A 72,089-nucleotide genomic window follows, 5' to 3' on the forward strand; every position below is an offset into this window, starting at 1 on the left:
TTCAAGGATTAATTGATTACTATTTTGATAATGGATTAATCGGTTTGAGTAATTTTTAAAGAAAGAAAAGTCTTCTTTGCTCCTCTATGACAGTAAACTGAATATCTTTGTGCTGTAGACAAAACAAGACATTTCCGGACATCATTTTAGGCTTTGGGAAACAATTATTGAAATTTTTCACAATTTTCTGTTTTAAAGCAAACAAGCATTAATTGATTAATGGAGAGAATAACCGAGCGATTAATCAACTATGAAAATAATCATTAGTTGCAACCCTAATATTAATTACAGCTGCTTTAAAAAGTAAAAATGTGCAAAGTTCAGATTGTTTAAATGGCACAAAGTAGCCAAGTACAAGTAAAATTTGGACGTTTAAAAATACAAGAATAAGCATCACTTCCCTTAAAGCTTAATCCAGTACCTGTGATGGTTTTGCAGTAATTAGCTGCTTTCCAGCTCTGCACAGAAGTCTTCAGCCACGGAGGTATAACTTCAACAGTTAAGAGTTAAAACACAATTGAGGGATTAAAGAGGCTGAGGAAACAATGGAGGTGAAAAACGAGAGCCAATCTAATTAAGATCTCAATCACTCAATTAGACTCGAGCAGGAGAAACAAATGGCAAATAAATTCTTTCATCATAACAACCGGTTTAATTGCTCCAAGACGAAGCACTGACATCTGGCGTGCCCCCTCCAGACTGCTGAGTGTGGTGTGTGTGTGTGTGTGTGTGTGTGTGTGTGTGTGTGTGTGTGTGTGTGTGTGTGTGTGTATGTGTGTGTGTGTGTGTGTGTGTATGTGTAGAGGGAATTTGGAGCAACAACATGAAGGGATTGGAAGGGCGGGAGTTCAACGATGAGTGTGCTTTTACTGAGCCCTGACTGCGTTTATGAGCGTGAAACTGCCCGAGTGCAATGGAGCAGCAGCCTGGTTTATCCATCCACACTTCACCCACATGGTCAGTGGAGAGTGGGTGAATTAATGGGATTGGGGGGGGGGGCGTTTTTCTCATGAGAGCACAGGTTTCCAGACGGAGAATGAGGCCACTCGCTCTTTGAGAAAGAGGAGGTTGACTCACAAACATTCGGCAGAATCATCGATAGACAACCTGAGGGAGTACGTGAGGCAGCGATGGATTCAGGCTGTCTGAGGAGCAGGAATGAAAAAAAATAAGAGCATGCTGAAAAATGTGATGCGCTTTATCTTATTTTGTTCATTTTGTCAGAAGGGCACTGTGGAGGGCCCTTCATCATGTTTTGTCCACTGGAAAGACACTCTCAAGGGCACTGTATACTATTTTCAGGGCACTCTAGAGAGCATTTTGGTCACATTTTATCCACTGGAGGGGCAGTGTAAAGGGCACTTTATCATATTTTGTTCACTGAGGAGCACTCTAGAGGGCATTTTATCATATTTTAGGGCACTCTGGAGGGCATTTGATCACGTTTTATCCACTGTAGTGTCACTCTAGAGAGCACTTTATCATGTATTGTTGACTGAAGGGCACCATAGGGCACTTATTCATGTTTTTAGGGCACTCTAGAGAGAAGAGAGGGGAAGGGCAACCTAGAAGGCACTTTATCTTGTTTTATCCACTGGAGGGGCACCTTTTAATACACTTCACTACATTTTGTCCACTGAAAGTCACTCTAGAGGACACTATATCATGTTTTAAAGACCTTAAGAACAGCCAAGAGGGCACTTCTGCAGCATTATTTTGAGAGTGGAACCACCAGAGGGGTGGAGGTGGGGAGGTGGAGGGGTGGGGGCGGGGTGTTGAGAGGCACAGGAACTGCGGTGGCCTGAGGTGGCGTGCCAAAAACAAAGACAAACTCAAAGGGAACATTCACTTCTTCTCTCCCCTCAGCCTGTGTTTCTCAGTACTCAGCTGCACCGCGTCTTGTTATGAGTCTGTCTAACCACTTCCTCATGCTGCTGGCAGAGAGGTCAGGGTTCAGTCAGGTCCTCTGACAGCCAGAACAGCCTGCAATAACAAGAGCGCTTGAAATGAGAACTCTCTTTTCATTTTCTCTGTACAGCTACTACCCTTTAAATTCTACCTACATACAACCCCTCTCGTTTCCTTCCTGTAACCAGAAATCATATTTTTCAGTGAATTCGTCTCAGAGGTGGCCTTGTTATGCGCACCTCCATGACTGTGAGTATCATCCCGATGCTGTCTGATCTTCCTCTGAGACGAATAAAGGTCAAAAACAACCCTTATCTGACAGAATTTTGAAATGAACCAAACAGTCAGAAACAGCTTTTGAAACAACGTTCATGCAAGAAGCCGGATATGTTGCACAAAAATGATGAAATCTATGAAAAAAATGTAATAAATGAATAAAAAAGGTTCAGCGCCTACAGCAGCACTGACGGATGGTGGTTCCACGATCTCAACTCACTCTCATCAGAACACAGTCTGAACCTATGGGGAGTGGAGTCAGTCCGCTCATTTAGTTGCTTTAAAAAAGGGGTCTCAGCGTCATGCAGTGCTGAACAGATGGGGATATGCTGTCCTCTGCTGGTTGAAGCAGATGCTGCAGCAAAAACCTATTGGAAATGTCAATAATCATGTACACAAACTCACACTAAACCCACACCTGTAGAGTAAAACTAGTTAGATCTGCTAAATTTTTCCTTAAGAAGGTGTTCATGGGTGCTTGCATCCACTTTGGTGTGGTATAATCCACAATTAATACTCCACATTTTCAATATGGGTCTGATGCAGATGTAGACACTCTTAAATTAAAGCTTAAAAGTCGCTATTTACTCCTCATTGCTACTTCTCATTCCAAGTCCAAGAAAAGAGATGCAGAACAGGACTGTCCTCAAATTTACAGGTTCCTCTGTATCATTTGTGCAAAAAAAAAAAAACAATTTCAACATTCAAGACTGTTCAATTTCTGACACATTTCCCACCATATGGAAATGTAAATTTTGGTTCTAACAAATACATGATCTGTCTGTAACAGCCCTCAATCATAAATAAGGTATTTGATAGACTGAATCAACACATTTTCTTCCCACATCATCCGATAGTCATGCTGCTTTGTCACACTCACACCGTCTCATACAGATGTACAAGGTCCCCTTCAGCGTGTGACATTTCTGCTTGAACGTCATTTTAACACTTGGTTAATGTTATGAAACTGTCGCAGTTTGGTTTTGTCTAGGCACCAACTCCACTTGGTTAGGTCTGGGTAAAAAAAGATAACTGGGTTAAAATAAGTACTTGTTACGTTGCATGACTTCAAACTTAACAAGCCACAGTCCCCTGGGTGAAAATCCTGTATTTGTTTGACCCATCCAACCCACCTCCTCCACCTCCACTCTTCGTACATTGTCACCTAACGCAGATGGTTTCACACTGAATTTCCGTGAAACCCTTGGTGCGTCTCATACAGATGCTAAAGGTCACACTATATATAGATGTCAAGTGGTGTGACAAAATGTTGATTATAGAGACGTTGATAAAAGAATGGTCACATTTTATTCAGAAATTGTACCAATTGAGAATTATTGTTTTGAAAAATTGAGCACCAAACCCCAGATAAAAAAAAGACGTTCAATCTCTGGTTTCACTTAATCTCTTGAAAGCTGTTTTCTTCCCATGAAATGTTCCACATTTTGGCAACGTAACAAGTAGTTTTGTATTTTCCAGGTCAATACTTCATCTGGTTCTATTTTTTATGGCTTTGCTATAACAGCTAATGAGAGCATTTTTACACTTTTCCTCATAATTCAACCTGACATATTAAGTATCTTACAAAACTTTTAGATTAAGGGGAGAATTTAAAACAGCTTTGTAATAACCACTTTTGGATTTAAAAAAAATAATCTTACAAAACTATATGACACATTTATGAATTAAGTTTTATGTTGCACCAGTTGGTTTTAACTGACAATTGTCCTCGAGCTACTTATGAAAGTGTATTAAGAAGACAGACTGCAGAGACAGTAGTTTGCCATATTTCACACCATGTGAGCTGATTACACTTTTCTCTGAAAGTGTGCTGGTTATATGGTTGAACTGCATTCTCTCTGTTCACCCATATATCATGATTTACTCCACTATTTCTATATTGTTGCACTGAATGTGTAAAATTACCACACAAACAGGTCAAAGTCCACACAGCCATACACCCACAAGCGCAAAACAGTCCCACGTGTCCAACAGCCGTGTCAAGCTGCGTACATCAGTTTGTCAGACATTTGAATGCTCCTGAATCACCAGCATGTATGTTAAGCACTTATGATTGTGTTGTGCAAAGAGGAATAATATGGTGAAAATACAACACAGTAAGTGGTGGTGTGGTAATTATATTGGGACTATAAAAATCAAAACCTGCTGCACATCTCTTCTCCAGTACACCACGCTTTATTCACTTCACCAAATGTTTTCAGCCGGTGTCTGAGTGGTGTCCAGTTTTTTTTTATATACTCTCTATTGATCAGTCATCTGGCCTGTAGTCTCACATTGCACAGACTTCTCTCCACAGCACTCAGCGCTGGACCTGACCTATAGATCTCCATCCAGACCAAGTGTGCAAAACCAGTGGAGATACAGAAGTTAAAAAGAGAATATGAAACACACAATATTACTTTTTTTTTGCAAATACAATCTTAACTCAAGTCATGGTCCACTCAAATCCACTCAACTCTCCTCCATCTCTTAACATTAATTGATAAACCACTAATTTCAAATTCAATCTGTCGTTGACCTTAAAGGAGCTATATGTAAGAATTTTAGTTCAAAACATTCAAAAACTGAATTAACAGTTTTGACGTTGATGCTCTTTGTTATGTCAAAGACCGCTATGAATTGTGAAGTTAGCATATCTACTGCTAACCACCTAGCCTTCGCCCAGCCTGTCACATAATATCACTTTGTATGTTAAAAGGCAACAGTTAGTCACTGTGGCATCCAGTCTGCCCTCAGCACAACATGAGAGGATCATGATGTGTGATGGAGAACCTGGATACAGCGTCGCCTCTCAGTCTTGCTTCTGATTTTGTCCAGTGGTCACTTGCAATATTTTGGCGAAAAATTCCCCTTGTGGCCCAAAAAGCATTTTCCCCCACAAGCCACCATGATAAAAGAGACGCCTGTAAAACTGTTTACAGAACACCACAAACTGCAAACAAGGTCAAGTTGTGACTGTTTCTATGATGACAGGTTTTTTTTGTCAGCAAAACTTGAGAAAAGGGAGAAATTCTCATTTGACTGAAGAGGCCCTGTGTTCTCATCCAGTATCCTCTTCTTATTCCTGTCCTCCTGTAGCTCGTCCCGGCACGTCCTGTCTCATAATGTCAATTCATATGCCAAGAGATAACAGTGAGTCACCATTGTGTCCAGTCTGCCCTCAGTCCAACATGAGGGATGAGGAAGTAGTGCTGCACTGAGGGTAAGAAACCACATTCAGCGCCTAAGAAAGAAGTGATAGAAATCGCAGTAAAACAAGATTTAACACTGACATTGCTTTCCGCAACTGGAGACAGTTTGCTGCTGAACTCGTAACGTTTTTCTAGACTGGTAATTAAACAACTGTTCATGCTAATAATGGCTGTTTAGCAATAATGGTGTGAAGACGTTTGGTAAGTTAGCTGTTTGTTGAAAAGAAAGACAGACCAGTTGGAGGGACTGTGTGGTTCGGGGTAGACACCCCAAACTTTCAGGTCTTATGCTGCCCCCAATTTGTTTGGTGTGTGAATTCAATAAGTGGCCACTTCTTACATACAGCTCCTTTAGCACACACAACCCTTAACTAAATTTCCAGGTGCTGTTCTTTGAGTGAAAATATAGCGCAGTGAACACAGAAATTGCTTCAAGTCTAGTTCCTTATTTAATCCCTGATAGCTTTAAGTGCCCAATTCAGAAATCCTGAATGGCTCCCTCTTCAGAAACAACTTCTATCACAATTCTCCTCACCTTGACAAAAAAAAAAAAAAACCTCTCGATTCTCATATATTTAGAAATAATAGAAAAAATAAATAAATTATTGTTTGGCCACCACAACACAGCAGATCTGGGGGAATACACTGTAAAGTAATTACTGGTGTGTTGAAGCCGTTTCATGTGGTGACAATGAAATCAAATGGGTCAGACAGCAATAATAAAAAGCAGATGCAGCCTGCTGAAGAAAGACCGTTGAGATTTGATGCTGGAAGTTGTTTCATCGCTGAAGAACCAGATGTTTACATTTGATCTTCCAGCAGTTCACAAACCCACAGGGAGCACGTTGGTAATAGGTCAGAATGGCGTGTGTGATATATAAGTCAGCTAAGCGGGTCGAAGACGTGGTTCCGGGGACGCTCCGATGGGTCAGCGGACGGACCTGGAGGTGTGTTTGCACATTTCTGGAGAGGGAGGGTGTCCATCGAACGGCTTTGACCTCTCAGGTTGAGTTCAATATTTGTTGTGCGGATGATTTATAAATATTTCCCTTTGGTCTCGCCAAGGGCAGCATATCTTGCCAAGGGAGAGCTCTCTCTGAAGTGAGGCCATGAAAGTCAGGCCTGTGAGATGCCTGAATACTTACACACACATACACACACCTCGCATGCATGTATTCACACACACACACAATCCACTGTAAATCTGCAGCTCGTCAAAGCCAAAAAACCCTGATCAGGTGAACGGGAGCACTTCCCACGATACTGCAAAGTGGAATGCCGGAAACCTCCAATTATTGTGAATTTGCATCAAAGACACAAAGAGGCCGTCATCGTCCAACGAGGCCGAGATCACAGAAAGGCAAACGCTTTGACACGCAGACAATTTGAAGACAACACTCTGTATTTAAAGCCTCAAGTTGTGTTTAATGAGGAAAAAAGGGGGGCAATTAAATTAGGTTACTGCACAGCGGGGGGTGGACGTTATGAGGGCGAAGTGACGAGCCTCGTCTTTTTCAGCCTGAATATCAAAAGGTTAGACTCAGTGATCAAAAGAGGACGGCATTCACTGTGTGTGAACATCACACCAACCAATTAGGATTTCAATATTTATTTATTTTTGTAGTTTTATCAGGTAGTTGCAGAGAAGTAGACAAGACTGATGATGGATTGGTGGAATTTTCAATCAAGCCAAGAAGTATCCTCTCAAGAAAAACATGTTTTCAGTTATTAGACATAGACAAAGACAATGATTGGGAGGCACACTTTAAAAATATATTTGATTCTTAATCTAGTCCGTTTCAGCAATAGATCGTGTAATGAATAGTGGATGGAGTGACTGTGACTCACTCACAGGTTTCTAAAGAGCCGTTGTGAAGCCGTCAGTGAGGTGACTCTGGCTGTCGCCATCTTGACAGTGCCAGACTCCTCTGACACCCAGCTAATCCAAACATAGGCAAAACAGTGGAACCTGTATGGAGATGTTGTGGCTAAATCTACATCTACCTAGCGGGTTCTCATCTGTGCTAACTAAAATGACTCTACTTTAATTATTAATAACTTTAAGACTTAATATCATTAAAATTATTATATACAAATTCTCCTCTGTACAGTTTTCATGAAGAGAGAAATTAGTTACAGAGACCACCACCGTTTTTTTTTTTTTTTTTTTTTAACCAGGATGTAAACATGTTTATTTCTGCTATAAAACTGGGAATTCAAATAGGGGGTCTTTAGGGTTTGACTTGCTTTTGGCACTTCTGCATTGGGTTCAATTTTCAGTCCCGCAGGCTGCCGATTGGTTTCAGCCTGATTGAGACATTCGTACCATTATTAAGACTAAGACTCAAACTATTCAACCGGCCTCATGGCAAAGCATGTAATAGACCTGGTGATCAACTGTGACAGTGTCACTGGTCCATGGGTGAAAAGTACACATGTTCTCATTCTGCAATCAAATTAGCAATAACACATATGCAATGTCTGCTTAAACTTGAATATTTTCTTTACACAGGAATCTGCGAAACTTTCTTTGTACTGCTTCTTTAGGTTTAGGGAAAAATTATGGTTTGTGTTAAAATAACCACATCCTTAAAATAACCAACTCTGACTATTTCCTTCACATAGGAATCAAACCTTTGTCTCCTGTGTGCAAGTCCTGTGTTTGTCTCTTCCATCTACCCTGATCCACACAGATGTTATTACTGTTTATACTACATTATCACCCCCTGCTGGTGCTGGATTTTCAAATGTATTTGACTGGGCTGAAATATAGAGCGACCTTTTACTAAAGTACGAATAGCATGAACAGAGTATGAAAGTACTCAAAGTAAGAATCTCAGAATTATCCATGAATAAAAGTATAAAAGTACTATCTGCAAAATAAACTATCAAAAGTAAAAGCACGCATTATGCAAAATGCATTTCCCAGACTTTCACATTAAAAGCCCTCTGGCGTTTTAGTGGACAGTGCAAGTTCATTATAAGGTAGTGAGAGACTTATCATTACACTCAAAGAATTTGCTAATTGCTGTGAGGTACTTTTATAATGATATAAACACATTTCATATTTATTGATGAATAACACTGTGTTCTTATCAGTAGTTTATAAATGTCAATATTATGGTAATTCATTATGTATTTTTGTAAACCGCAACCCAAGTAGACACTAAATTTCTCTTTTGGGCCCGAAGATGAAAAAGTTTAGCATAAATTGTAAATTGAATAATTTGAATGAAATTAAGCAATCAGTTACAACTTTTAAACTTGTACCAAGTACACTATAAAAGCATTTTACCCAGCAGCTAGTAAGGCTGGAGTTAAGTTTAACTATTTTATACACTGGTGGATAGTTTATTCTGTTACATTGCATTATATTTTAATATAAAATCTGTATCTGCAAAGTAACTATAGCTAATTAGGAAGTAAAAAGTACAAGATTTCTTTCTCAAATGTAATGCACAAGTATGAAGTAACTAATGGAAAAGTACAGAAATAAATGTATTACGTTGTTCACTTTCAAGTAGATAAAGTCATCTCAAATGCACACTAATTACTGTTGACACACATGTGTACAACTTGATCAAGTCCAGTCAAAACTTGCTAAAATGAACGTTTTCAATTTATCATCTACAGCAGATGATGTAAACATTTTCTTGATTCTGAGCCATGTTGACTAAAGTTTACCAAAAGTGGAAGGAAGGACAAAAACGAATACAGATGTCTCCGTTTTACAGCCTGTTTACATCTCGTGAACTCGTGCCCAAAGAAAAGAGTTTCCTTTTATGTGTGTAATTAGATGGTGTTACAATATAGCCTTGTATAACTGGTTCAGCTCTAAACCACCAGCTCCGACCTATAAAGCTGATTTGAAGTCAGACTGAGTTAATATCTACGATCCAACATGACAATAACTCAGCAACTGAAACCGCGGCTGAGACCGGAGAGAGACTTTGAGTGTTTGACCTTTTGACCTCTTCGCTACTGAAATCCCAGCTCTGCCGAGGAAATGAACCCCCTGAGCCACTATATCATCATCAGCCCACTACAAAGCTAAATGTGGGCAAGAGGAAGCAAATTAAGCAACAAGTCGGAGGCTGTAAGTTAGTCTCAGTCTGGTGGAAAACAATTCAGTGACTGTTCAGGAACACCGGCCCTCTGGATTGTTCATTCAAACACCAATCATCTCTCTAACTTTCCAGTAATATACGCCTGTGTTATTATAATATTAAAGTAACAGTTTATTTCTTTATTTGCTTTCTTCCTGAGTGTTAGATTAAAAACTGACACCATTCTCATGTCTGTGCAGTTAATTCAGAGCTGGAGCAAGGCGGTGATTAGCTTAGCTTAGCATCACTGCTTCCAGCTCCTGTTAACCAAGAAATAGTCTAGCACAGAACCACTGTTCAAGCACCCCTTTCTATTTGTCTGTGGATATTGAACTGGCAAGATATATTTTGTTAATTGAGCTTTAAAGGTGCGGGTCTCCAGTCTTTATGCTAAGCTAAACTAACCTGCTGCTTTACAAGTTATCCTACAGAGCACTATCTGACTCACTGGATGCAGACTATGGGTAAAACGGGTGTAATCCTGCCTTCGGCTATCTGCATGTTACCATTTTCAAAATCCCCACAGCTGCATGACACAACAATTTCTAAGATAACAACCTACATGCTGAAAATGGTAAGTTACCCTTGAGCCAAATTATACTTTTTGTGTCTGCGAGTGCACAGGTCCACATGATGTAAATTTCATCACCAGCAAGTGAATGCATACAGGCATGACATTAAGCTACAGAACAGTTCTATGTATGTGTGGAGCGAGTTCTCCAAATGAACTTCAGAGAGTAAACAGAACTATTGGGCATCCGTAGTGTCCGCAGCTGTTCATGTACGGTAGAATATTCAGCCCTCAACACTAATCTCTTTGCTAACGGTATGAATGTAAACAAGCTAACAGCTGTTACCTTTTCTTTTGTAAGGATTTAGTCATTTTAATGCCAGGGCTGGCCTTCCCATGAGCAAATGTTTCACCAAAACAAGTTCCTGCCGACATTATTTTCCAGAGCTACCGTCACTGCATCCATTTCTTTTCCAAAGAAAGCAGAAATATCTACACCACAACATTCTGTATCTGTATCTTAAACCTGTCTAATATGTAACAGTTATCCCATTTACATGTAATAAGTCTGCACTGTTTTCACTGAGGCACCCTTCGTGTCAGTGGTTGTTTGGGCTGAACTGGCTACCCGACCAGAATGCCATCTCGAGATCCCACAATTGAAACTGGAGCGGCTCCCAAATGCCAACATCAAGTCACAGTCAGTCCTCCAGACTCACAGCTTTTCATCCCGTCCTCATCATGGAATCAAACACAGCCTTTTCCAACCGCACTAACAAGCTCGAGCTAACACCCTCAGGCCTGACCCGATGTCTTTAAGATGATTGAAGCAGCCAGAGGTGGCCTCAGCCATGTTTCCAAGCACCAAGCAACCCCAAAAGCCTTATCCTATTAAACCACATACACCGTCTCATGTGTTGCGCCACGAGCAGACATGCAAAACTGGGGCGATTTTCCGTTTGAGAGCGAGAGATTATTGTAAAAGAAGTGGTGGGAAGGATGACAGTTGGAAAGGAGAGGGAGATGTGGCGGTTTGGGCCCCATCTGTTTCTTGCTAAGTCAATGAAGGGAGGAAGAAAAGCTGAGCAGATACACTAAGCATTAGTGGTTAACCAACTACTAATGAGGGAAAAAGAAAAACATTGAACTCAGATGAAACCATTTAGCATACAGTGGTGTACGATGTCCTTACTGGGTTTCAGGGAAAGATGGCCAACACTCACGTAAGCCTCATGTAATAACCAAAGGAATTAAAAGAAGTGGAGGCTGGGCCTGTTTCTAATCTGTCTGTGCGTGTGTGTTTTAACCAGAGGTGGGAAGTAAGTAAGTAAAAATACTTGGTTACTGTACTGAAGTAGTGTCTTAAGGTATCTATTACTTTAGCATTAATTTTTGTGAGAACCTTTTACTTTTACTTCCTACATTATAACACAAATATCTGTATTTTCTACTCTTTACGTCTTCAAAACAGACTTGTTACTTTTGTTTTAATGCATTTGCAGAGAATTATTAATTTTATTCATTTGTATGGATGGGACAATAAAAGATAGAAAAGTTGATTACTTGGTGTATCCATCAGTACATATCACACACAACAGATTCAATGAGACGAATAAGATGAAAAAGACATAAGACAAAAAAGACAACAAGACAAAAATACTGCAAATGACGAACGACAAAAAAAAAAGGGTAACAAGATGAAAATGATGTGACAGGACAAAAAATACAGAACAAGATGAAAAAAATGTAACAAGACAAAGGAGACATAAAAAAGACAAAAACAATGCAAAACATGTAATAAGATAAAACGGACAGAAGTGGAGACATAAAACGCATCACAATACATAAAAAACATAAGACAAAAACAATGTGAAAGACGTAACAAGACAAAAAAAAGAAATAACAAGATGAAGCTGAAGCTGCAAAATATGTAAGAAGGCCAAAAAGATATACCAAGAGAAAAAGGATGTAAAAGATGTAACAAGAAAGATGTATCTAGACAAAAACAACACAAAAGATGAGACAAAAACAATGTAAAATAAATAGGTAAAAAGCTGAAAACGAGGTAAAAGACATAACAAGATGAAAGAGACCGACAGGGAGATTTGACTGTGAAGAAAAGGTGAGGTTTAGTTAGTTTTGCAGAGAAAAAAACAGTAGAAATGTCCTTCAGAGGGCAGTTTTTTTACTTTTGTACTTTAAGTACATTTCAGAGCCTGTACTTTTTCACTTATATTTGAGTACAGAAGCTGAATTAGTACTTCTATTTTTTTTAACACATGTATCTGTATTTCTATTTGAGAAAAGAATGTGTGTACTTTTGCCACCTCTGGTTTGAACTCATCCCGATGTAGGAGTCTGTTTTAACGCATGAATCCAATACATGTGCTTCCACACCTTTGGTACAGCGAATGTCCGGGGCCCTGGGCTCTGCTGTACTGTTGGCATGTAACGCTTGATCCTCCTGCCAGGGGTTTGGGGGGCTTCAGGGTCTTCATTCCTCTGATCGCCTCTCTTCCCTCACATACCCTCACAGCCTTCCCCCTCAAAGCTCTGGAATAAATCCTGGGAAATGAGAGGGCCTCCTGCCCCCTCACTGCCTGCTACTCATTCCCAGGTGTGCAAGTCTCGGGTCAGCCCAGGATCATACGGTTACACTGCCAAAGTGTTAGATAGAAGAATAATAAATGACGGCAGATAAAGAGCAGAGGAGGATGTGAGGTGAGGAGCAGGAGAAAGGTGAGAAGTGGAGGAAAGAAAAAGAAACAGGATGAAAAAATAAAAGAAGGCGATGGAAGAGACAGAGGTTTGGGTTTGGGAATGTGAGCCATGCTGAAACCATTCAACTCAAATCAGCACCATGTGTCCTCCAGAGCCTTATTATCCCATAAATGAACTTTATTGAGGCAACAAAGTGCTTTGGAGCTCTGCAAAAACATTAAAGGGGCCTCGCCTGTCTCGGCCCGGAGCCAGGAGTAGTCCGAGTCCTCGGGGGACTAATGAAAAAAGAGGGGCCCCTGGCCTCGTGTTCACTGCCCCCAGTGTAGCCTCACAAGCAGGCTGGCCGGCACTGGCTGAGTAATGGCCTATTAGAGACAGAGAAATAGTTAGCAATTACACCAGGGAGACAAATATGGTACAGACCTCTTGACTGACCTGACCTGTGGAATTAACCAGGAAGGAAGGATGACAGACCAAAGGTAAAACAGGGAGGCAGAGGGGAGGAAGAGGGAAAGAAAATATGATATGATAAGACAGCAAGGTGGGATGAGCAGGCGAAGAGAGCACCTGCACTGCACTGCTGGCCTTTTTAGTGATTTGATTACTTGCAAATTTTGGGGGGGACCACTGTTGCAATGCAACATCATTATCAGCAGGGTTGGAGGGTTACTTTGGAAACGTACTCTGATACATTTACTAACTGTCTGTTAAAAATGCAGTCAGTCACTTAATGCAAGTATCAAAATATTAAAGTAGTTTATTAATTGTTTATTCTTCGTTTTGCACAAATGCACCTTTAGATTAGTAGCGCTAATTATGCACATTTCTTTGTTAAGTAAGTAATTCTTCACACTCGAACTTTAAGTAAACTACTTAAAACTTATTCTGGGGTTTTGTTTTTACCCACAAACATCCTGGTCACCAGCATCAACACCTACAGTCCCAACATGGTTTTTTTTCAGTATTGACAGATTAGCCAACTGAATTTCTATGTAGCTAACATTAGTGATTGATCCTACCTGTAATATTATCTGTTCATTTAAATTAGATGTTCAGTGTTGGATGATGGCAGCATTTTCACAGGTTTTAAGACAAAATAACGGTGTAATTTCCACCCAGTGAAGCATTTCTTTTCACTATAGTGAAAATGCTTTTATAGAAGCTGTGATAATGAACTGATGTTGTGAGGGTTGTAAAGTGTTGTAGTGTGCATGGTAGTATATCATTCTTAATTTTAAAATGTATATTAAAATTGTAATCCTGCTAAAAAATCACAATTTTTACTAAATGTAACTAATGACTACATCTTTTTATGTAATTGTAATGGAATAGTTACCTTTTTTATATTCTGTTTATACAATCTATTACTATTCAAATGCTGAACTACTTCTTTTTAAAGATGAGTCAAATGTTTACTGAACATGTCATGAGCTGCTCTGCAGTTCAGGTTTAAAGGAGTTCAGAAAAAAACTGCTTAATAGTGGGTGAAGTAGATGAAGTCGAGCGGGATAACCTCAGTTTAGCAGTGATGGTCTGGGAGACAAATATCATGAAATTAAAACTAAATACCCACCATCAAGATCAAAAAACATTTTCAGATACATTTTATACCATATTTCCTCATCACTGTTTGCAAAATAACAGAATTCAAACATCCTTTATACACCTGGAGATGGAACGTATAGTTTAAAAGATCGTCATCAACTTCGACCTCATCACTCCTCGCAGATTTTGTTTACGCAGAGATGCTGAGGAGCGATGAACACATATGTTGGACCCCCTGTCAGAGCCTGCAGGGGGATGCTGGTGTGGTGGTGGGGCTGAATCAACAGGCAGTGACGCCGTTGCAGGGTATCAATGACACTGATAAACAGAGGGAGAGATGGGAGGTTTTAGCAGTTTAAATAGAGCGCCAGATTGGAAGGGTGCGTTTGGTTTGTACTACAGAGTGCGAGGCGTCTTACATGTGATTGCGGCGCAGCTCGCAGGCGTCGCTACATTATTGGCGATGCACTGACATGTAAGAATTGTGCAGTGAATGTGTAGTTTATGTACTCATGATACTCCAGTAGAGTAAAAAGCTAAACGTGACTTTAGTTTTCAACTGAATTGAGACGTCAAGCAGATCGGTTTCAGCCGAGAAAACAAAGAGGGCTCAAAACTCCCAATACAGCGAAGCAAATTCCGAGTAGAAGTTGTTTTCTTAAACCGCAATTAAATCTACCATGGTTGTTGTTAGCTAACGTTTCCGGTTAATATTAGCCTGTGTTCATTTAGTTGATCATCTTCAAATGTTATTGACTTATTTGCAGAGTAAAAGTAAAGCCAGACTGAGGCGTCTGCCTCAGGGGGGCAAGTGCAGCACCAGCAGCTCCCACAAAAAAAAAGTATGTCATTTTCCATCAGTGTAATAAAAATTGTTGAAAGAAAGCTTATGTAAGCTCATTCTTGTTTTATAAGAATAATTTATATGCACTATAACAGCGTGTCCCACACTTTTTTAATGGGGATCCACTTTTTAAAAATGACAACAAGTCAGAACAGGCCTCATCGATAAATTCTACAAAGAGTTCATTTGTGCATAAGTGGATGTTCCTGACCAGTTTTACTGCCATTTCCACATCACCCTTAATTATCTTGATGTTTTATTGAAAACAAACACACATGTTAAAACTTAAGAAATGAGAAATTAATTAATTTTGGCTGAGCTTACAGGCCATCTCATTGTTTTTATTTCCCCTTACCAGGAAAACATTATAGGACATTTTAGCTTCTTCATAAATGAGACAAGATATGTGAACTTACAGGGAATTAACAGGCTCTTGTTTTTTCCCCTCATCAGTAAAATGATGTAACCTACACATTTTAAAGGCTTTATAAAAGGCGTATCGTAGATATAAAGGCACACTTTCTTCCATAGTCTTTCATTTATTTGTGGACCCAAAGAAAATCGCCTGTGACCCTTTTGTGGTCACGGGAGATTTTCTTCTTTTTGGAAATGGGGAATTCCACTAATTTTACTCATCAAAGTTCCTTTGCAGGTCTTGGGGGAATCTACTGCATATGTGAAAATGAAAAAAAGTAGTATGAAGTATTTTGTGGCCCCAGAGAAAGCAGCACGGAGTCTGATAAATTGTTTCAAGTGATGTCACTTGTGGCAGCGTCGGTTTAAAAATGAGAAAAGTCTGTGTGTGGAGTTCAGCCATCTGTAGCTGCTCATCATCTCTGCTTGAGGCTTGTGGCTCGAGGTTACATTAGCCGCTACTAGCATAACAAATCTCTGACAGAACTGTTTGGCGGTCGAGTTGCATTGTGGGAAATGGAGGCTCCAGATTTTGTGGGAACAGGAGAAGGTGTAGGATAAATCAAAGACAATATCTCTTGTTCTGATGCATCAATTTGGATTATTTTTTCTCAACTTTCCGACTGTTATAGAGTATGATGTAAAAATGGTGGAGTACCAGAGAACTCATACGCAACAGGGGCTCCAACAGTAAATTTTTGGCCCCCAAACATTAATCTGGCTGTGTAGGAGAGGAAGGGTGAAAATAACCACACGGGTAGAAGTAATAAAAGTGAGGGCAGAAGAGAAAAGGCAGTCAAAACAAAAAAAAGCTGTCACAATTCCAGTGGAAAACAAGCAGAGGCCTCTGAGTTTCTGTGTGGCTGACAATGCGAAGCAGCGCGGCAGAGGTGGCACACTGACTGCAGTGTGAGATGACAAACGTTCGTGACAGCTCACAGGACTGGAAGCAAACATGTGGGCGTGTATCTGATGTGTATATAACCACCCGCCTGCTTCCTCAGCCAGTTTGCCACTCATGAGGCATGCGGTGGACGGCCGGGGCTTATTCCAACATAAATAAAGTCTCTGATCCTTCTCGGGATGACGAATTTTATAAAGATGGCATTCTTTGTGGCCAGGAAAGGAGTTACAATGGTAAACCGAATGGCCGCAAGTAGATGTATGGGACTGATTAGGAGCCTGGAAATGAGATTAAAGAGAGATCTACCAACAGATTGAATTGTATTTGCCATAATTGCTGAGAACAGCTTATTCAGCGCAGACCGCAAAAAAGAGAATCATAAAACTGAGGGAGGAGGAGGAGCAGAGAGGAAGGACGGCTGCCACTTGAAACCAGCGAGCGTTTCTCAAAGGAATCAAACCCAGGACAAGTCTTGTATCAATTAGAGGGTGTGTGCATGTTGTGTGTTTGTGTGTGTGAACAGAGGATGGGATCAGGGATGAATTAGCTCTTACTCATAAACTTCAAGTTCAGCTTAAAACTCATGTTAATGATTTTTTTTGTAGTATTAGTAATCTTGATTACTTTCAAAAGCAAAGGCTGATTTAACCACATTATATTTTTGAAATGGAAAATTCCCCCGTGCTCAGTGACTGCATGCCACGAATTTATCTGAAATGAGATAACTGAAATAGCCATGACCTCTGTTCTCAGCATCCCACTGAAAAAGAGCTTTAATGAAAAATAAATCTGGTGAGGAGAAAAAGACCAACAGACAAATCAATAGAGGCTCGGGCTCAAAGATAAAAGTGAGAGCCGTGTGCCAAAGAGCTACTCGCTCTCATTCCTGGGTTGATTGTACTTAAAGTGAAACCACATGAACTGCGCTGCTCCCACAAGGGAAGGAAGAGCGTGTGCAGCTAAAAACACACATAACAGTAAACTGTACAACTTAAAGCCCCTAAAAACTTCACATTAAACAACGTCACATTAAATATTCAGGAGTGAATCAACAGTCCAGGAAAACAAACAGCTTCATCAGCTTGTTTAAGTGTCGTTTGATCACATTTGATTGAGAGCGATCTGGCAACTTAAGACAAACAAACCTACAACTGTCACCCAAAGTTGATTAAAATATTGTTAAATCCTTTTTTTTAAAATAGTATATATACTGGGGCTTTTATGCCCTTAATAAGAGGACAGCTGAAGAGGGGACAGGAAAAGGCCACTGGCGGAAGCTGCAGAGCACCAACAGCCAACCAAAGCCAGGCCGTTCTCTCCTGTCAGCTGGTGCAAAGTAATCAACAGTAAAACAACTAACACTATTTTATTATCTGATTTTTTTTTACCTGCTATTTTATGCTGGGTACTATACATCTGTGTACTTGTTATATTGCTTTTATTGTTGAGTATTTGTTTTTGTTTACTTGAATTATTAACTTAAATTTACTTAAATATGTTGTTTTCGTTTGGACTAGGATCAGCAAACTATCACACCCTATTTTATTTATGTTTTAAACTGCAAGAGATCCTTTTTAAAGAAATAAAAAAATACAGAAATGAATAAAACTCTGGTGATAACAAAAAACACCAAACAAAGATGTAGTTTTCTATGTTAGGCACTTTTATTGATTTTTGTATTATTGATTCACAAACAAATATTGCCAGAGGAAAAAAAAAAACAATTTAAACAGATTGGTATACTGGATATTTAGAGATGTAACTGAGTGTAATTTATAATCTATGTTAACGGTAGAGGGAAGACAGAAAGAAATATTCAAAAAATTAGCATTAATCTTTAACAGAGGTATTGTTTTTGGCCAAAATAAAAAAAAGCAAGAAAGTTTAGTTGATGAGGCGTGTTAGCTGAAAGCTAAAGACAGGAGTGCTTCAAATATCTAATGGTTACGGGGTCGTCTATCCACATAAATAAAGGGATCTGATCTGTTCTTATCAAATGGCATCCTACGGTAAATGTTATCCTGAACGTGTTTTGTGCCGTCCTACTTCCAGACCTGCTGAATATCATTATTGTCACACTGTAGTACAGTAATTAAAGAAGTACAAAGCTATGAAAAATATTATATCAGTGTAAAGGCATAAAGAGACTCGCTCAACAATCACAACACCACTACACTACACCATCAAGAGTCACAACAAGCTGGCTCAGGGGTACGCAGCGCTTGTTCTAGGAGAGCTGCTGCAGAAATTAGATATTATATTAATATTTACTGCCATTATAAAGGGGTTTGGTTTAAATGTAGTGATGTAAAGCAACAGTTATTAGTAGATAAAGCTGTAAATTTTGTTTTACATTCACATTTCATTCTCTCAACTTTCTTTAATATTTGTAGTAAATTTCATCAGTTTGAGTACAAGCATGCAGATATGACAGCCTCCAAAAACAACTACTGCCTACCCCTGGGCCACACTGATTATTACAATTTCTATCAACTTGGCCTGCCAAGTCTCACCACTAGAGGACACTCTGGTTTCAACAAAAAGGACAACGTGCCACTGCAAACTGTAGGACACAGCAAGAGATCTCCACTTCACACCCCCATGACTCAAAATCCTGCACAAACCAGACTGTGTGAGCGACGTAAGAGATGAGAGCTCCCCCAAATCTATCCTCACATTACCATCAACCATTTACCAAAACGGCGAGTAGTTTTTTAGATTTGGATGGTTTTACCCTCTTCAGGTCTTTGGTATTTGGATTATTCTGAGAACACACGTCCTAGTTTGGACCTCCAGGAGTCGATAAGTGTGCCACAAAATGTCTGAAGAAAGTAGCTTAAGTGTTACAGTTGACATGGACGAGGTTAAAGGATTGGTTCATATAAAAACAATACTCAGATGCCCATGTGTACATTAAGAGATTATTACTGGATGCTGAAATCATTCCTTCTGTCCAAACTAGACGCAAAAGGTCCCAATAATAATGAATTCCAATGTAAAAGATGGAGGGCGGCTAGTCACATTAGTTCAGCAGCTTCCAAAGTAAAGAGATTTTAGTGCAGAATTTACTCTCCTTGTTTGTGATGTCCCTGCAGCTCAGCAAGGGAAACACACAGAGAGGATTTCATACTAAAGACAGAAACCTTGAAAGAATCTTGATGTGTCTGATTCATACTGCTGGAGCCTCATATTGGCTTTGGTTACACCTTGAAATATGTTTTTTGCTCAGAACCCCCATCTCTTACAGTGGAATCATGGGAGCTCTTCACTGCCGGTCAGATTACAGAGACCGATAACTCCTTCAATATACAGATAGGTATTTAAGTAATGCATTAAAGGATAGGTTCAAAGTTTTTGAAGTCTGTCTTACACAGATGCCCACATGTGAACTGAAACAGGTTTTCCTTGGTGTTGTCATCACAAACAGTCATTCTATGAAAAAAATGCATTCATTCTTTTTGTTAAAATACTTTCACTGCAGCTCAATGAGAGCCATGTTTCCTCCACAAGAACTTTCAATAGACCCCTAAAAAGTCCTTGTACTTACCAAAATTACAGGGACCTGCAGCACTGAACAATTCTGATTGGTCGAGTACTTACAGCATTTTATTTCAGCTGCTGTTTTTTCCCCCACATTTTAAATAAAGAATACAACAGATGGACCGACGACTAACGAACAACATTGTAGAATCGCACGCAAAAATGACGTGTAAAAACAGCTGTCACTTATTTTGTACATCAGTGGGTCTGTAGACAGCAGATGAAACTAACACAACAACAGGCTGAAGGAACCTTTTAAGTTCTTGAAAAGTAGTTCCTGGAAATCGAAGTCTTTCTTTCACTAAAAAGACTGTAACTCTGGAAGATCGCCACTTATCCACTTGACATTTTGAACACATCTCTGAGAGCTGTGGATTTTATCCCACAGCACTTAGGAAGGGATTTTTTATTGGCCAGTATGAAAAGGGGGAACGACTACAGCAAGCAAAACCCGGTTCAGTGTTCATACAGATATCTAACTATTGTTTAAAAACAGATTTACTTTTGTAGACAGACTTGGAAAAATTGCAAACCTATCCTTCAAATTCTAGCAAACACTGAGGTTAAACACAAACACATACTGTATGAGAGCTGACTGTCAGGTGGGAATGTGAAAAGTGGTCTTTGTGTTCATGTCCATTTTAAATTTCAGCATGTCAAGAGTGAGTGAGTAATCTATAAAAGGGACCTACATTTCAAATAACTCCCAGATCACTGAATATAGTAGGTTAAAGCTGCATGAAATAGAAAGCTTTGCATTATCATTTAGAACAGATTTGACAGAAATGTATGAAATCGCTTTTTTTTTTTTTTACATACCATACTGTAAGAGAAAGTGAAAAATATTCCTGCATATATGCAAATCATTCATTAAAAATTAGTTCACAGGTCAGTTTGATACAATAGAATTTTTAAATAGATTGAGTTTTCATTTTTTTCTTGCATTAACACATTTGTATCTAATATCTACAGTTATTCACTTTTGCTCACAGCACAGAGATTTTGGGTATTTGGGAACCAAAGTGCAGCCATACTACAAAAACATGGATTTCAGAGCAGCCACACGCACACACACGCACACGCACACGCACGCGCACGCGCACACACACACACAGGGCACCCACAGGGGCCACAGCAGGGGGACTCTGCAGTGGGAGATGTGAGAACAGTGAACTTGAGTCAGCAGGTAGCATTTTGTTTTGTTGGAGGAAGCTTTAACACACAAACTCCTGTCTCATGCGGATGATCTGTAGTAAGGCGGCCTGGACGTCTTCATCCATGTGACCCTGCAGGAGAAACACGGTCGGGATGAGCTTCAGTTAATCACTTTGCACCACATTTCTCACTTGTATGACTGAATATTTTATTCTCGTGTCCGGTCATTTGCAGTCGCTCATGGGATTATTCACATTACATTCATATTCTAAATCCATCTTTAATGATCAGCTGGCCTTTCAGACTACATTTTATAATACATTTTAGACCAGTGTAAACACAAGAATTCCTTCTTGCCTGGATGATGAAAGTTTCTAAAACTTGTTTGATCTTGATTCGACAGAAACAGGACCATGATTCCATGAAACAGACCTGATTTCATAAACATCTTTTCCTTGTTTTCTACGTATCATTCAAAGCTCACAAAGGTTTAATGTGCTGCCAGTGTATCATAAAAGGTCTGTTTTGCGACTCAAAAAAGCCTCTGTTTCAAACCTTTACACCGAGTTGGATGGTATTACTTTCTGTTGATGTGAGGATGGTGGAAATTTAGGATGAGCAGATAACACTTGTGCCAGGAAGTTTAGCTATCAAAATCAGTAAAGCGGTAAACACGCTGTGAGTGGCTAAAGATTGACAGTGTGTGTTAATTGTTAAATACTGAATGATAAAAGACTGAACACAACTGAGTTCAATATATTTTTAGATTCAAGTCAGCTTTTATCATATAATTGGTCTGTCTTTCATGCGATAAGGTGTTTTTATGAAATCATTCAACTCTTTTCCAAAACAAGAGCACTTTTATCAGCTCAATTATTCTTTCATGAACTCTGCTCTCAAATCTAATCGCTGAGTCTCTGCAAGTCAAACCTCCTCGCTGTTGTTTTAAAATTACTCAGATAAGGTTACCAAAGGACTGTCTGAACAACCTAAATTATTCTGATTTAATCTGATCCAAGACCATTCATGAGAATGAGACAAACTTTCCTTAGTAAACAATAGCAGACAATTTGCAGAGTTTAAGGAAGAAAATCAGATAACTCTTATCTTGAATAGTTAAACTTACCTGTGCTGCACTGAGAAGATGAGTTCGATAAATTGAAACCACCTCTCTGTGTTGCCTCTCAGCATCCTGATTGAGCAGAAGGAAGAAAAGCATGAAGACGACACAGTGGTTAACTTTGATGTTTTTAACAGCTTGACAGTTTTGTAAACACAGATGCAGTGCATTCACTGAATTATGGGCTTCCACATTATTATAAATCTTCTAGCTACACCTAAATGTTAGAATGAGAACAGCACCTGTTTTTTCCTAAAGTTATGGGTATATGTTATATCAAAAGAACAGAGAAGTTCACCAAGAAAAGGAGGTGTAGACGGTTCAGTAACTATTACAAACCAGTGACTAAATGAAGCATTTGTGCATTTTATTCTATGAGCTACCTAAAGAGCCAATAAAATAAAATACCTACCATGTACTGTATTTGTTACTGTAATAGAAGGTGGATACCTGACAGGTTCGGCTGGTTTCAGACAAAAATGAAGAAATGATTTTGCCATCGACTTCACTCATGTCAGCTTGCTGTTCAGTGCTGACGTTTGTTATTTATGTGACAACACATGAACACAACACATGGACCATTTCAGGCAGTAAATATTCCTGTAGCCCAGCTAAAGATGGAAGAACGTCAAAGACACAACTCCAAAAACCATCATGGTTGGATTAAGTATACAGTTAAGTAAACAAAGGTTACAGTTTAGTTAAAAAGTTCATAAAGATGAAGACTTTTCAATCAACAATGCAAGACTCAATTTTTAATGAATTTACAACTGCTGATAACATTACGTAGCGTGTTCAAATAACCCACCCAATTTCTCCAGACCGCCATTCAGGGTACAAGGTGCACTGCATTCTATGAACAACTGCGTGAGGGTAACCCAAACTCTGCTTCAGCTTACATTAGCTGTGTCAGGTTCGGACATAAAACCAGAATACCTGTCGGGTTGGACTTCATTACTACTCTTTTGGATGTGGGCCGGGTTCAGATAGAAACCTGCAATCCAAGCTGCACTCTATACTGTAACACAAGTCACTGATTTTATTTGTTTTGTTTTGTTGCTTTAACTTTGTCAGGAAAACTTTGTAAATATCACTGTATAAAATGTGTAAAAATGAGGAACCTTGTTTTCCTACAGTTTTTTGTCAGTCTTGAACAGAAAGACAGTTCATGTGCAGTAAATCAAATTAAACATAAAGCAGAATAAGCATGCGTTAACATAATCTGTAATACATATTTCAGTATGTCATGCATGTGCACTCACAGCCAGCTGCTGCTGTAGGCTCTTGATCTGGGCTTGGAGTGTGTCAATGTGCTGTGTCTGTCTCTTATTGGGCGCGTTGCTTGTGTATGCCAGCTGGGACAGACCATTCAGAGCCTGCTTCAATCGCTCAACGTCTGTCAGCAACTCTGTGATCTGAAACACACAAAGAAAGACACACACAAATATTAAAGCAAAATACGACAGGCAGAAACATCGTTTTTTCATGCGCTTCTCAATTTTGAGCTCTTTTGCTTCCGAAACATGTTTTTGACTACACTTGTAAAGAAAAATCACCAAAATATACAGGTAGGTGTTGTTTAGGTTCAGATTTCTGTTCTGGAAATTTGTGCAAATGTGTTAAAAAAAAAATAATTAGATAATCCATCATTTAAACATAAAATTCAGAGAACTTTGACTTGTGTAAGGTATCTGTCAACAGGGGAAGTTTCATTATGATATCTAAATGTTTTACCCTATTCACTTGTACATTCTTACTTTTTTGTGTAAAAATGTGCACAATTTTGTAATATGCATCTTTAAAGGTTGTTTTCTTAAAATGAGATTCTTCTTATAATCTGACCCAGAAATCTCCACCTCAGTAGCACTTACAAACACAAAACTTTCCATCTTTATTCCTATCTATATTCTGAAGGGTTTTACAGAAGAGTTTGTTCTTATATCGTTCATAGCCTGATTTTTGAACATTTTAATCCTAAAAACATGTCCAAATATGATTCTTTTAATGGCAGTTTAAAGTATTTTCTGATTTATGCATTGACTAAAAAAGAGATATCTAAAATCCACATCTGTTCAGATTTCTAGAGATGTATGCAAATTAGTGCATATTCAATTAGATAATCCATCATTTGCAAATTTAAACACCCACACATTCACCTGTAGCGTCTTGCATAAATGTTAATAATCATATTTTTCCATTATTGATCAGCCAAAACAAAAAGATTTCTCTCCTTGGAAACAGAAACAAATGTTTGAAAAATCTGATTTTCTTTCTAAATCTGCGGGCAGACACACTTAGCATACTCCTCAACGGGGATAATCAGATTTTTAATCTATAGTAGTTACATTTATCTACAGTCAAATGCACCCCCTGTGTACCAAAAGTAGTTTAAAATCTGTTCATAATAAAATCATAATGATATATTTTTACTACCTTCTTGTCTTTGGCCTCAGTCTGCTGAGCTGATGTCTCAATCCTTCTCTGCAGGTCACAGATGGTGCTGAGGGACTCATCATATCTCTCCTTCAGCTCTCTAATTTCTCTCTCGATGGCACGTCCCTTCTCCTGGACGGCCTCCATCTCCGTCCTGGCCCTGCTCTCGCCCTCCCTTGCCTGCGTCGACTCCTGATGGGCCTCTTCACACTCCTCCGATAAGCTCAACAGCTTGTTGCTCAGGTTGGCCACCTTCTCCTCAAGCTGCTGCTTCTCCTTCTCCAGCTGGTTCATTTGGTCTTCCTTGTCGCGGAATTCCTCGAGAGCCTGCGTGGCCTGAAGGAGCTCGGATTGCAGGGCGGACACGTCTTCGGCCCTCTGAGCGCTATTCTCCTCCTCTTCACGGAGAGCCATGCGAAGCTTGGCGACCTCGACCTCCAGAGCCTCCTTTGACTCTGCCTGTTGCTGCAGCAGAGAGGCCTGTTCATCACGGCAATCCTGCAGATCTTTCTGTAAAGCACAAACTTTCTGTGCCTCCTCCTGCTGAGCCTCTTTGGCTTTCTTGCAGTCGGCCTGAGCTTGCTGCATGGTGTCATGGAGCGCTTTCAGCTCCGTATCGTACGTTGCTATCCGGGTCAACTCTGATTTCAGGCGATCCTGGAGATTCTGGATCTGATTGTTGTAGAGGGCGTTCTGGTCTTTAAGCTCAGTGTTCTGAGATGTCACCTCCTCGTGCTGCTGTTCTACGTTGGCCAACTTATGTGCCAATTCCTCAAATTTACTCTTAAACTCTTCCTCCACATCCTTGTGCTTTTCACTGCTAACTAGAGCAGAGTCTAGTCTCTGCTGAACAGATTCAATCTCAACTTTTAGTTTCTCTTTCTCTAGTTTGTTGCCTTCGCCTGCAGACTTTTCTTTGTTATACTTCTCTTCCATTTCCACCAGCTTGGCTGTCAACTCCTTCACCTGAGTATGGTAAGAGTGTTCTTTCTCCTCAGCTGCAGTCAGTGGGATAAACTTGGACTGAATAGCCTCCTGAATGGTGTCTAGTTCTCTTTTCTGAGCCTCCAGTTCGTGGGTGAGCTTCACTGTCTCCTCCTGAGCCGACACATACATCGCTGACGCTTCATTTGCTCTGTTCTCCGCATCAATCACAGCAGCATGCAGCTTCTCTGTGGCAGCTTTGTGGTCTTTCATGCTTATAAAGTCTTTTTTCGTCTCCAACAGGACTTTTTCCAACTCTTCTTTCAACTTGTCATTTCGTTCTTGCACATTCTTCAGTTCTTCCCCACTTTCTTTTTCCTTGGTCTCCAACTTCAACATCTCAGCTTTGACGCTCTCTAAGGTGGAGTTTAACTCCATCTTCACTTGCTCGTGCTGCTGTCTGGGAACAAACTCTCCCTCCAGGCTCTGTTTCAGAGTCTGGTTGTGTGTAGTCAGCTGCACACACTCTTTATCTCTGTCTTCACATTTCCTCTGCAACAGTTCAAGTTTCTTCATCAGGTCGGCATTATGAGATTTCAGATCATCCATTTCACTCTGGTGTGTCTCGCTGGAACTTTGGATGCTGCTGATATTCTCCTGCAGTGCTGCCCTCTCAATTTGAAGCTGCTGAACTTGACCCTCTGCTTTTCCGTAACGCTCGCTGGCCTCCACCAGTTTGTCTTCAAGCTCCTCCAAAGCCGTCACCATGTTCCTCCGAGTTTCCTCGTGGTCCTTTCTGGGTATGAAGTCGATCCCAACCCTGCTGTTGAACTCCTCCAGCTGCTCTCGGAGTATATCTCTTTCCTCTTCGCTCTCCTCAACTTCACGGATCAGAGCCTGGCTTTTAGCTGTCAAATCAACCAGTTTCCTTTTCAATGACTCGTTCTGCTCTTCGAGGGCGGCCCGTATCCTCTGTTCCTCCTCAGATGATCCTGATCGTCCCTGGGACGACGGACTGTCCAGCTTTCGATGAAGGTCGGCCACCTCCTCCAGCACACGGTCATAGTCCTCCCTCAGCTCGGCCAGCTGACGCTCCTTCTCATCGACCGCGTTGGTCAGCAGGTTTTTCATGTTGTCAAACTTCTCAGCTGGGACTGTGTTGCCGTGTTTAGTCTGAGCCTCCTTCAGCTGGGCTTCCATTTCTAAAAGAGCTTCTGTGAGTTCGTCTCTCTCTGCAGTCAGAGCTCCCAGGTCTTGGTTGAGCCTTTCTGCCTCGGCTGCCAGCTGGCTCTCGCTGCTCTTGTACTCCTCCAACGCCTTCTCGCTCTGTTTGAGCCGGTTACGAACTCGACCCACTTCAGCCGAAGCACCCTCATACTTGGCCTTGATGTCCTGGAGCTGGGCGCGCAGTTCTTCTGCTCCCTGGCCTCCTAAGTGTTCCTTCACAGCAACTACGTGGGCTTGCAGCTGTTTGACCTTACACTCAGAATCCAGCATCCTCTTCTGGACGTCGCCCAAGGCATCCTCAAGCTCCTGGACCTGCTGGTCAGCCTGTTTCTGGATGGTGTCTCGGTTCTGAATCAGCTCCTGGCACTCTCGATTTTTGCGGTTCAGGGCAGACTGAAGCCGTGCCGTTTCTTCCTCCGCTGCTTGGTGTCTTCTCTTGACCCCCTCATGTTCCAGTCGGAGTGCTTCCAGTTCACTGGCGCGGTCCCAGTCTACAGCAGGAGGACTCTTCTCTAGAGGTCTGGACAGTGAACGCGACATGGCAGGATTCTGGAGCATCTGCAGAGAAAGAGAAGGTATAAATCTCTTTTACTGAAGGCAAGAAAGAAATCCAACACAGTTTATACAGTGAGTTAAATGGAAGTCCATTGTTGTCAGAGACTGCTTAGATGCAAACTGCTAACACTGTATTTTAGAAATTCATATTTCATAAGTCATATGAAACTATTAAACACTTACATGATCAGAATCCAGGCTGTGAGTTTGTTTGACCAGAGTGTTTTCTTTGCCTGTAAGACAAACATAACATTCACACACTCTGCTGGTGAAGTCTGAAATAATGGCATCAAGTTTTTTCTTTGGGAGTTAAGAAATGGAAATAAACTGACCTTTGATAACAGACTGCCCAGAGTAGTCGCCCTGTAAATATATGTAGATACACACTCATCAGAAATGTTTGAACTACCTTAAAATGAGGTCTTTTTTCATACTATACAGAATGTAAAGCAGGTCCAATTTATTTCAACAGCTTACTGAAATGTTAATTACATTTATTCTTAGAGCAGATACACCCAGTTCCCAGGTTAAAAGGCACACCCAGCTAAGTTCTGCAATAAATCTTCCTTTAATGAAGGTTATAAAGTACATTTTTTTTAAACTGTTCAGATGATGTAGTTTGTGGTGCTGTTGAACTGTAATACTTTATACAGAGAGCTGTTTCAATTATTTAGCCTACCTTTGTTGATATAAATGGAGTGGGTATCCTAATTGCCAGATGTGTAAACCTGTGATGTAGTTTTACTTCATCTGCTTTGGAATTACTTGGGATATTGGAATATTAATAAGAATATTGGGAATATATCTTTAAAATAACACAGCTGGGAAAAGGTGTATTCAAAAAAAAACCAAACATCATTACACCCCTTTGGTTAGTGAACTAATATGGAAACTTGTCATCTTGAGTCTCCATTGTCTATTTAAAGTTGTAATATATACTTCATTGCCATACATTAAGATCTCATACTGTACTTTATAGAATTGTATTTATTTATTTATTTTTATTTAATGTTCTAATTTCTAATTATTTCTATCATACCAGGGCTGTGATGTGTTAGAAGGGGGAACTTTGTTTCTTTGTCTTTCTCATGTGTATTTGTATTATTATTTATGTACAAATGACTATTTTGCTTCAAATATCTTTTAAAAAGTAAATGGGGTGGACAAAATAATGCAAAATAATGCAAACACCTGTATAATATTATACAGTTCAACAGCATCATACACTACATCCTCCAAAATAATCATACAGCTGAATCTCGAAAACAATTTCAATAAAAACTGACTATAAGCTTCATGAAGGCGGGATTTATTTGTTGTATTAGACAGCATTAGTATCAGATGGATGTATCTAATAAACTGGCACTGAACTTCAACATGTGTCATGAGTAAAGACACTGACCAAAGTACTCCGGAGCTGGACCTTGACAGTCTCCAGGCCTCGAGCCCCATCCTCTCTTTCTTTGGCACTGAGTAACACCTTTAACTGCTCCTTCTGATCCAACAGAAAGAAAAACAAAGGGATGAGTTAGTCAAGCACGAGAAACTAAACACTTTCAGATGAATAAACAACAGATTTAATGAGCCGGGGTCTGAGTTCACTTCCAAGAACAGTTTATTCATCCCATTTATCAAAAGGAAAACAAACTCTCTAATTGAACAGATGCATGCTATTCAAAAATGTGCTTAGAGCCAACAAAAATCACTATTTGTACATGTTTGAGAAATGCTCAGAAAATAATTGCCACACAGCATTTGTTACGGACTTCTAAATAGTGTGTGAAGTGCTTTGGTCTTTTAAAAAGTTACACCAGGTAGCTGCTAAATTATTCAGTGCTCTGCTGAGTGTGTTTTATCACTACTACAGGTGCTTCAAGTTCAAAAGTTGTGACAGAATCAAAAGGGGCTCATTGAAGATGTTTGGAGCAAAAAAAAAAAAAAGCTTTCAAGGCAGCAGAATAGAAGATGTTGGGGAGAAATAAAACAAAGCTTATTTTCATCTGAAGCAAGTCAATCCAAAAGAGAACACATCTGCTCTGTAGGACAGTGGATATTTATGAGACAAAAAAAAAACCCACCTGTATCCATGACAGTAAACTCAAATTAGTTGAGGTACAGGGAAAATACATCTTAATGTTTGCAGCCTTGATGGAAGAGTGGCTCTTTGATGAATTACATTTTTGTTTTTGTTAGTCTTTCACTTTCTTTCCCTACAAAACTTTTTTTTTTTTTTTTTTTTTAGATTCGTTTCAGGAAGTCACAACATTTTGAATTGCTACAGCGCTTGACCTTGATTCCTGAGTGTTTGGGCATCGTATGATGTTATTCTGTGCTATTAAGTCACAATTGAGCAGCATTTTCAGACTGTGCCACCTTCCTTTTCCCTTCACTTCACTTCCACATGAGCAGCTCTGTGTTGATACAGCAACATCCTCTAAAGTCATTCCCTGGCTTTCATTTGCTCTAATTTTTAGGTTTCAGAGGTAGGAAGAGAAACTTAAGACCGTCTATAAACTGCACTCCTGACTGCTACTGGCGTGTAAAAATTTTCTGTTGATCATAATTCTAACAAGCAAACTGAAGAAAGATCAAGACAAGTGAGAAAACTGGAAATGAGGCCCATAATGTCCAAGAAATCATTTTTGTTTCATACCTCTTTCTGAACGTCTTCAACAGTTATCTTTTCCTGCAGATGAAAAAAAGATGATATATACAGTCAAATGAGGGATTTACAATTTATCTGATTGTAGAGCTGCAATGATTAATCAATTATCAAATTAATCGCCAACTATTTTGATGATTGATTTAATTTGATAGCTTCTTAAATGTGAATATTCTGTGGTTTCTTTACTTACTAAACTGAATGGCTTTGAACTGCAGGTAAAAAAGACATCTGAGGACATAATTTTGGCCTTTGGGAAACAGCGATCAACATTTTTCACCACATCCTGACATTTTATAGGCAAACAACTATTAATCGATAAATTGATAAAATAATTGGCTGTTTAATATATGAAAACTATGAAAATAATTTAGTTGCAGCCCTATTTGATTGAATTTCATTGTTCTCTTTTGAGAACATATTTTTCTTTCAGCTAATATTGAGGAATCTCTTTTCTCATTTCAATGTAAGTCACTAATCTTTTACAGAAGCAGTATTAAATCCTGCCCTGCCTCCTCTGAAAGAAACCTCAGGTTAGAAAATTACTGCACATTTCTTATATCATGTGTTACCTCTATTATCATGGAAGGACTATGACTTTAGGTCAATAGAGCATGACTCAGCTCAGCCTTTATTATTGTAATTTCTAATTCTTCAACCAGAGGTTGAGTAGCACCCTCAGATCTACCCACCCACTGAAAAAAAGACAAGCCAGTAGTGAAGGACAGACATGTTTGGAGGGATGTACTGAAATGAACAGTTTTCTCTGCCTCAGTATCTCTATATTGTTTACCTGTGTGAGCTGTTGCTGTAGCATGTTGACCTTATCTAACAGGGCTCTCTGGTCCTGGTGGTACTTCCTGAGATTCTCCTGCAGGGTCTCGTTCTGCCTCTCCAAGTCCTAAAACACACATCCACACAGAAAACCATGAACCTTACAAAAAATAAACCAGTCAAAACCCTAAACCTTACAAACATAAACCAGTCAAAATACAGTTACCATATTTGTCAACCTTTAGATCTCAAAAATTGGGAGGATTTCAAAACCAAAGCAGGGGTTCATGGTTGAGTTTCACAGACTTTGTTTCCAGCATTCTGGTGACTTTTAAAGGATGAAAATAAAATAAGTGGACATTTTTTGCAAGTGGATAAGTGACATTAATTAGCTGCACAACACAAAGGGACCACAGCTTCTGGCCTTACCTAGTCAGATTTCAAATTTGATTACAATAGCACAGAAAATTAATACTTTTCTAAGGGTACATTAATAAGGCTGCTCTTAGAAAAAAAAGTGCCCCTCTCCTTAAAAACTTTGCAGAAGAAATTGGAATTCTTCTTTCAAGGACATCAGAAATGTCTTTCTTTTAGTATTCTCTATTTTTCTCTCCATCTGTCACTCACTAAGCCAGACAGGGCATGAGCATGGATTTATGAAGGACAACTGGGTACAGTGGGATGAGGCAGAGGCCATTCTTCAATGTATTGTGATTCTGTCTATTAAAATTATGAATTGATGCAAAAAACTCAATAGCAATAACCTGGACAAAAAACACACTGTATGCAAGTTGAATCCAACCAAACTAATTATGGAGTGTTTCAAATACACTGTGTTTTGAACGGAGCAAGAAGGCCTAGTCACACAACAAAAAAAAATAATGTATCAAAATAATGATTTCTGTATCAATAATCATTTAAAAATCGTATCAAATTAAATCATGAGGTGCCAAGAAATTCCCACCCCTTGCGTTACGTGCAACTCTATTATTGCTAGGTTGGAAACAGTAGATTTTTACAATGACAGAAACAGGTTGCAGTATTGAAAAGGAAAGAGGTGGAAAATTTGCCATAAATCAGGAGAAATACAGGAGAATTATGACCCCAGTAGGAAACAAAGAAATTGTAATTAAAAAGGGGAAAGAAGCCTTCCCAGTATGAAAATTTATCAGTACTTTACAGATATGGATTTCTTGATGATTGACTGTGTATTTTTTGAACATGTGTTGGTGTTGGCTTACATGTATGATCTGATCCCGTCTGTTAGCCTCAGCTGCCTCTGATCGATCTACTGAATGCTGTGGATAACACAGGATCTGTTTTTACAACCATGTCTTGGACATTAACATTTCCACAGCCTATGTAAGCCTATGGAACAACTCTTACTTATAATCACTAGATGGCAGTCATGTACATCTGAGCACCTTACAGGTTCAGAAATACAAAAAAGGCTGAACTAAACAACTCCAAGTCAAACAAAATGAAAGGCGCAGAATCTTGATGATGTTTTTTTTAACAACACAGGCCTCACAGTGTTTAGCATGTGAATGGTGAAGAAGAAGGATTCTGACTCATTAATGTTAACAATGGCTTTGGGATGCGAGCAGCCTTGACCTTTGTCATCTTTTAACAAACAGACTGTGGAAGCAAAGGGCTATAAAAATGCCAGTTCATTGCTATTCCTATCATGCTTCTTGTACTCATGGAGGCCCTCTAAAATATGTAAAGTAGTGTGAAGAATAATAGCTCCTCCTCATTATAGGTGAGCTTTAATGGATGATGTGAGTCTGAACTGACTGCTGCAGGATTACCTGTCGCTTCCACTGCTCTATTTTCGCAGCCTCTTTATCTGTAATAAAACAAGAAAAGAGCACGTTCAATTTTCTGACATGTTTTTTGCCATAATTTGACAAACAGACATGTTTACAGAACAGTGGTCCCTGAAAACACATTCAAAGAACATAATGTACATTAGACAGAAAATCAAACAGAATAGTGAGATACTATAACTGAGAAATATTAAAAAGACTAACAAAGAACAGAAAATAAAAATCCATACACATTGGGCCCAAAATATATGTTACATTCTGCAACAGATCCAAAGTGTAAAACTATTTTCAAAAAACAATGAAATTAAAAGAAAAAAATGAATCAGGTTATATACTATTTTACATATTTTCCCATGTATAGTAAAATATGGCACACTTTACTGTTGCCTATGGGAGTCAGTGACTCACTAAAATTATACTTACAGGGATAGATCAGATTATTTTAAGTGAGAATGTATGAAGTACTTGCCTATCATCAGTTTACTACCTACAATAGATGGCAGTTAATGCACCCCCAGTTTGGAGAAGCAGAGATCAAGCTATGAAATGTAGTGCTGTGGACAGCGTAGGCAGCAAAACATATTTCAGTCACTTCTAAACAGGCCCACGTAAAAGAAGCCAAATATTGCTCTCTCCAAACCAACCAGACTCCACTGGCAGAATCCGCAATTTAGCAATACTTTTATATCACAGAATGTGAGAATGTGGGAGTTGCTGGTCTCCTGTCTTCATTAGTTTGTTAGTTTGTGTTGTTTTATGACTTTTCTGTTTTAAAAGGTTAATTTGGGATTCACTTAAGTCACACAACAACAAAAATCAGCTAACAGATTGAGACAGTGGTTAACCAGCATCTTCATGTTCATGTTAGTGTTTTTGCCAAAACAGTCTGGTTGATAAAAAAGAGATTAATATTTGTCTTAGATAACAGTGGTTTCCCATTGGAAAAAGCTGTTTGACAGCAAGGTGAAGTGGTGAAAATATTCTAAATATAGCGTACACTTTATTTGAGTGGCTGTCCAAAGCAGTACATTGCTTTGCTTCCATGCAAAGCAGGTTCTCCTGCTGCTTCTCCAAACTGGGGGTGTACCTACTACCATCTACTGCAGGTAATACAATGACTATGGATAAGTACCTCATACAAACCACTTAAAATGATCTGACCTACTCCTTTAAAATACTTATATTGTGCTGTAGCTTTAACAGAGCAAGAAAAAAGTCCGCACACTTGGTGTTCTTTATCTAAAGTGGTTTTCACATATGCACTCTGAACTACAACCCCCAAAAACATTTTGCCCTTTCACACATGCAGCTCGCATGAGGAGACTGTCCACATCAGACGTGTTTGCACATGTTGGAAATACTCCATATGGTTTAGACGAGCAGAGTGGTGCCTGCAGAGTGCCCAAAAACTCTCAAAATTAACAAATTAAGATGGAGGCAGACAAGAGTGAGAGTCTGCTTAAACAATGTGGATGTTCTGATGAGCTGCTTGCAGGACACACACTTTTACTTTTCTGAGTGCAATTTCATGCTTTCGCATCACAAATGATGAAGGAGGGCATTTAAACGTGATGTAAAAAATATTAGACTCATATGGGCTGATACTGATCAGCAGACAGTCTCACTGAAAATGGATTGATTAATGAAAAAATGGAGACACAAGCGAGCAGCTGCACACCGTGCAACATCATCAACACGCCCACTTGTTCCAGACACTGAGCTGTTCTGTTCATACATGCGGCTCACCCGCAGTTATGACTGGGGAGCTGAAAAGGTTCACTCCAGGCAAAAACATGCATACATGCGTGTTCACACATACAGCTCCCCTGGGTAGTGTGTGGATGATTGCAGAGTTGTAGAGCAAGTGTGACAGAGGTTTAATCGCAGCTTATCTTGAAAAATAGATGATCTCTTTGGAAACAAATGGTGAATAATTTTCAGGAATCTCAGCTTTTATGTAAGAGGGATTTTTTTTCCCACAGTACATCAATGAACAGCCCTACCTACAACCATCTCAGTGGTTCTCTTACTGGTCTGGTCTTTATTGGTTCCTTTCAATGATCACGGTAATTATGCTCATCCTGTATTTATTCCAAACAAACAGCTACAGGATTCTTTCTTATGTTTTGCAATCTGACCTCTGGTAGCTTTGTCGAGGTAACTTTTGACCATGGCAACAAGCTCCGGGTTCTTGCTGAGGCGAGCGTAGTAAAACGCATCGTGACCCAAGCTGTCAACCGCCTTCACGTCAGCGCCGCTCTTCAGCAACACCTCTACCGCGTCCTTACAGCCGAACTCACAGCCCAGAATCAGTGCAGTCCTGAGGAGGTCAACAAAGACAGTTTATGAGCAAGAACATTGACAAACTAGGTATGAAACAACTGTGTCACTGAACACGAAGCACTAAAATCTAGATGTGGCAAAAACAACAATTCACAGTGTGTTTTGTTCTACTTCTGCTGAATAATGCAGTGTTGTGGTTGCTCAGCTGAGCTGTCCTGATTTTGTCGCCACATCTAGTTGTTATTTATTAAATTTTAAAGGACTGTGTTGCTTTGTGTCACAAATGCTGCTGAAAAAATAAATAAATCAGGCGAAATTTGTATTGCACAGTTATGATGTTAATTTTAACTGAAAATAGAAACATAAGACATTCTCAGGCACTCATTTATTTATTTATTTTTTACCCCTAACAAACAAATACAGAAGAATATATATTTGAGAATATACAAATGTACAGTGGTATCTTATTGCTGCTGTATTTTTCAATATCTCCCTTTTCAAAAATAATTCTGTTTTCTTTTATTTTCCACATTTATTGTTATTTATGACCTGCTGACCCCAGGTTTTGTTAAAATGTTTGTTTAGTCCCCTTTATGAGGTAAGTAGTCAGGTAAATGGCCTTTCAGAAATACACCTTTAGCCTAAATAAAGTTCTGATAAATGTTCTGGTATTTAATTTACAGTATTTTCTGTGACTTGATATTAATGTCAGGAAAACAGTCACTTCAAGGAAATCAACAGAGATGGATACACAGTCTCTACATATGTTTGAGAATTTAATGTATCAGAAATTTCAAATCAGAGAATTTTCACTTTTTTCCTTAAAAAAATATTCAAACTGCTTAATCAATTATCAAAATAATTCATCATGAGGGTTGATGTCTCTTACTTGTGTTGTTTGTCCCGAATGGTGATATCAGCCCCTCGCTCCAGCAGCAGCTGACAGATGCGTGGATGGCACATCTGAGTTGCCAGCACCAGAGGTGTCCTGCCATCCTGGAGAAAAACCAAAGACATACAGACAAATACACATAGGTCCACAAAATCAGTCATCATAACACAATACAGTCCTATACAGTCCAGACAATGGGTCTGTCACCTCAAAGAAAAAAGGTCCAGACTAATTATGTCTACAGATAACTAACATTTATCAAATACCTTTGTGTGCTGCTCACATTGCCACACATGCCTTTCATGACTGCCGCTTGCAAAATAACAGCCTTTAAGGAGCAGGCAGACCAGTACAATAATACAATGACAGCTACATGTGTGGAAAATGAAAAAATGTCTTTGAAGAGATCATTACAACACATTGTGAAATGAAGCGAAATAGCAATTCTTACAAAATCACAGGCATTCACTGAAGCCCCGCTGTCACAGAGAAGTTTCACACTCGAGGGGCAACCGGCCATGACTGTGAAGAAAAGGGTGGAAAAATACAATAATTTCAGTCATTTGCCATTGAAAACCAATGCACATCAACTCAGCTCGAGCGGTAGTTTGGACACCATAGTCAAACTTTTATTTATCTTGTGTAATGTGGTAAACATTACACTCAAAAATCTTCAACTTCACTTGAATGTTTGACCTTCACTGTGCAGAATAAAGTATGTGAATTTGACATTAGCAGGCTGTTTTCACGTTATTCTGTTTAAGAAGAAAAGTTTATCTGAACTAATCTTACATGTGGTCCAATATCCAACTTACTTATTTGAATATTTTTGTGGGAAAATCAGATTTTTAAATACAAAGTATTTATATGTCTTAAACATGTATTGAGAGCATATTTAACATTCATATGAGCATGTGGATGTTCTGTTCATGCAACAAAAGACCTAGTAAAAGTGCTTTGAGTCTATCTTACCTGCATCATGTAGAGCAGTTCGTCCTTGTAGGTCCACATTTCCAACTGGACAGTTGTGCTGTAAAATAACATAAAATAAACACCGGTTGGCACAAAAAAAGATTATCAACATCAATATGTGTTTATAAGATCATATAAATGTTAATAGCATTTAATTATGCAATTTGGAGGTTTCAGATCTAAAATGTGAACAAAGCTTATTATGATTATGTTATGTATGGATCCTGTACTTTCATAAACATGGTTCAGATTAAACCAACAATGTGCCAAGTTGTATCTAAAATATCAAAGAACATAACACATTGCACATGTGTAGACTGGCAGGTGTGTAGGAGAAGACCATGGGTCTACAATAAACCAATACATTTTATAAAACTACTACTACTACTACTACCAAATCTTGAATTGCAAGTACAGAAGACAGTGTGTGGGACTATTTTGCCTTTAATGAATCTAAAATCTAAAATATTTTGCTTTGTTTCCACATATTTTGCTTACAAAATAATGCTATACAAGTTATTTCATAGTTTTGATGTCTCCAGCATTAATCTACAATGAAGAAAAATAAAAATTAAGAAACACTGAATGGGAAGGTGTGCCCAAACTTTTGACTGGTACTGAATATCAATTTAATAACAATAAATAAATACATATAAATAAAATCGTAGTATGTAATGATTGGATGGGCTTGTTACAGGCCCGCAACAGCCACAGATAAGAGGATTTTAGGCATAATATAAAATTGATTGAGCTTCAAATAATGGTTTCATTAGGTTACAATAATGTAGTGGAAGAATGCGTCTGAAAATCATTTATTTCCATTAGACATTTGAACCTGAGAGGCAGCAGCAGCAGGCAGGTCATATTAGGCTAAGCGGCGCTGTGCTGATAACGCCTGTGACATCTCTACACAGTCAGTCAGCTGGTTGGACGCCAGTGACTGTACCACTGTGGTGATGAGGGCCCGCTATGACGCCTTGAGGACTCAATGCTAACAGGGGCCTGATGTTGCTGGGTAAGCTTGCCAGCGGGCTCTGGCCCCCACTAAAAAAACCCAACTCTCTCCAGCAACAAGGGCCAAAAATTAGCAGCACGCTCAAATGACAAAGCTAAGAGGAGGGTGGAGGGGTAGAGCGGCAACGGTAGAGCATGGAGGGGGGATATCCTATACCTTGAGGGTTTGGGCTGACGGAGGGAGATAGTGGAGGTGGTGGGGGTGGTGGGTGTTGGCGTCCAGCTGCTATGTCTGGTGTGATGACGGCACCAAGAATGGACGGCAGGTTTGCAGGAGGGTAGGCTTGTCAACACCACTGACAACCCCCTGCCAACAGCCGCGACCTCCATTGGATCACTGCCATGAGCGAGATGGGGACAGGGGGAGGGGCTACGGCACTGTGAGAGCACAATATTGCAGAGATAGCCCCCTCATTGTAAACACATAAATCCTCCACTGGGTCATGGTGACTCAACAGGGCCTACTGTTGACCGATACGGAGTGGGCTCAGCTGCCAGAGCTGTTTGGCCATAATTATTTAAAGGAGCTGAAAGGGAAACTGCTCTGACTGGCCAGCGACTGCAAGCTGCTCTGTGGAACATGCATACAGTCGAGTGTGTAGATACACAACACACCAACATGCTTGACTAAAATACAAAGAACAGCCTAACATAACTAACTCCTCACTGTAAATAGTTATTTGAAAACAGTGTCAGATGAAGGCAGGGAGGATGACTGCACTTTACCTGCAAGAGTTTCTGCACACAGAGAGAATGTCCGTTTCTTGAAGACAGGTGAAGAGCATTTTTACCTGTAACAGATAAATGCAGCAGTCAGAACACAAAGTAAATTCACAATTTAGAGTTTTCATGTATGTTTTTTAACAGGCAACTGCCGCAATGCATAATTATCACTATACAATTAGCAGTGTGACTATCGTTGTGTTTTTACACATTTTCTGTTATGCCGAGTATCGTGATAACATATACTGTGATTTATTGTCTTCTTTACACTCAGTAATAAAGTTTTCAATCTGTTCATCTCACTTGTAGTAGTATCAAAAAGCAGTATTCACTGTTGCAATATTAATTATTTCTATGTTAAAAAAACAATACTTGGCATCTAAGTATTGATACAATACTGCCACACAAAATAATGCAATACTTTACCATATCCATTTCCCGCCCCTACTGTTTTATACTATACTGTATGTATCCTTGTATCAGCCAGTGTAAGTCCCTCTGCTGATCACTTTACTGATGTGAAAAAGTTTACTGCACAAGTGCAAATCCAGGATACAGCAAAACAGACACCAAGAGATCGAAGAGCATCATTTTGAGCTGGTCTCCGCAGGTTTGAAAAAAATGAGTTTTGATCCAAATGAGTCCATTAGTGAGTCACTGCTTGGCATAAATTATGTTCATCTGTGTTATTTGAAATGGATAGCCTGTACAGTAAGTGACTTGATCACTTAACATGGGTAACCAAGGAAAAAATATTAAATAATATAGTAATACTATACCTTGTACAATTCAGAATGTGTCAGGGGAATTATTCTCCCAATTCTGAATGACACATACCTCTTACAGTCCATATAAGTCACTGCAGTGTGACAAAAGTATTTCTCGGTAGTGTCTGGATCAACCAATAGAATTTGCTGGTCTGTCTAATAAAGATTTGTACCCTCACCAGATTGCCACTTGAAAGCATATCCAAACTGAGTGTGCTGGGGGATCCTACCATACTGAAACAAATGAGTACTTGAGTATATTTCAATTTCTTATCTGAAGGGTAGAATAAATATCCACATATGCTTAGAATTTATTGTTTTTATTTCTTGAAACCATACCATATTGTCTGGCCCTGCATTCAATACAGATTTAAAATTTGTCAGACTGCAAAACATCACAGAAAAGATATTCATGTGAAAGTACAATAGCTATTTTACCTAAATTAGACCAGGAAGCTATTTAATTATTGGATGATGAGTAATTATAATTTGTTGCTTTCATCTTCACCTCATTGCTGTATTTTTTGTCATAGTTGGGACATGTCTCTTGCTCATTATCCAGTCTAATTTCACATACTAATTTAAGCTGTCACAATGAAGAAAATTGATGCATTTGGTGCTGAGCAGCACTCTCTGTAGTAGAAAAAATAAAGAGACCCCTAATAAGAACAGCTTTATTCTTAACCACTAATGAGAGTAATTTTCTTTTAAACACTTCCCTTATCTCCTGCCTCAAAATAGGTGACATGTTCTCACACTGACTGCTGTAACCTGAATTAATTGAATGTGATAATATGGAAAAGGCATCACGCCTACTGTATGTGGAGGACACAGTGAACAATGTGGTTAATTTTTAATCATGGCACAACATACACAAACTCCTGCATAAGACTGTCAGTGTTTCATTTAGACAGGGACCACCAACAGAGAAATAATGCTTCTATGGCTGTTTACTGAATAAACTGTCAAATGTTTGTGGCTTACTGAAATTGTATTAATATTTATACGACAGGGAGATCTGAGTATTAAGTCTACCTTCAGTAATATAATGGGGTTGGACAAAATATTGGAAGCACATCAAAGTATATAAATAGGGCTCCAGGCTATTGCTTTCATCCAACCTGAACTCACCCGTGGCGTCAGTCGCAGTGACATCAACATTGTGTCCCAGGATGAGATTGAGACAGTCTAAGTGTCCTCGTGTTGCAGCCAAATGAAACCTGGGAAACAAGAAGACAGAGATGGAGAAAAATGAATACAGGAAAACCGACAGGACATGAGACAGAGAGGTGGCAAAGAGTAGACAGCACACAGTGCATGAGGGCAGGTGAATAAGTGATATGTAAAGAGGGCATAAAAGGAAGTGAGATGAGGGTGAACCTTAAAGACGAGAGAAGGACTGCAAATGGACACCTGGCTCATTTCTATCACCAAGATCTGCATTCTTGAAGCAAATAACAAGAAACCACAAGGTCTGTGATGACTCTATGGTAACCAAGAGCTACACAAATTGCTTCACTGTTGCATACTCTTGTGCTATCAAATGATAGAAAAATGACAGACTAGCTGCAAATAAGCAACACAAATACTTCAGGTTTTCTTTGTCATTTCTTTCTTTCTGTGTCCCCAATTTTCTTTTTTTGTCTGTGAAGACACCACCTTTCTGATTGAAGGATTATGCTGATATCAAGTTCATGTTTAGGAATAATCTCACTATTACACAATGATAATATTCATGCTGCCTGTGTTTACTGTCTAGTTTGCATAATGTGATAAAACTAAATGGCCTGCATGGTAACAAACGATAGGAGCCGTTGGAAATAGCAGTTGAAACCTTGAAACTCAATTTTTAAGCCAAAATGCATAAGGAGTCCTTAAAATGCTTAGAAAAGCTGGAATTACCGCCTCAACGTTGCATGCCTCCACGAACCAGTCAAGTTCCAGTTTACATCCATGTCTGTATAATGTGTGTAATGAACACTGAAGGAATTTAATAAAAAGGTATTATGTGTATTCTTCATCACTATATTGATGTGTACGATCCCAGTGAATAATTTCCAGCGAGAAACATGCTGTCTTCACTTAGAGACTACTTTTACAGGTGACTGATAGAGAGCTTTGGATATTTGTATGTAATGGTGTCATAATTATTATGAAATTATGAAAGGGCTTATAACTTGAGTTATGGGTCACAGTGACCTTGACCTTTGACCCAAAAATCAAAACAGTTTATTCTCGAGACCAAATGAACACTTGTGCAGAATGTAATTAGATTCCCTTGGTGCGTTCCTGAGATATTGCGTACACAAGATTGGGATGGATGTGAGGTGAATAAATGAAGCATTATTAACATTATACCAGAGCTGCCTTAGTCGATGTCTGTCATTGTCTGTTATGTTGTTGTTGTTCTTATTACTGCATTGCATTGTGGGATATTTATGCTGGTGTAGTGTCAAGTGCTTGCATACTCAAACATTTCATTAAAATAGTATGCACCTTCCATACTATTGGTGAGGTTTTGGACATATCCTACCTAAGAAAAAAAAAAAATAATAAAACCGATTAGATTACATACCTAAAAACTGTTTAATCTCATCAGCGAGTGCTGATGATTTATTACGTACATTTTGAGTTTTGTCATTTTGGATCGACACCAGTCATATAGTAAAGACATAAGAGTTGAGCCTGCCAGTTCTTTTCCTTTATATTAAAAAATCTCACATATTGTTATAGCATAACAATTAGCAGGTTAGCAAGGAATTTCAGACGCAAACTGTGATTTGATTGACTGCACAGCTACTAAATAAACCTTGACATGTTTGTTTTGTCAATTGTTTTTGCATGTTTAATTGCTTTGAGCAGCACATTGCAAAACTTGTGCAAACAAGCTTTTATCCACTAAGGAACATTGCCAGAATAAGAGCTCAGCCTATATTAACTCTTAGAGCTGCATAAATTATTTTACATGCTTTTGTCTCACATCACACCTGGGTTGTTGTAACAGCCTTTTTACATATCTAAAAAGCTCTAATCTGGCTACAGACAGTGTAGAACTCAGTTGCCAGGCTTTTACCCAGAGGAATCAGGTTCAAACATGTCACCCCAGTTTTAGCCTCCTTACACTGGCTTACAGTATGTTTTAGGATTGATTTTAAGGCTGTTTTAATCACTTACAAGGCACTAAATGGCTGGTCTCCTCAGTATATCTGTGATCCTCCTTTGAGATCTGTTCCAGAGACTTGGCTGAAGACTAAGGAGGGACTGAGCTTTTGCAGTAAGAACCCCGAGGCTCTGGAAAACCCTGCCTGAGGAAAAACAGCAGGCTGAGACAGTGGCTTTCTTTAAACATACTTTTAAAGCACCAACTTCCCTAATATCATCTGATTCTATCTTTTATTAGGTCTTTTTAAAATGTATTTTTATGTAGTTTGTTTAGTATTAGTATTGAAATGATCTACTGTGTTTTTCATGTTATTTTTTACTTTCTCTTTTCTTGGTATGTGAAGCACTTTTTAACTTTGTCATGAGTACTATATGAATAAAGATATTGCCTTCTCAATTAAGCAGTTTCCCACGCTACATCTGTTTGCCAACATGTCTTTAATCATCACTTTCGACTGGAAACATTCCTGTTCCCCTTCTCTGATTTAACCCACAGCAGCACTGCCGCCACCAGCCATGACGGTCTGCAAAGCACTTGTGTGTAAACCAATCTCAGTCTGCCACCCATCAGGCCACATGAACCTGTTTATACACTAACCCCGAGGTATCTGCCAAGGAGACAGCTAGGCTGTCACCTCAACACTGGCGCGGGTATTAAAAGCCGTGTTGATGGCCAGGAGATGCTGCTTCTCTGGGGAGCAGTGGAGGGTCCTGACCTCTCGGGGCAAACAGCAGACAGAAAACAGACCAGAGTGATCCAAGTTAGGGGGATAGAAGTTATGTGACTTGCCAGGTTCTTGAGCCACAGCATTTTCCAGAGGGCAAGTAAAGGAATGCTTCTGAACAGAGTCAAAAATATATGATTGTAAACTTGAACTGGGGTAGTGGACTTCATGACTTTGTGATGAATAAGTAATGAAGAGTTGTGTGAGTGGCAGCTTCCAAATATTTTAGACTAAAAATCATGCATGTGCATTATGATAATATAGGCCTGCAAACTAAAGATTATTGATTAATCTGCAGATTATTTTGACGATAAATCACTTAAATGTAAAAAAAATTGTGAAAAATGCTCATCACAATTTCCCAGAGCCCTAAGAGACGTCTTCAAATACCAAAACCCAAAGACTCTTCATTTACTATCATAAATGACAAAGAAGAGCAGTAAATCCTTGCATTTAAAAAGCTGGAACCAGCAAATGTTTGACATTTTTGTTTGAAAAATGATCGCAAGTATTAAAAAAAAATATATTAAAATAGTTAGTAACCAATTTTCTATTGATCAACTGATTTTTTAAAATAATCCCACACAAAAAGCTAATAACTGTGATCAGCACTACTACGACTGCTAAATCAAACTGAAAAACCTTGAGATACATAATGCCAGCTGGGGGACTCAGTAAAATGGTTAGAATGAATTTTGGGAGACTAATGGATCTGGCTTTAAGAGCAGACATTCAGCTATGGCATTTCATCTTCACACCTGCTCCTTGGGCAGCTTTCAGGTTGACAGCCTACAGGATATGGCTGCTATTTTTAGAGAATGTTCAGGGAAGAGTAAACCAGAGAGTACATGCTGGTAGCTGAGCTGTATATGATGAAGTGTGTCTCTAAACGCAGTCAAAAACTGCCAAAATACTACTGCAGCTTCAAATGATTAATTCTTCAATCTAGCTAGATTTGTTGTCTGTTGAAAATCAATGGCAAACATTGTCTAGTGCTTAGGAAAAACATGTTCAAGAAATGCAAATTGACAAAGGCTTAAAAGGGATAGCTTGGGTTATTTGGGGTTATTATTATTTACAATTTGTAGAGCCAGAGAGGAGTACCAGCATAGAAGCCAAGCAATGTACCTCAGAGTGCTGTTGTCTACTGCTCAAAATAACACAAAAACAATGAGTGACTGAGCACCATATTCTGTGAGGTTAAAATTACAGGCTTTGCCAAAGCAGTCTGGTTGCATTGCAAAGAGCGATATTTGGCTTATACAACAATGGTTTATTGTTGGAAAAAGGAGTCTGTCGACAAGGTAAAGAGGTGAAAATATTTAAAATGCCACATGCAGATGAACTAATAATTTTTCAGATGGGTTGTTTTTAACCTGTTGACCCTGTCCAGAGCAGTACATTGCTTAGCTTCCCACACTGGTACTCCTATTGCCTCTACAAACTATGGGCATGGTGGCCGCCATCGACTGTAGGTGATACACTGACTATTGATAAGTATCTCATTGATCCCACTACAAAAAATCCGAACTATGCCTATAAAGTAAGTTTGTTACAGTATGTGTGCATAGTATATATGTGTGTGTGTGTGTATGTGTGTGTGTGTGTGTGTGTGTGTGTGTGTGTGTGTGTGTGTATTATAAATGCAGTCCACAAAATAAGGAAAATTCAAACTTTCCTTTCAATTCAAAAACAAAAAACACATTATTCTTAGCTCTTAATCTGTCATTGGATCGGGCTCAGCATCATGGAGATCCCACTGTGAAACTCTCAACTTGCTATTGTTATACTTAAGACACTTGAGCACAAAATTCATGACTGCTAATCCTGACAAACAATGGGCACGCAGCAGTACCTTTAGTCAGAGCCAGTTTTATGCCACAGGGCTGAGTGAGCGTTCATCTCGAGTGGTGTGCTGTCACGAGGACTTCTTTTGCCGCTAAGCCCTTGTCAGCCAGCTATCACAACTGCACAGAATGAGCAGGTGTGATGGGTGGACTTACCTCACTGGGATCCAGCTAGTGTCATGACAGAGATATAAACTGTTTACTCAGCTGGAAGCTGTGATAGAGCACTTAGAGATGAATTCATTAGCTGAACACAGTGAGGCTAATCCAGGGCACACCAAATTATATATCTGGGCTAACAGTTTGTAATTAGTTTCCCCACAGAGGTCCATGATTACAAGGGATCGCCATTCGCCATTCCTTTGTTGGCCAGAAAGCCACAGACACGTGTTGGTCTGTGTGTGGCCCACTGAACTATAAGCAGACTTGCTGAGTCGTGATTGTGGTTCACTGTTGTTTTGGGTAGACTTGGCAAAAGCATGAGGTCTGTCTATAAATATTCAGTTAAGATGATGTGTTGATTTTATAGTTAACTAGTTCTGGTCTGCTGACCCTGCAGGGAAACACTAGAGGGAAAACTCTGTACTTGTAATATGGATGTAAATATTATACATTGAAGCAATAAAAGATGGGTATTTTTGTCACCTAATGCTATGGTTTGGTTAACAAAGTGATAGGTATGTACCATGGTGGTTGGCATTAGGGGCATCAGAAGCTTGTGCACAATGCATCATGGTACGTGTAGATATTGTTGGCATGTCTCTGTGAGCAGGAGAACTCAACTTTCAGGGTTTCTGTCAGCGTACTGCAAGCCCGGCAGCCTGCCAGGCCAATGCACTGGAGATGTAAACTAAAACATGTTATAAAAGTAGGGAACTCCCTTAAGGAATAACTCAGTGCTTAGATACTTGCTGACAAAGGGAGTCAGCTCTGAACTAAATAACAACTGACTTTTAAGATGGATCAGCATCTCATTTTAGTGATAAGCCGCTCCTCCGAGTTTTGCTCAGGTGTGAACTTAGCAGTGCAATTGTGTGTACAGTTTAGGTTATTCATCAGTTTATATGTTCCTGTGTCTTCCTTGCTGCTGAAGGGGCATAGCTCTTTAGTTAGGCTCAATCCAAATCCACAAAAAAAGTGCTGAATTTTCCCTTTAAATTATAAGTATGACTGTGTGTTTGTGTAAAACATCCCCCACAGTCACTACAAAAATTGGCAGCCACAGTTCTAGATTTAGTTCTGCCAAATTCTCGCACCTTATTATGAGACCAGACATTTATCAGGTTGTGTGTATAATTCTGTTTATTTACATGCACGCATGTATACAATCATTGGTCTTTGCAATCGTGCCACAAGAGAATTTCACACACTGCTTAAAATACTCGACACCTTTGCTTCTGGGATCTGGCGCTCCATAGTTTTATGCTTTAACAAAGCCTTTGTCAAAATAAACCTGAAGCGCAGCCCGGAGACCAGTGACTTCTTCATATATCTGGGATTAAACTGGGGGCGCCGGGCCTCCCAAAATGCTGGTGTTGGAATCTGGTTACATTTAGGAAGAAAACAAAGTACCTGCTTTTATAAACAGCTCAGTGCATTGTTTTCCAAGGCCATTATGATCATTAATAGGACCAAAATAAAGGTCTGTGTGAGATACCTGAAATAGCTGTCGTGTGGGATGGTCCACATGCAACAACAGAAAATTCCTTGTACATATTTTAGTTAGGTTGACCTACTTTTTCCCCTGCTATCCTCCATTACTTCCCATCTTAGCTTTCTGCTCACCCTCTACCTCTTCAGTTCCCACTGAAAAATCCTAACATACAAAACAAGGTCCTTCAAGATGTCAGCTGATCTTGATAATAGCCTGCAGCTGGGCCTAAATGTATTAGATAGTGTTGCAAGCACCACAATGGATCTGATCTGTATTTGCAGGGAGTCATTTCCTGTGGGGACTACATAAACAGCCTCGGGCCAATGTGGTCAAGCCTTCAGTGGCCACAAACATTCTTTATACCAACTCCCACACTGACCTCCAGTCAGACGGACATGAAAAGGGAAATTTCTGGATGGAAAATGGACACATAATCAGGGTTTGAAATATGAGGGAGCTATGGAGACCGTGGCTTACTTAAAAGACATAAGTTTCCCAGTAAGCCTCACTTGAGAAATCTAAGGGGCACTATGAAATATAGTAGTTTCTGGCACCACTGGTTTTTGCTGTAAAAATTCATATTTTCCTGTATATTTAGATTCCTGAAATAAAAAATAGACTAGTAGTAAAGTATTGTCAATGTGCATGTTTATTTGTACACAACAATTTCCGTTCATTTGTGTCTGATAAAGATATGTATATGTCTGCTGTGGCCATCCATCCATAGTGGTGTACTCAATACATGCTGGGCACTGTACATCATCTTTCTTATCATTTCTCAGTGGAAAGTGATTTTGAAAAAGCATTACAATAGTGAATCATTTTCTGCTTTATTTGTTGTCCCAGGTTTCATATTCTCCGTATTAAGTGAAATATATGAATGTCCCTGCCTATGTACAAAAATATACTACTATACTACTCGATATATGTGTATACATGTGCACTCCCAGAAAAGGGGCTCACTCAAAAGCTAGGGTGTAATTCAAACAATGCATACAATAATACGCGAACGACAATGCCTCTCATATGCGGGGCAGCCGGATTGATGTTGAAATGTGCGACAGGGTCACCTTAGCAACAGGAATTTTTGGAGGGGGTGACATTGTTTTTATGTTTTTTTTTTTAGGGTCATGCAGGAAGAATCAACACTGATGTTTCTCAAAACTCTATTTTTGATTAAGAGTGACCTAATTGCAAAGGAATTCCAATGTGTGCCTTATCTGGGGAAACAAGCTCAGGAATGTGTGATGGAGAAACAACAGCAATCCTTGGAATTTGTGATGCTCTGCATTTTTAGATCTACGGATATTCAGAGAGGCATGGGCAATAGTAATCATGAGAAAGAAATAAGAGAGCATACATTTTTATGTAAGTACACAAAACTTTTACCCGTGTACATTCTGTACAAGGTCATTTCCATCCGTTTGTTGAAATTCACACCTCTTTGATTAACACGCAGTCAACACACAGGACATGGTTGTGTGTGTCTGTATATAGATAAGTATGTATGTGTATCTGCAAGTCTGTCCTTGTTTACTCACGCAGAGCGTCCTTCCACGTCGAGCTTGGTGGGGATGATACCCTTCTTGCTGAGAACAGCAGCCACCTTGTCCACCTCGCCGCGTTCCACTGCCTTCATCAGCCGATCGTCATACTTGTTCCAGTCTGTATTCTGACAAAGATGATAGTGAACGATCAGACACTCAGTATGTTTGACAGTATTTCCCAAAACAAGTAGTTAAATAAATATTTTACTAACTACATACTTAGTTCAATAGTAGAGTGATACCTATGATTTGGTTTCCAGTTGTTGTTTTTTTTTTAACCTGACAAATAAATTCAACAATGACATACAAATATTTTGCACAGTCCATTTCTGCCACAACATGGCAATGTGAATATCTTTTGCAGCATAATAATAGACTTTGGTTAATGCAGAATGTTCCAAGAATGTGCCGAAAAGCACTTTCACAAAATCCTCCCATGAGTGATGGCTTCCAAGCATGGGAACAAAGTACTCTTAAGGCTTCTGTTATGTACATGTAAGTGGCATCTTTATACCGGAGGCCAGAAGTGTACAGAAAACACAAGCACAAATATAACCTTAACTAATAACAGTCAGACACAAGCAATTTTTTATGTCTAGAGTGGTAATGAAATAAAAAGAAATGATGACAAGAAACAACACAATAGATTCATTATTTGTACATGTACAATAAACTGTACTTATGAAGCAATTAATGAGTGAACGGATTGATCCACCAATGATAACTGTCCCAACGTCCCTATTTGCCACAGGAAGAATTAAGGTTTCAGGTTATTCAAGAAAGAGTGACCATAAAGATAGCTTTTTTAGCTGAAATGATGAATACCTACAAAGTGCATGGAGGTGCATTTCAGCCAGCGGCTCATCTTGGGTGAGTGGAGCTGGTCCTTGCACCGTGCTACTGAAAAGGTCGCCACTGTTCCGGTTTACAAAAGCGAAAAAAGGAGAAAAACAAAGTGTATAAAAAAAATCCCCTTTGTCTCTCAGCGCACTCAACCAGTGAGCGCAACAAAAAGTGGACGAGGAGACAAAAGGGTGACAGTCTACACTGCAGTGGAGGTCCTCTTATGGAAGTCTCAACCTCTGGAGTTTCCCTCACTTAAGGCAGAGAAGTTCATTTGGCTGGATTTTCTAAGCATTCCTGTGTTACTCATAGGCTCTGCCTGTAAGTTCATCACTGCACAGCAGTTTGGTTGATGGTTAAAGGGAGGAGAAGGAGGAGTAAGAGGAGGAAGGAAAGGAGGTGGAGAAGCAGTAGGGCCAGCCCTGCCAGCCCTGGGACCTGCCCTGGCCGGCCACTGCAACTCCTCCTCTGGAGAAAAAGTCAGCTCAGCCTGGCGACCTCTCGCCTCCCCCAAGTGTCCTCCCCTCTGTCCTCGCCTTTATCCTCAAACCTTCTGTTTAAGTCAGTCTTCTTCTCTTCCGATACTCTTCCTCTTCTTCTCTGAACCGTATTGTAAAAGCTGCTTCTCAAGTAGTAACTAAAGAGCTCCTCTCTTTGCCTCTTCTGTCCTCTGAGTGGTCTCCAGTGTCTTCACCCCACCAAATGGCAAGTCAGTCAGGCTGAGTGGGGTAAATATGTGAGCTCTCCCAGGTTTAAAATATCACCCCCTCCCTGGTAAACAGCGGTGGTGCAGACAGCCCTGTAGACTGGTTACCTCTTTATTTTTTGACCCTCCAACCTTTCTGTAGTGACTGATAGGAAGACAGGGGCTAAGAATACATTCTGGACATGCCTGCACCATGAGTAATGGCTTTAGTGTCTATCAGCACTGCCAGCATGAAACAAGGCCAGCCAAAAAGACTTTGCTTACATTGCCACCCCCCACCATGCTCCCTGCTTGCCTCCCATCTGAAAATATTAATGTCAGAGGGGGATTATGGTTTGCACATTTGAAGTGGTCTTGGCACTGACCCTCACAGGACACTACTGGGCCAGCCCATCCATCTAAAGAGGGTGGTGTGGCTCCAAAGCCCCCTGATCCTAGCTGCACGGTAGCAAGGTTACATGTCAGCCTTTTCACAACCAGCTGTCTGAGACTGCAGCCCCACAAAAACTACAACTACCACTGCCTTCTCCACTCACACCAATACCCACATGATAAACACTGCAAAAAAACAACTTTCCCTTTTCTCAGATAAAATGTCAGATAGTAAAAAAGGTATAGCGACAGCATTTCAAGGACCTGTTCAGTTTACACACTGCATCAGCTCCCTGTGGCCTCGTGTTACTGGCTGCTGCCAGACTGGCGTTAACAGAGCGGCACTGATATCCACAAACATGCAAAAAGACCTCCTCCGCATGACATGTCATATGAAGAAGTAGGTGTCAACTTACGAAAGCTGCTCACCCTAGCATAGAGACAAAGGCGCCAAAATGGCACCTAGCCATGCAGCATACTGTACATCGGTCACGTAAATATCTCACACGGGTGCTCTGGTGTGTGTGTATTTGTTTGGGGATCTGTTAATGTACTAGTTAATGATAGGGCTGTTAGCAAGCAAGAGCTGCTGCTGCAGTAGTCCTTGACAATGAGAGCTGGTCGATACTGACATAATGAAGTATCATAACAGGTTTTAGGAACAACTTGATGATATATAATCTGTTGATTATTGGTGCCAGAAGATATGTGGTCTAAACTATGCGTGTTTGATATGAAGAGTTTTCCGGGATATGATGCCAATTTTTTTTTTACCTAGCCCAGTCAAATGATACTTGAATCACTTTCAAACATTGCAGCCTTTAAGACCAAGGTGATGATGAAGATAACACATGACGATATCTAGTTTCAAGTCATGATGTCAGTATGATGTGAATGTATATCCCTACTTTACTTTCATACACTGGAAGGGAGCCCTGCTGAAATAATAACAATAAATTAAATGTGTTCATTTTAAAGTACTGAGCTCAACAACATTTAATCTGAGGTGTGCATCAGGGTTATAATATTGACAAAAAAAAATATTGGAAATTATTTTACCAAATATTGTACATATTTGCAGCTTTTCATTTTTGTAGCTGTACTTGTACAGAATAAAAAGTGTTAGTACATCTGCCTCAATCAAACTGGTCACGGTGGATGGCTGCCCATTGTAAAGTCTGGCTACGCTCAAGGTTTTTGCCTCTTCAAAAGAAGTTTTTCCTTGTCACTGTCAAATTAGTGCTTGATCTCTGTAAATTATATAAAGAATACAGTCTAGATCTGCTCTATATGAAAAGTGCTCTGACAACTTCTGCTGTGATTTGTGATTTGTGACCTGACTTTTTGGTCCATGTCATGTTTATTAAAACCCAAATAGCATTTGTGGCTTTTCATTTATTTAAAGTTTTAAATGGACATTGCATGCATTAAAGCACTACGTAAATCACACTACACACATTATGATTGAGAGTGTTCATTTGATGTGCGTCTGATTCCACACAGAATCAACCTAACAGGTCAGCAGAAGGACACATAATCTAGACTAGGCCTCCCTCTTTTAGGCAATGCTTCGTCTCAGTGTGGCTTTAAGCTAAATGCTACCATCCAGAGATGAAATGATTATTGGTTTCACAATAAACTGTGATAAAATTGAACAGATATTTTGTATTATTGCTTAGAATTTTAATTCTAAATTTAATTCTAAAATCATCTGATTAACATGCTTTGAAAAACTCACAGTAAATACTGTTCAGCATCAACCAAAGCTGGCAACAGTTCCAAGACATAAGCACTGCATATAATTAGTGGTGGACAGTAACAACGTACATTTACTTGAGTACTGTATTTAAGTACATTTTTTGAATATCTGTACTTTATGTAATTTTATTTTTTTATTTGTTTTTTTGGAAACTTATGACTTTCACTCCACTACATTTCAAAGACAAATATTGTACTTTTGACTTCACTACATTTCTAGGAAGGTTGTTGTTACTTTTTGACTAAGTACAGCTTTGAAGTCAGCTGTTGGTGTTTTTCCTTTTCTAAAATGCAATTGGTCACACGCTGTGTTCCTCACAGAAGGAAACCAATCACAGTAGCTCCTCTCAAATGGGACTGATGTAAAAGTGGAAATAAGTCATCCAGGTGCATTCTGTAACAAGCACAAGCAAGCTCTCCCTCTTTCATTCAAACAAAAAGCGGTAATGGTGACGGCAGGAGAAAGACAAAATTAAATCCCAAGATGTTATTATAATTATTAATTATTCCAGGTAAGCTTTTAAAGTTGGATTGTTTTTATCAGGGTGAAAAATACCACATAATTCATGTATATACTGCTCCTGAAGACAAAGAAATCTGTTATTTAACAGACTTGGAGAACTCTTTACAGTTGGCTTCAATCTGCAGTGATTTTAATACAGTTACATCAGAAAATGACTGTCCTTTTTGTTTTTGATTTTATTACTATGCTGAAGTTTTTATAGGTATTTCTTTAGGCTTTGTGTAGCAGAGTGGTTTCACAAGCAAATCAGTGCATCATCAGGTGGTTTCAGAGAGTTACAAGGTTCTGTAAATGCATCATGAAAACAATACAGCATGTATCGATATTAGAAAATGTACTTTGTAATTTGTACTTTTGAATACTTACGTATTTTAAAAACATGTACTTTTGAATACTAGCTCAAGTAAAATTTTGACTGAGCAACTTTCACTTGTAGTTGAGTAATATTTGACCAGAAGTATCTATACTTTGACTCAAGTACTGAGGTTGAGTACTTTGTCCACCACTATACTCAGTGGTGGATTTGTGGGTTTGTTTTGCATCAGTGAAGACACTGATGTCACAATGACATAATGCTGTTTAAACTTGGGAACTTGTTCTCAATATTAAACTTGATGGAATGATTTCAGTGCGTGTCAGTACATTTTGACAATACCATAATAATAGTGGTAACCATGATCATTTTGATCACCATGAGAGTGATATGAAAATTTATACAGTTTCATCTCTACTACCGTCTTCATGCTAACATGGCCCCAATAACAATGTTTATGTGTTGATGTTTGGCACGGATAGTTTGTTTACAATGATCAGTAACAGTTTGTTGTTAACATTTTCTGAATAACACTAAACTCAAAGTATAGCTGAGGTGAATGGTTATGCCATTAATTTTGTAAGTTATGAGGGCAACTGGTGGTCTACGAAAAGTCAAGGTATTAATTTATTACAATTCATTCTGAGCGGGAAATGAATATCAATGCCAAATTTCTCTGAAAAACAAAAAAATGTCCCATCGATCGTGGTCAGGTTCATACTTCAGGTACCATGAATACCTAGGCCAAATTTCAGGGCAATTAATTTTTTTGACCACTGTGGCTTCAATAACTACAGGACTTGCACAATGCATAAATTTTTTTTAAGTAGTATGCTCAATTTGTGCACAAATGTAGGCACAGAGACCAGAGAACATAAACTGGTTTGGACTTACAGCGTGACGTTAACCCTGAAACAATATACCCTCTGTGCACATAACTGAAACAAACACATTACATACAGTTTCTATTTTAACACAGTGACAAAACATCACATGACACTGGGTGAGCCAGGTTAGGCTTCTACCTGTCCACACAGATTATTTTAGGTGTCTGGCAGATATACTTCAGTTTGTGTCTTTTCGTCATCTTCAGTTCGGGTTTTCCATCACTGTCTGAAAGCTGAAAGTCTTTCCAACACCTCAGTAACACCTCAGCTTCCTGCCTCTCTCAGCCCCTGGCCAGACTACCAGGTCTCTAATGTCCTCACAGATGAAATCATCAGCAGGAAATATCTAACAGCTCATCTTATAACAGATTGAAGTCAAGGCCAAAACATAAAGCTATACGCCAACATGTTAAGTGATAGTTGTATCCAATGCCAAACTGCAGTCACTGAGGAGGTTTCATAAGATTATGACTATGGGCATGATCTTCACATCTGTGAGGAGACCTTATGTCATGAAATGTAAACCAATGACATTTTATGGCTGTAATAGATAGGTATTTTGAAGTGTAGACTTTTTTCAGCAGTTGTATTTCTTTATTACTTAGACTAGGAAAGAAAATATGTTCGAGTAAGACACAGAGAAAGAACACTTTTACACCCAAGTTGCCTAAACAACAGACGGCGGGTTCAAATTCTTCCCAGCAAGGAAACAATATCTGTAGAAGAGAAAAGAAGGAATTTCATACTAAAGAGACATCAACCTTTGAAAATACGCACTTATTCGGCCAACTTAGATTGTTCACATCGTAATATTACACTACACTGTTGTTGTATTAAGACAGAAATAAGGTGCAAAACTTGGCAGAGCACATTTATTGTATGTGTGCATCTGTTAGTCTCTGTCAGCACGGCATTATCATTCGTGTGCACAGTGTGAGATATTGATAGGGGCAATAAAATATTATTTCCTGTTTAACAAGACATAACTAAAAGTCTACAGCCAAGCTCTGTCAAGCCACACTTCGGTATAGAGGTGCTTTGAGATAGAGGCTAACCCCAGCATGCTAATCTAGCCTGAGTTTCACCTGTTAGGACACTAACATTATTTATTATTTATTAGCGCTAAAACACAAAATAGAGCTGAGTCTGATGGGAATACTGTTTGTTTTATGACCAAATACCTGCAAAACTAAGTGTTATAAGAATAAAAATTATAACCCGATCATTGCTCTGGTTTGTTCTGAGTGGGGCATGAATATCTCTAGTAAATGTCATTGCAACTGATCCAATAATTGTTGACACATTTTACTAAAGAACCAAAAATGTTATGCTTGTGGCTGCACTAAAAGGGGCCAACACGGAACCATCCCCATTACAGTTCTAGAACCTAATTTTGAACTGTTCTGAGCATTTCCACCAAAAATAAACCTGAAAAGTTGGTTCCCACATGGAACCAAAAGAACAGCAGGTTTTCTTTGGGAACCAAGTGTGCATGTCATATTCTACAGGTTGTTGTGCATCAGCCTCTGTTGATGACATCCTTGATTACAGTGGTTCAACTCAAAACTGGTTGAAATGCAAACTAGACAAGTACTGTTACAGTATTATTATTGGCAAAGTAGGATCAGAATGAGGAAAATGTAGAATGTAGAATGAGAGCCATGCAAGGTCACCATTTAATTGATTAATCACTACAATAAACATCACAAAATCAACATTAAACCCAATCATCTTTCAAGGCTTTTAATAATAATATTCTGCTTGTACAACTTATTGCGAGTATTATGCTTTTATGATAATTGGTGTGGAAAGTAAACATATCAATACAACACAAAAAAATTAACTGAAACCAGTTAATACACAAACTGCAGGTGACAAAATCAGAGATGGGACCAAGCCAGTAAGGCTGTCTCTCAGCTGCTCATGTGAACGTCACAAGCCAGAATCCTACAGCACCCACAATGGTTGAAGTATCCCATTAGTCAAGTTACATTACACAAACTACACTGAAGTTCAGTTTCAGCCTCAAGTAATCCTACTACTCCTAGTCCTAAATGATTAAAAATAATCAAGAAAAAAAGAGTGCTGTATCGTATAAGAATGGTGTCAGCAGATATCCAAATTCAGATATTGGACTCAGATCTGAACGGAAAAAAAGGATCAGTACATCTCTAATAAAAATGGCTTTAGAGAAGAGATGCTCGTATCTCTTAAAACCGCCTGTTTTTTATATGTGCAGGTTTTGAGTCTTTATCAAACTTCTGCTTCCTTTTCGGTGCAAATAACATGACAAAAAAAAAAAAGAAAAAAAATCAATGTTCGAATACTGATGTGGACATCCATTACCATGGCAACAGTAGAAGCTTCAAAACTGTTGGGTCAGCCCTACAGGACACTAATCATCTTTATATTTTTATCATTTATCCCCAGAGATACCTGTTTGTGACATTAATAGCTTCATGCTGTGCGAATATCTCAGTGACATGTTGATTTATTAGTGCAGTATACTCTGGCAGTGAAAAGCCAAAACTCTAGCTGCATCAGCGTTAACGAGAACCTTAAGAGCAAGCTCAAGTACCAGAAACTGTGCCACAGAAATCTCTGGAAATTATGCAAGTCGTGGCCGTTCGCCAAGGGGAATTAAATAACAAACAATTCAGGCACCAGCAATGCTGGTCAGAGTTGTTATCCATTTAAAAATGAGTGAACATGTACCAAGGAGGGGGGTATCCTGTTAGTGATTGCCCCAAAAAATCTATTTATTTTCTGAGTGAGTCATTGATAAAATAAACACTGAGCAATGGATAGCAGATATTGTTAATTCAAACATTATTTAATTCGTTTTTTGTTTGTTTTTGAAGGAAAATGTTCTCAACTGTTGATAAATACACACAACTCCCTCCATCCTTCTGCTGCCTTGTCACCATGAGAAGGATTTTTCTGGAACTGTTTACAGTAGCAGTATTACACCCCCACCCACCCTAATACACACCCCATTCTAATGAGTGACCAAAGACTTGTGCATGTAGTGTTGAACTGTGCAACTGTCTGGGCATGTAGAGTGTAAGCGAAAACCCCTGAGGGGCAGAGGCAGAAAGGGTGGAGGAGGAGAGAAGGGAGAGAGATGTGAGGTGAACAAGTGGAGTAATGAGAAAGAGACAAGACACAGCATGCTTGAGGTCAATCTGTCATAGTGGGACAGGTAAATTGATGCTTCAGAGTGAAAGTCGCTCTTGTATCGGGCCGAGCTCCCACTGATGGTTCAGGCCAGGTGTCCAGAGGAGACGCTCTGTTTTTGGTATGTACATGGGGCACTCGCTGCATATCTGAGTGGCTGCTAAACACAGGACTACTCTCGCTGGGCAGAGTGTGGACTGGATGCAGGACGACAGACAGACAGACAGACACGCCCTCTAGTGGTGACCAGAAATATGACAGCTCCAATCCCCCAAAGTCTATTTGTGTCTTGGGACACAGACAGAGAGACTGACTAATGTTTGTTTTCATTATTGATTCTTTCTCTTTGCATTGTTAATACATCAGTAGTCAAGCGACTATGTATCTTATAAAGGATTTTGCTAGGTAGATGCAAATTTGAAAGAATAAATTGATAATCAGGTTTGAGGGGTCAGCAGGGTCCCTGTGCTAAACAGTGTCCAGTTTTCTCTGAGAGCTTGTGCACCCTTTGAGACACAATTATTGTGAAACTACTTGGGGAAATGTCATTGCTCTCCGATACTGTAGTGGGTGCTGTGGAAAAAATCTACAGCAAGCACTTTAAACACTTTTACAGTGTCTGTTTCTTGTCTCCTCATTCTTGTCGTCTTTAAAAGGTAGAATCAGTAGGATTTATCAGAGTTAGAGAAAAATTACCATGTGTCTCATTTCCAAGATGTTAAATATCAATGTTTTGGGCTGGTAAAGCATCCCCAAGCACAGAAAAAATATGAGAATGATGGAGATAAAGCCATCACACACTTCTAGTAGGTCATAAGTGAAGATTGAAAGGCATTATGTTTCTGAGTCTAAGCATCTTTTTTTGTTTTGTTTTGGGGTTTTTTTTGCATAAAATGTTGCATATTATACCTGTAATAATACGCTAGATATCTGATTGGCAGTGTGTTTTGGAGGGGTACACTGTTGGGTCAGTCATATGTTGCAGGATGTTTTAAATTTCAAGCATCACATGCAGTTGCAGAGGTCTGCAGAGCCCGACATGTACACCATACTATGGGCCTCCATGGGAGTCACATTAATTTCAATAATGTGACACAATGGCATAGGCACCATTTTTCATGGGAAAATTATGTCTCCATTATAGACTTAATTAATGAACAAACTCATTCTTTTTCTCCCAATGTTTTCTTCTAATGCGATGACCCCTCCACCCTGACTCTAACCCCTACTGTAATTACTTGTATGTGTGAAGCGATAATGCCACTCAAACTATTTGTATTGCTATGCAATGCCCATCATTACAATAATTTATGCCTGTTCACAACAAGTTCTAAATAAATGACAATTTATATCTATTCAGTAAGCATGCTTTTTTGCTGAAAAGCTCCAATACAATACAAGACATTTTCTAATGTACTGAATATCCCTCAGAATACTGTTAGGTAAATTCTAAGAAAACAGAAAAAAATTCTATAAAACTTCCTATAGCAGGCTGCCTTCAGAAAATGATAAACAAAAAGGTGATACCATAGGACTGTTTTACAAAACTTGAGTTAAGCCTGAAACTGTTGAAAACACAATAAAACCCATGTGGTCACGTGGGATTGCTCGGAGTTTCCTGGTGACTGTATTAAGACATCCTCACTTGAGCTGTCCAAAGATCCAAAATTGGAGACTAGACTGTCCAGCTGCTAGGTCAAACCATTTTAGGTGACTTATGACCCAGAGGGCAAAGCTGTTCCTTCCTATTTTCATCTACTTCCGACACCCTCTGCCAGGGCAGCAGATCAGCTCTCCAGTTGCCCAAACCCAGTGAACTTTGCCCCTGGCAACTCCCCACTAAAGTCACCACACAATTGTGAAAAATTGGAAGGCCATAATATAGTTTCTGAAAGACAGTTTGAGGAAAATATTCCACTATCAGTGGAATGTGGACAAACCTTCTTTTAAGGTAATGTTTTCTTATCTCCACTGCCTTTATCCCAAATGGACATGGAGGATTATTTTGTACCTCTAATATTTTTTTCAGACCTTTAAAAGGTTATTGAATAAATGTCTGGAACTGCTAAAAAGAACAGCTTTATCTCAAAAGAGAGAAAAACTGTATGTATGTATAAAAATGTATTTCAAAGAGGGTGTCGTTCAAAGGGGGAACACTATGCAATCATTCTAAAAATAAAAAAATATGGATAGCATTTGCATAGCATGTTTCTGAATAACCATTAAGCAAAAATTATGATGGATTTAACTGAGGTGACATGAAATTACAGAATGAAGAAGAAACTCCTGCATTTCAAGGCATGACAATGAGCTTCTTTGTGTGTGTGTGTGTGTGTGTGTGTGTGTGTGTGTGTGTGTGTGTGTGTGTATGTATGTATATATAGCCATCCAATAGTTGTTGAGACTTTTTACTAAAAAAAAAAATATATACATATACATATACATATATATACATATACACATACACACATATATATACATATACATATATATACATATATATATATATATATATATATATATATATATATACATATACATATACATATATATATATATATATACACACATATATACATATATATACACATATATACACACATATATATATACATATATATTACACATATACACATATGTATACATATATATATATATATATATATACACATATGTATATATATATATATATATATATATATATATATATATATATATATATATATATATATATATATATATACACATACACACACACATATATATATATATATATATAATTTTTTTTTTTTGTTTTTAGTAAAAAGTCTCAACAACTATTGGATGGCTTTGGCATCAGAGGATGAATTATGACAACTTTGGTGATCCAATCGTGCAATTATTGGGTTGTATTTAAATACTAAGTCACTTTATGTTTGCTCTGCATTAAGAAAGGTCCCTGTGACTGAAACGTTGGCACTTTTTAAAATAAACCAAAGCAGAGCTGATAAGTGCATGTAGGAATTTACTTTTTTTTTTCCTTTGAAAGGGATTTTTTGGGTCTTTGATTACCTGCAAAACGAGACCAAGCAAGTAAGTTGAGTATGGGCAAAACAAAGCACTGAATGGAGAGGCAGCATTCAGTTTTTATGCACCACATACCTGGAACAAACCCACAGAAAACTGCAGGTCTGCTACAATTCAATTCTTTTAAAATCAAGGGTGAAGGCAACTCTGCCTTTCAGTAAACCAAACCTGCAGCTTTCGCTTAATATCTTAAACTGCACTGTAACTTTTATATTCCTGTTTTATCCTATTTTTTCTATTGAACCCTTTCAGTTGTATTGAAATGTCTTTTTCATATTGCCTTGTGTTCCTTTTACATTTTGTTTCGTGTTTTATGTTTTATGTAAAGCACTTTGAACTACACTGTTGAAATGTGTAAATAAACTTACCTTGCCATATAAGCTCTGAATGTTCTTCATTTTTCAAAAAATAAAAAGACACATTTCACAGGATCTTAGTCACATATGCTGAACTTGGCTTTTGGAAAGAAATGAATAAATTTCTAAACAATTTAAAACAAGAATTCCTGGAATAATTTAGAAGGCACCACTTCTGTGGCTCTTGTATGAGGTTAAAAAACTCATTTCCTGTAAAATGTCAGCAGCTTAGCTGACACATTTTAATAGCTATCATTGAAATAACAATGTCCTGAAGCAGAAGAATTAAAAACAAGCAGGGTTATGTGCTTTGGCTGTAGATGCCTGCTGGTATGGCTGAGATTATTCCAGCTGGTCTGATGATGTGGGGATAAAAGAAACAAAACAGGGCAGACAAAGAGCTGTGGGCCTATGAAATGACTTCCAATCAGTTTGTAAGGAACTACTTAGGTCACTAATGCAGAAACACGACAATAAATTAACAAGGTGGTGATTTTCTTTAAGAGCTACTTTTTTAAAAAACACCATTAAAGCTAGCATTTTCAGTGTCATGACAAACACTAAGAGCATACAGACTGGGGAGAAGGAGAAACACACAGACAGACAGACAGACAGACAGACAGCGTCTACAGTGGTACTTCAATGTTTCGTGGCCGAAGGGAGTTTGTGAAGAATGAAGGCTGTTGTTTTAATCTCACCTCAAGAAAATGATGAGGCAATATTAGGGAAAACACAACAGGAGTGCTTTATCTTACATGCCCGTATATGGTTAAATGAAAAACTCTCGGGGCATGCTGGTACTTGGGCACAAATACTGGTGATGATGCTTGTTTGGCCAGCACTTACAAGTCATCACACACTCAGGAAGGGTGAGGAATGTGACTGCAGGGATGGTCAAATGGACTAGGCTTTGTAAAAACATGTATAAAATAATATTTTTTCATGCGGTTATGGAAGGTAATAAAACAAAGGTTGCACAATGCCTCAATATAACTTTCATATGTTGTGATAACAAATCACTTGAGTCAGAGATTACAAAATCCCCACCTTTTACCCAACACAAACCACAATCACATTTGCCAAATCTTATATGCAAACACTGTTGATGGGCAAACTAAAACAATGTAAAGAAATACATGTATGTAATACAAATAAAAAAATAATTAAAGTATAGAAAATGACATCTCAGCTGCTGTAGAGAATCAACAGTAGAAAAAGCAATTCGACCCCTGAAAACAACACTTGACTCCCAGGGTGTGAGATAAAGATCAGTTAGATACAGAGCAGGTAGTAACTTGCCCCTTTGACAAGTCAAATGCTCCACCCGTTCTTTACTATGACCAAGCTGTGAGTGAGCAGGTCTTCCTGGAAAAGTCTTCTTCCACATCTCAAAATGGCTTCAATAAATGTGGACCTTTTGAAAAGCAACACACTGATTGTTATATCGCTCTCTGTCTTATTCATCTTTCCATTTAAGTGTAAGGCAAGATGTCATAAAAGCTGTCAAATGCAAACTTGCCCAACAAGTTAGAAAACAGAGAATATAGTGTATAAAAATGACAGAGCATTTGTTATCTTGCTTTTTGTGACTTGACTTGACAGCAGGTAATGGTTTTTAATTATTCAGAATTTAATTATTCTAGCTCTCACCAGCTGATGTGACAGTTAAATAAGATAATTTTTCAAGCAATGCTTAATAAAATGCTTTACAGGTCCAATGTATAAGATTTAGAGGGATCTATGAGCAGAATATGACAAAAAAATAATATAATATAGGTATTTTTCATTACTGTATAATCACCTGAAGATAAGATTCATTGTGCTTTCGTTACTTTAGAATGAGCTGTTTCTATTTACAGAGGGAGCAGGTCCTCTTCCATACAGTCTGCTGTGCTGCACCACCATGTTTCTACAATAGCAAAGAAAGGACAAACCAAATACTGGCTCTAGATATGACCTTTTGTATTTTCATGACCACTGTAGTTTCTCCTACATGACTGGAAAGGGATGTTGAGGTGAGGGGTGTTCAGTTGTTTGCGGCCTGCAACCTCACCACTAGATGCCACAAAATCCTACACAATGGTCCATTAAAGAGTTAAAAGACTGAGCAATGTCAGATAGAGTTTGTCTGGGTGTCCTTTTCAACACCACTGTTGGCTTCAGACTACAGGATTGAATGTTTCAAACAACTGTAATCAATAATGCATCACCAATGGAGGGCACAATGCACAGTGGAAGTAAACAGCAGTGGCAGGATGGCACTTCATTGATTACAGATATTTGTTTTAGTCAGACAACAGCCATGGATTTCTCCACTGTTGTCTTCTCCACCAACTCTTTCTAACCTGTAGGATATGACATTCACACTGCTGTCAACATCGTTTCCACTTCAGATCAAAGAAAACCTGCTATTTTTGGTTTTGGGCACCAACTTTTCAGATTCTAAACCAACTTATTTTTGGTTGAAATGCTTTGAATGGTTCAAAATTTGGTGTGCAAATGAGAATGGAACCCGTTCCCTGCTGGTGGAAAAGGGGCGGCTCCACCACTTTCTTTTTCATGCCGTCTTTTTTCGACAGAAGTGTCCAAAAGTGTTATGGACTTCAAGTTTCTGATAAAGCAGAAACGCTCGTCTAATCTGCAGAGAGACAGAAACATACAAAACACACACTGAACACAGCTTGATGAGGCTTAGTCTGAGCCATTTCACAGCAGTTTGTCCTTCATCAGCAGAATCTTTGTGCTCCTGTTGCTCAGTGTGTTCCACTGTGTGTGTGTGTGTGTGTGTGTGTGTGTGTGTGTGTGTGTGTGTGTGTGTGTGTGTGTGTGTGTGTGTGTGTGTGTCCATGTGGGCATGGGCTGATGATGGCTGCAGCCCACCCAAAGTCTCTCAATAAGCTCAGACCACTGTCACGTGCTAACCTCCCCCAAAATTAATCTGTCCATGACTAACCCAACACACATGCACAGTTCACAATAACCACACACTCATATTACATGTTGTCTGTCAACTGTATGGACCCCATAGTCACACATAACAAATAAACAAGATACACAAACACACTTGTACTCTCTGCTCCACTCAGGCTGTTGCTGGCGCTGCATGGGAACACAGACGGGTAACAGTGCTGAGATGACCTCATGGCTGCCCCCATGGAGCCAGACATTAATCCTAAAAACACAGACCGTCACGCTACCACCTACTCTGCAGCCAACACAACATCCAGCCTAAAACAAACTTCTGCTGATCCTGTCTGAGAGTTGGTCTCCTGCAGGGAATATAAGTTCAGTGTCTATGTGTGACAGTACAGAAAAATATAAACAGAGAAAGAAAGATCACTGCTGGTCCTTTGTTCAAACTAAGGTATCATGTGTTACTGACCAGACTATCATGAAATTTGATACAAGTGTTCATCGTCCCCTAATGACTTTGCTGACCTTTAGAGTTTTCCAAAGAGCCACCATCTGGCCCAACTTTCCACTTGTACCCAGGAAACAATCAAAATCTACTGGTGTAGGAAGTTAAGCAGTGAATGGCTGAGGTCAGACAAAAAAAAGTCAATGTCAGTCCAAGTGTACATTATATTTAGAATATTTTCACCATTTTACCTTGCCATCAGCCTTTTCAGATAGGAATCCGCTGTTATAAGCCAAATATCATTCTGTCACTCAACCAGATTCCATTAGCAAAATCAATGTTCATTCAGATTCAATGAAGTCACGCAATAACACAAACAAGCTGAGCAATCGAAGCAGTGGTAGCCCTGCAACTCCTGTGTTCTTCAGTGTAAAATGAATGTTCTTCCCAAATGAGTCTGGTAGCTTTGGAGAGAGCAATATTTGGCTTATGTAATGGCAGTTTCCCAACAGAAAAGGCAGCCTGATGGCAAGATAAAGCATTGAAAATATATAATATAGCATAAACTTGAAGTGTGCTACCCTGTCCACAGCACTACATTGTTAATCTTACACACTGGTACTCCTCTCTGCTTCTCCATACTGCTGGCTTGCCAACAGCCATTTACTCTAGGTAATACACTGACTATTGGTAAGTACCATATACAATCCGACTTCACATAAAGAGAACTATCCCTTTGAAGCTCCATTTATACGTGTGCAGTGCAAGATTATGCCATGTGCTCAGGCTCAGGGCTCCCTGTAGTTTGGTCAGCATGACTGGCTTGTATTTTCTTCTATTGTTGAGTGTGAATACAAGAAAACAATTACAAAAAAGGCTCTTCTGTTGGTTGTCCTATCCTTTTCAGTGACACATCCGTTAAGTAACACTTCTTTTCAGTAACACATCTAGCAAATCCATTTCCTCTGCAATCCTTCGCCTCACTGCTGTCCATCACAGTCTTAATCAGGCCAAAACACAACAGAAGTCTCATATTCAGTAATGGAACATTCATTCATGGTTCCCAGAGGACCAAACCTATTCAGTTTGGACACTCAACAAGACTTCATCTTGCAGTAGCCAAAATGATGCACACAAGATAAAAAAATGCTTGTGAGATATAAAACTCAGGAGACAAGAACTCGGCTTGAGTCATGAGGATTTGCAGCATTTATTCAGACAAACAGCCTAAACTGTACACACTTTGCAATGCTATATTCACAGTGTTTTGAACAACAGGACTTTTTATGTCATACAGTGCCCCAAAAATATATGCTTAAATAATTAAATGAAATATCATGAGTGTGTGACGACTAGTTGAGAAATGGCTTGAACTAAGCACTACAGGTTGACTAGGGAGATCTTCAGTCAAGGACAGCTCTAGTTACTGCTAACATATTTACGGTCACACACACACACACGGTCTCTCAACTGCACACAACCTCGCTGATGTATTTCTTAAAGGAGTTTGCTACTTGAAAACATTTCTGTTTAAAAAACATCTTAAAAGTACATTTTTTAAAAATTCCTTGATGCCTTGGCCCAGTGGAGGATTAACTTAGGCCATTAAACTGCACTTTATTTCTACAGAAGTTAAAATAAGTTGGTATTCATTTCATATAATGGTACAAAAGGTCAACATGACTGTAAATCTGCAACAATTAATCGATTAGGAATCAATTCTTAAATTCATTGTCAAATATCATTTTGATAATCGAATAATTGGTCTGAGTAATTTCTTTTAAGAAAAAAAAAAGTCAAAACTCTCAAGCTTCCAGCTTCTCAAATGTGAACATTTTCTGGTTTCTTTACTCTTCTATTATAGGAAACTGAATTATTGAAAATAATCAAAAGATTAATCGACAATGAAGCTAATCATTAGTTGCAGCTCTACAGGACTGGATAAGTTATCCTGGGTTATGCCATTTGTGAAATCAAATCTAGGTTCTCTGTCATGTAAAGAACACAGATTTTTTTTTTCACAGTTCACTGTAGTGGATGAATGGCAAAATGTTTCTAAATGAAAAAAATGTGTGCTGTATTCATTTGTGACATCAGTCTGTGCTCTATTGTACTGCACAAACATCATATTGACAGGGCAGCAAAGAGAAGAGTAATTTAGTCTGACAGGCGCTTGACAGTGGAGATTTGAACAGCCTTGTAGTCTGACCTCGGTTTTATTCAAATCAAACATTCAGTCTATACCAACTCAAACCCAAAAAGAAAACAAAATGCACACTTTGAAAATGAGCGTGGGAGGGAGGAAAAGAGGATTTTTAAATCCCAAACTTCTCACCCCCACCAGCAGAGGGATAAGAACGCCTGCTGGGTGTCTCCAAGTTGGAGCCTAAACCTGCTGAAAGATGCTTCTACTTTATAACTTTCAGAGGGTACTTGGGGCCTTAAAGGCTGCTCAGCGGCTTGAGAAAGATTTCTCAGGGGTTTAGGTGGCTACAAAACATACAAGTTCCCACAACAGGGTAGTGTTTATTATTATAAAATCAACAAACGTCTCATCTTTCTGAAAATACTGATTCCACTTCAGCAGATATTTATTTCAGATGCTATTTCTCTGATTATGTGAAAGCAGACATGTTACAGTATGCATGTATATAATGAAGTGTAATTCTCAATCTAAAAACATCTCTAATGATTTCTGTAACTGAATCTCTGCATCACAGGCACTGTAAAAGCTGAAAACAACATTTGCATCTCCTTGCTTATAGGGTTTATTGTGTATTGTAAAAGTGAGGCATGTGCACTCCTGGGGTTGAAATCGCAGCAGCAGACCATTATAGAACTCTCCAAAGAGCAGCAGTGGCCCCCACATTTTAAAAGCTTGAGCATATGATAGCATGCAGGTGGGTGGTAGATGGAACAAAATCATCTGTTTTCATAATGGTTTCTGGTGATAGACACACACACAAAAAAAGACGCGTGGGAGTTTGGGTTGGGTTCAGATTCAACTGTTCTCTTGGAACCCTGGCTTGGATTCTTGGTACATTATTTGAGTTGATAAAAAACAGCTAAAAATAATCTAAATTTGCTAATAAAGACAAAAAAAGACTATGACTCAGTGATGCTGCTATGTACATGATGGGCAGAAGGGGCATAAGAACCGTCTCTCACAGCTATGCCTACCGCATTAATAAACTCCACAGGGGAACCCTCACCTGACATTATTACCTTTCAGAGGGTGTAGCGAGCTCAGCTTTAAAGCTGATGTGAATATATTGGTATCATGTGAAACTGCACCTAATCCACTGGTACCAATTATGCCATGCTAGCTTGTCAGGGTGGGGGTTAAATAACACTCCAAAGTAAGGCTAAATTTTGGCAGGGGAAAAACTAGCATGACCACTTTCAAAAGGCTTCCTTGACCATGCAGTATTTTGCATGCAGTATAAATATCCACAACCATAGACTAGAATCCTGTGACGTATGGCTTTGCTAGGTATACTGACAATAAGGGGGTCTCTGAGCAATTCCCAGAACAGAAGTGCTCGCCACTCGATCGCCAAAAAATGCACTTCCAACAGATATCTCCAAGGCTTTGATACGAAATCACAGCACAAATTTTTCTGTGATGTTCGTCAAGGTCTTAGTGTCTTAATGTGGAATTGTGGAGGAATTTTTGACAATTTTAATCAACTCTCAAGTAATCATAAATGGTTTGGAGATATGAAAGATGCTCCACTCTGTGTAGCTCACTGCTGGAAATACAAATATTGTAATTGTAATTGTTTTGACCTTCAGCAATTGGCATGAGGGAAAGTAGATAATGACTGAATTTTCATTTTTGGGTGAACTATCACTTTTAACAGTGCTACAAATATAGCTACAAAGAACTTACTTTCCAACTTGCTATCTTTTTACATCCATATTTATGTTATTAATGGGGTTGTTTGAAGGTCTGTGGCTGTTAGGGTTGATTAGATGAGAGCACTACACTTACAATGTTGGTAGTGATGTGTGTATGAAGGCAATTCTAAAATCAAGTCATGTTATTATAACTGGCAAAATACTGATAAAAGCTCAAAAGGCTTATAGTTTATGTGCCATCTATTCAAAAGCAATCGCATAATAACCAAGTTCAGATAAACAAAAAGAAACTGCAGTGAAAAACACTTAACTCCTTAAATAAAACATACACATGCTGATCAAGTAAAGCTCTTGCAAAGGTCTGATTATGCCATTTAACAAAACTGCGACATGTTGGGATTTTTTTTAATTACACAAAAATTGCTCTAACACTGTATGCAATTTACAGAGTCATAAAATCATATAAAACTAAGCATTGTACACAGAAGCACACTACTTTACTTCACAAGGAGCTGATACATTCAGTTTCTATAAATTTTGAACCAGTTCTTGATATACAATCCTTTGGTTTGGTAAGACATCTCCAGAAAACACCAATTACTCTCCCTACCACTGTACATCATTGCCATTATTTTAAGAGACTGTCAGAACATATTTATGTTGAGTTCACCTGAGGACTATTTCAGTCGACACAAAGACAAAACTCAAACAGAAGATAGTGTTCACTGCCAAAGGCTTAGAGACATCACCTTCCCTCCTATCTCCCAGCCTCACCTCCGCCCTCCTTTTGTTAAAAACAACCCTGAAATCAGAGTTGTTTCGATTTCCCAACAATACAGTCCAACTCCATCTGCCTCCTCTATTTTACCATGCCATCATCAACCCAGCCCTGCTCTCTATTTTGTAAAACAATACTACTTCAAGGGCGAGGGCAGCTCTCATGTTTCACCCTAAAGCACAGGCCTGCTGAGGGAGAAGACAGGAGACAGACAAGGTGTGATCAGGAGCACAAAGGACACAGAAAATATGCAGGCAGACAGAAAACAGAAACCTCTCAAATACAATTACAAATGAGAGTTCTACATCCAAAATCATGCATCCCGACACTATACAAGTGGATAATAAACAGCCTTAGGATATAAGAAGATGTGATGTGAGGCTGATGTGAGGCCTGATGACTGTTGAGCAGCAGGATTTAATAAATAGCTCAGCTGCCATTAAGGCTGTGAACACTGGTGGACAAAGTACTCAACCCTAGTACTTGAGTCAAAGTATAGATACTCCTGGTCAAATATTACTCAACTAGTGAAAGTGAAAGTTGCTCAGTCAAAATTTTACTTTAGTTAAAGTACTAGAGTACTTGCTTTTAAAAATACTTAAGTATTCAAAAGTCAAATTACAAAGTACATTTTCTAATATACATACATTCCTGTGGAGTGAAAGTCATAAGTATCCAAAAAAATACTCAAGTAGAGTACAGATACTCAAAAAATGTACTTAAGTACAATACTCAAGTAAATGTACTTCGTTACTGTTCACCACTGGCTGTGAATCACTCATGCTGAAGTTGTTATACACTCAACACTCGAGCACAAAGCTGTCTATAGATGCCAGGAATTTATAGGAGAGGCAGAAAAAGAAAATATGAATGCTTTATTCTTGATTCATCCCTTTCATTAGACTGTGCTGACTCTTTGTCTGGGGAAGGCTCTCATTAGTTTGAGAGTTCAGCCCATCACTGATGAACACTTTCCGAACCAAATGACTAGCATGAGTGTGCTGTTGAAATTATGTTGGAACTCGATAACAGGGGTTCTGCATAAGAACACAGACAAGCTTAAACGTCACTCTCGTCTCCCCAAATACATCTGAAAACACTGTGTTAACTGTCAACACAATGGTTCAAAATTAGAAGATGTCAGAACAAACAAAACAAAACACTCAGTAGCAGTTAACAGAATTACAGAAGAATTACAGCTGCCAACCTCACTACTAATTTACTAAAGGCAGCATGGATGCTGTTACAGGCAGGAGAAGTTAATCCAAGGAACAAACAGTATCTACATGCAAAATACACTTGCCTCTAATTCATTGTTGTCTCAGTATAATACTTTTAATATTTAACCTCCTTAGTGGTTAAATGTAAAGATAGTATGCAAAAAGATACCAGTCCATTTCTGAGGTATTAAACATGTCTGAAACCATCATTAAGTCTATATTATAGTCAAACATAATAATAAATATTTGATGTTTTGTATGACCAACAACTAACATGAAAACCTTTCATAAGCAGAAACACCAAATTCTCAAAAATAAGAAGCTATAACCTGAAATGGTTTGAATTTTTTCTTTAAAATTAGTATTGTATCAAGGACACAGATCAAAGATGCAGGAGTCTGGTAAGCTGGGCTTTCTGTTTTTGACAGTGACTTAAAGCAGCTCTAACAGTATTTTATGGTAGAAATGTATCAAATAATGCGACACTGTAATAGTGATGAAACTACAGATGATTATCACTTGAATATGCAGCTCCTCTCAGCTTCACAGAGCTTTATAGCGAGTTGCCACTTATCATTTAGCTGTCTGGTTGGTAACTTCACTGTTTACAGGTCACTCTCACAGCTTGTTTTTGGCTGCAGCAGGCAGGTCTTTTCAGTGGAAAAGCACTTAACTGCACACTGCCTGCTCAGCACCAAACAGCTGACAGTCACAGCTGGAAACTATCTGTTGAACATAGTGGAGAATTTAGCAGTTAAGGACCAAAACCAGTCAAAAAGAGTAAATACTGGACTTGTATTTACCAGGTGCCCACAATCACAACTCCAAATGAATGATAATGATTTTCAGTAACTACTAGATGTGTAAATACACAAATATTTGCTCACAAGTTCATAGAGATGCACCGATTTCAATTTTCTTAGCCCATTCCGATTTTTTTAAGGATCTGACCTGCCAATTCTGATTTTGGCTGATTCCTAATTTTAGTCTTTCTAAGAACTGCAACTGACAGCATTCACAAACATTTTTGCAACAATTCAACAATTCAAGTGGACAATTATGTAGTAATATACTGAGCAGTTATAGAAGACTGGTGACATAATATTACAAAACATACAGTGCTTAACAAATTTATTAGACCACCACCTAATGTCAGGTTTATACCACAGCTGCCCTAAATTAATAGCATTGGTAATTACCAAAGTCATTTTTTATGTTTCTGTAATGGTTAATACACCAGTATATAGAAGCTCTTTAACCAAAATTATATTTTTAATGCTAAAAAACAATTATTATTGTTATCCTTGAATTTTTACAAAAAAACAGAAAAAATAGTAAAGCACATTGTTATTTCTTGATTAAGATGTCAAATTATAGCTATTTACTTGCATTCCTGAACAGAAAATGTTATGTTTCTCAGAAAAGCCCAGTGAGCCGGCGTATAAAAAGGTGAATTCAGTTTGAAATTCCTCACTCCTGTTCACAATGGTAAAACATTGAGAGCTCACTGAAAATGAAAGAGTCCGCATTAAAGCACTTCATGATGCTGGATGGTCTCTGGGACAAATAGGGAAAGACAGAAAGTGTTCTCACAGTGTGGTCAAGTATCCTTTGGAAACACAATGGAGATTCGATTATGGTATGGGGTTCCATTTGTGGAAACTGCATGGGCAAATTAGTGAAAATCGACGGTATCATGAATAAGAACGTCTACCACAACATCTTAGTGCATCATGGGATCCCTTCTGGACTGAATCTGATTGGTCGTTTGTTCATATACCAACAAGAAAATGACCCCAAGCACACTTCAAAGCTGTGCAGAGATATTTGTTATTTATATTATTTGACCAAGAAAAGGGAATCTGGAGTTCTGGAACTGATGGACTGGCCAAGTCAAAGTCCAGATTTGAATCCTATTGAACAACACTGAGATTAAGTAGGTTCAAAGATTGATTGCACAAAAGTTTCAGCTAAAGCAAGTCTGTGGGAACAGCTAGAAACTATTTGGAACTCAAAAACAAAAGAGACTATCAAAAAATACATAAAAACAATGCCAGCAAGAATGCAAGCTGTTATCAAGGCCAAAGGAGGCCATACAAAATATTACGTTTTTTGGTTATTATGTGTGAAAAAGGACTATTTAGTTATTTCAGCTTGTTATTTGCCAAATATATAACAATAACATTTTTAGTTTTAAACAAGTTTTTGAGATTTCTAAAATACTTATGTTTTCTCATTTTTATGACAGGTGGTCTAATAAATTTGTTAGGCATTGTATGTGTGAAATTTTATAACTGATTTTATGAGATGAAAGCAGTATGTTACAATACACAGGCAATGTGTGAAGGCAATGCAGAAGGGAAGGCAATCTACCCTCTTTAACTCATCTTAACACCAAACTAAATACACCGAACTAACTGCCTACCACCTGCATAATCCACATGCCTCCAAGCAAGAAATGAGATCCCCATTTCCTTCAGATGTAGTGTTTATAATGGTCAGCGGTGCTGTTCTCCAATAATGCTAATGCTTTACTTTGAACATCATGGAGGTTTGCAACAAAAGAAATAGAACGATAAACTCGGGTTACAGAAACTGAGTATTCCTGATTATTTTCCCAAAACA

At 38.9% G+C, this 72,089-nt stretch overlaps 1 protein-coding gene across 1 annotated transcript; it reads right to left on the bottom strand.

Annotated features, from left to right (window-relative positions):
- Positions 1-20,019: 20,019 nt before the first annotated feature.
- On the bottom strand, positions 20,020-49,126 carry uacab (uveal autoantigen with coiled-coil domains and ankyrin repeats b). The gene is made up of 19 exons (XM_084744086.1): positions 49,076-49,126; positions 48,241-48,371; positions 40,443-40,531; positions 38,548-38,612; positions 36,808-36,865; positions 36,287-36,357; positions 35,833-35,939; positions 34,799-34,980; positions 32,643-32,680; positions 32,073-32,129; positions 30,851-30,958; positions 30,049-30,081; positions 28,798-28,890; positions 27,728-27,758; positions 27,579-27,628; positions 24,690-27,398; positions 23,519-23,671; positions 22,263-22,328; positions 20,020-21,267 (listed from the first exon to the last, which is right to left on the bottom strand). Exons 1-19 carry the CDS (start codon positions 49,109-49,111, stop codon positions 21,196-21,198), a joined length of 4,149 nt encoding a protein of 1,382 aa, XP_084600212.1. The 5' UTR covers positions 49,112-49,126; the 3' UTR covers positions 20,020-21,195.
- Positions 49,127-72,089: the final 22,963 nt, after the last annotated feature.

Source organism: Lutjanus erythropterus, chromosome 1, assembly GCF_056507025.1.
Source record: "Lutjanus erythropterus isolate fLutEry1 chromosome 1, fLutEry1.hap2, whole genome shotgun sequence".
In the NCBI taxonomy this organism is placed as follows: domain Eukaryota; kingdom Metazoa; phylum Chordata; class Actinopteri; order Lutjaniformes; family Lutjanidae; genus Lutjanus; species Lutjanus erythropterus.

Excerpts from the sequence above, each read along its gene's own strand:
- uacab (XM_084744086.1), bottom strand. The coding sequence starts at position 49,111 with ATGAGCCGCTGGCTGAAATGCACCTCCATGCACTTT. Across the intron at positions 40,532-48,240 it reads GACGTGGAAGGACGCTCTGC|GTTTCATTTGGCTGCAACAC; the intron begins GTGAGTAAACAA and ends CTTGTTTCCCAG. Across the intron at positions 36,358-36,807 it reads AACTGCTCTACATGATGCAG|TCATGGCCGGTTGCCCCTCG; the intron begins GTAAGATAGACT and ends TTTTCTTCACAG.